At 44.2% G+C, this 68,422-nt stretch overlaps 2 protein-coding genes across 2 annotated transcripts in view; both read left to right on the top strand.

Annotated features, from left to right (window-relative positions):
• The first annotated feature begins 8,882 nt into the window (after positions 1-8,882).
• TTL (tubulin tyrosine ligase) lies at positions 8,883-44,216 on the top strand. The gene is made up of 7 exons (XM_055400178.2): positions 8,883-9,180; positions 13,303-13,381; positions 20,255-20,487; positions 25,359-25,494; positions 27,433-27,702; positions 32,154-32,297; positions 40,611-44,216. The coding sequence occupies exons 1-7, from the start codon at positions 9,024-9,026 to the stop codon at positions 40,723-40,725; spliced, it is 1,134 nt and encodes a 377-aa protein (XP_055256153.1). The 5' UTR covers positions 8,883-9,023; the 3' UTR covers positions 40,726-44,216.
• Positions 44,217-53,510: 9,294 nt separating this feature from the next.
• POLR1B (RNA polymerase I subunit B) overlaps positions 53,511-68,422 on the top strand; it is a 21,099-nt gene continuing 6,187 nt past the window's right edge. Inside the window, exons 1-12 of the mRNA XM_055400710.2 lie at positions 53,511-53,768; positions 55,638-55,805; positions 56,252-56,398; positions 58,206-58,338; positions 59,164-59,300; positions 60,440-60,663; positions 61,355-61,526; positions 62,780-62,951; positions 64,139-64,420; positions 65,550-65,683; positions 67,573-67,743; positions 68,309-68,422. The exon at positions 68,309-68,422 is cut by the window's right edge and continues 43 nt beyond it. Of these exons, the coding sequence (XP_055256685.2) occupies positions 53,592-53,768; positions 55,638-55,805; positions 56,252-56,398; positions 58,206-58,338; positions 59,164-59,300; positions 60,440-60,663; positions 61,355-61,526; positions 62,780-62,951; positions 64,139-64,420; positions 65,550-65,683; positions 67,573-67,743; positions 68,309-68,422 (2,031 nt within the window). The 5' untranslated portion in view covers positions 53,511-53,591. The remainder of the gene's footprint in view (positions 53,769-55,637; positions 55,806-56,251; positions 56,399-58,205; positions 58,339-59,163; positions 59,301-60,439; positions 60,664-61,354; positions 61,527-62,779; positions 62,952-64,138; positions 64,421-65,549; positions 65,684-67,572; positions 67,744-68,308) is intronic.

The raw sequence follows: 68,422 nt of genomic DNA, 5'->3' as shown, positions 1-68,422 counted from the left end.
GTTTGAGGTGTTTGAGTACAATTCTATCTAATCACTGGCTGACCACTGAACTGTGCAGACACAGGGAAACCATAAAAAACAAGGCTAAAAAATAAAAACAAAAATATATTCTTGAGTAAAGCCATCTATGAATATGTGGTCACACATCACAGAAGAGATAGGCAGATTTCGCAGATATAGTCCAAGCAGAATAGTAAATGTTGTTGTTCAGCCACTCAGTCATGTTTGACTCTGCAACCCCGTGGATTGCAGCACGCAAGGCTTCCCTGTCCTTCACTATCTCCCAGAGTTTACTCAAACTCATGTCCATTGAGTCGGTGATGCTATCTAACCATCCTATCCTGTCTCCCCCTTCTCCTGCCCTCAATCTTTCCCAGGATCCCAACTTTTCTAATAAGTCAGCTCTTCCCATCAGGTGGCCAAAGTTTTGGAGCTTCAGCATCAGTTCTTCCAATGAATATTCAGGGTTGATTTCCTTTTGGATTGACTAGTTTGATTTCCTTGTTGTTCAAGGGGCTCTCAAGAGTTTTCTCCAGCATCACCATTTGAAAACATCCATCCTTCAGTGCTCAGCCTTCTTTATGGTCCAACTTTTACATTTGTTCATGACTACTGGGAAAACCTTAGCTTTGACTATATAGACCTTTGTTGGCAAACTGATGTCTCTGCTTTTTAATATACTGTCTAAGTTTGTCACAACTTTACGAGAAAAAAGAAATCCAGAGTCACTAAAATGACCAATTTCTTTTTTTTTTAATGTGTCTTTTTTTTTCTTTTTTTTAAAATTTATTTATTTTTTATTGGAGGCAAATTATTTTACAATATTATATTGGTTGATTTTGCCATACATTGACATGAATTCGCCCCGGGTGTACATGAGTTCTCCCTTCTGAACCTCCCTCCCACCTCCTTCCTCCCTTTATCCTCTCTCTGGGTCATCCCCGCACGCCAGCCCCGAGCATCCTGTAACATGCATCGACCCTGAACTGGTGATTCATTTTACATATGACAACATACATGTTTTAATGCCATTCTCCCAAATCATCCCACCCTCACCCTCTCCCACAGAGTCCCAAAGACTGTTCTATACATCTGTGTCTCTTTTGCTGTCTTGTATACAGGGTTATCATTTGCTAAAATGACCAATTTCTAACAAAAATTATGAGACATGTAAGAAAAAGGAAAGTGTTACCAGTATTTAAGAAAAAAAAAAAAGGCAGTCAATAGAAATTGTCTCTAAGTGACTAAAAATGTTAAGTTTATTCACAAAAAAAGTTATATTTATCAATGTTTTCAAAGCAGATATAGTATGTTCAAAGAAAACTATGTGCAAAGACTTGAAAGAAATTAAGATAACAATGAATTAACAAACAGTGCCTCTCAAGGATGGTCCTTGTCAGGGAACTAAGATTCCACATGCCATGGGACAAATAAGTCCAAGAACCACAACTAGAGAAAGCTCGCAAGCAGCAATGAAGACCTAGTGCAGCCAAAAATTAATAAATAATTTTTAAATTTATGCTAAGTGGTGACTTCTTGGATGTCTTGGTTTGAAAAGATGCCACCGATATCTAGTTAATTTGGTTATTCACAGGTCTGTCACCCTGTTTGTAAACTCTGAGCAGGGATCACACTCTAGCAACATGATCCAGGCAGAAGGAGGGTGTGGGCTCCACCGAATAGGAGGCACGGGTGTCACCTCAGTCATTGGTACCCTGTAACTCTAGATTTCACAGTGTCCTCTGACTGCAGCTTTCTGAGTTATTTTTCTATTTTCCTGTATCTCTGCATGGGAGTCATTGCATTCATCCCAGAAAAAAACATGAAGACAGAGGAAAAATAACTTCCTCCGACATGGTGAGGTGTGAGGTTTCCTGAAGGTATTCTTGTCCCTTCTGAGATTTCCTGAGGTTTCCTGAGGTTTTCTGAAGGTATTCTTGTCCCTTACTGTCACTCCCACCCAGAACTGCAGTTGCGGAGACAGTGGAAATAAGTGCTTTTCCAGGTAAAACTCCTCTCACTAGCATCCGGGAAAATCCAGACTTCCCCAGGAACAGAAGCTCAGTGCAGGCAGCAACTTGTGTCCTCTGTGCCTCGGGGAGCAAAGTCTGCAACAAGGATTTGTTAAATATTGAGTGAGCAGTTCATGCCTTGAGAATAAGGCATTTCCTCTGTTCCAAAGCCTCTGTTTCAACAACCCATGCTGCTAGAAATACCAACACAGTCATTGCAATCTCAGCATTAAGAAGTTCAATTGAAGTGGAAAATATTCTCGTTGTGGTATGAGAGATGCTTGGATGGATCTAAAGAAGAAAAGGTCAAGGTGCTGTCCTCCAACGACTTTACAACCTAGTGTACCAATTTGGTGCCCATTGGCTGCGTGAATGGGCTGGATGAGGATAGAGGAATGCAACACTCTCTGGGCAGAGTGGCTCAGAAAATGTTGAAGCTGTTAATCAGCAGATTAACACATTTTTATGACTTATTTATTTTTAATTTTAAGGTAATTGCTTTACAGTATTGTGTTGGTTTCTACCATCCATCAATATGAATCAGCCATAGGTTTACATATGTGCCCTCCCTATTGAACCTCCCTCCCACCTCCCTCCCCATCCCACTCCTCTAAGTTGTCACAGAGCACCAGGTTTGAGCTCCCTGTGTCATACAGCAAAATCCCACTGGCTACCTATTTTACATACGGTAATGTATACGTTTCAATGATACTCTGTCCATTTTGTTTCAGTGCTACTCTGTCAATTTGTCCCACCCTCTCCCTCCCCCTCTGTGTCCACAAGTCTGTTCTCTATGTCTCTCGGCAGACACCTTTTGATATAAAATGCAATACAAAAAAAAAAAACCAAAACAATTCTCGGGATTTCCCTGGCTGTGGTTAAGACTCTACACTTTCAATGTAGGGAACTAGGGTTCAATCCCTGTCCAGGAACTAAGATCCCACATGCCCTGCAGTGTGGCTGAAAGATAAAAATAAAGCAAAAACAAACCAAAAGAACCCCATCGATTCTGGTATTACCCACCATTGACAAACTTCGTAGCTTACTCCAGTCCTTCTGTTCCATAGTCATAATTGTGGGTACATTCTGGTCTCTGTTGGTCCTATTTCCCTGGCTCTTTTCCATGGTTGGATGTGTTGTTGTTGAGTTGCTAAATCATTTCCAGCTCTTTGTGACCCCATGAACTGTGTGGAGGTAGGTCTCCTCTTTGTGTTCATGGGCTGCAAATCCATCCTACTCTCAAAGTCCAGCAGGAAGCTGATGGGAAAGGAGTTATCTGTCAGAGCTTACCTCACTGCCTTAAAAGAACAGCACCAGGACGTGCAGTGGGGCCCTGGCTGGTGTTGGGTGTGGGCTGAGCTGGGTAGGGTCAGGGAACTAGTTCCCACATGCTACAACTAAGAGTTCACACGCTGAAACTACAAGATCCCACTTGCCACAACTAAGAAGGTGCGCAGCCAAATAAATTTTTTAACTCTTTTATTGAATGTTACAATATTGCTTCTGTTTTGTTTCTAGGTATCTTTTTTTTTTGCCCAAAGTCATGTGGGATCTTAACTCCCTAATGAGGGATCAAACCCTCACTGCCTGTTTTGGAAGGTGAAGTCTTGACCATACACCACTGGCTAATTCCCAGTAAAAAATTATTAAAAAAAAAAAAAAAAACCTGTGTGGTTCACAGACTTTTGTATACAGCATAATATGCAGGAAGAGTTTGCTAAAATCAGTCTGTCAAAGGCAGAAGGAGTGTTTCCAATTAAACTCTTTCCGTATGTGAAAGCTTTTCATTTTATAGTTTCATGTCCTGATTGGAAAAACAAACAAAACTCTCCCATCATGTGTTCCACAGTTAGGACTTTTTTTTTCTTTCTTTCTTCAGAAAGTATTAAATACCTACCATGGGAAAGCTCGACAAGAAATGCTGAAATGTAAAACTGAACAACACGGTCCTTGAGCTTATGATCCAGTGCTTAGCATCATGAGAACAGCAATGCAGGTTCTCTGGGGGCAGAAGGATGTTGTGGGCATTCTTCCTCGGGGAAGGGGTCAACAGCTCCATTGAAGGATATCTCCAAAATGCTTAGCAGAAACTGAGACCTCAAGCTAAAGAAATAGTAAGTCTTATTTTACTTAGCATAATTATGAGAAAGAAAATGCTGGCTCATTAAAGATTTTGATTAATAAGGACTTTATGATTCATATGGTATTTGGTTCATCTATTTGGGCAGGTTCAATACACACTCAACATCAAAACACAGTTTCATTTGACCTTGATGATGATCAAGGCACTTTAAAAACTGGCTGAAGGAGTGTGGGAGACACTGCAGGGAACTTTTCCAATGGGAAGACTTAATGAAAGGCTATGAACTTGAAACTGAGGATGCTGGCTTCAGTGAACCATTGCAGTTTCTGATGGGTGGCTAGACATGATGAATGCTGTGTTTTAGAAAGATTAACCCAGTAATGATGTTCAGGGAAGAAGGAAGGTAAAGGAACTAAAACAAGAAGAATAGTCAGGAAGCACATGCAGTAACGAAAGCATGGACTGATTGTGGTGATGTCACAGATGGTATAAGGTAAAACTATTTTGAGTTGCTTTGGAGTCCAAGTAGGAGATACAAAGGGCAAAGAGAGGGGAAAGGGTGGTTGAGGATTTTGCAACTTGCATCTTCAGAGCATTGGCCATGTAAAAAATGTCCAACCTACTGTATACTAGAGAACTCTGTTCAATGTTACGCGGTAGACCGGATGGGAGGGGAGTTTGGGGGAGAATGGATATTTGTATATATATGACTGGAGTTGTTCTGCTGTGCATGTGAATTTGTCACAACATTGTTAATTGGCTATACACCAATATAAAATAAAAAGTTTAAAAAAAAAAGTTCTTTCTTTAGAGGCTCCCATTCTAGTCAAGTCCTTCTCTATGTGAGATATTTGTGAGGTCAAGGGGATATGGCCACCCCAAGACTATAATCTTCCTGCTTTCTAGACTAGTCTAGGTACCTGAGAACCAGAATTCACTGTCCAAACAGCCCAGCTCATGGCCTGGGCACTCATAGGCTTCTTCCCTGCATCCATGCTCCCAAGAGTCAGTGGCATGGCTGCTGTGGGCACCTCTAGGCCTGCAGGATGGGAGAAGACCAGCTGTTGTGGGAGGTATTCAGTGAGTAGGTGGAGCTTAAATTCCCTGGCTATGTATCCCCATAAATGATGCACAACTCTTCACAGCACAGGATGGAGTCAAGGAGGTGGGCTGTGGGCAGGGGCCAGGGCTCTCTCTTCTGGTATTAACAAGGTCTGGCATGGAACTCCTATGAGTCAGAGAATTCTAAAAATCCTGACCTTCCAGGTCATTCTCATAAATGTATATTTGTAAGGTACAGGGATAGACACATTATTTAGCAACTTATTGGCTTGGTTTATACCTTTAAAATATTTAGACAATATTTTTTACTCATTGGAGGAAAATTGATTTACAGTGTTGTCTTGGTTTCTGCCATACATCAACATGAATTAGCCATATGTATACATGTGTCCCTCCCTTCTTCTCTTTTCTAGAATCAATCTTTCTAATAGATATAAGATTATTCAGATTTTATATTTATGTGTCAGTTTTGGTACACTGGGTTTTTCAAGGAATTTGTCTATTTCTATCCAAACTGTCAAATTAATTGGCAAAAAATTATTTCTAGTATCTTATTCTTTCTAATGTCTTCAGGATTTCTAGTGATGTCTACTTTTTTATTTTAATACTGGCTCTTTGTGTTTCCTTTCGTTTTTGTTTGGTTGGTTTGAATGTGTAACAATCTGAATTCTTTTTTTTTTTAAACCTCCTTTTGGCTTACTTAATTTTTTATTGTACATTTGTTTTCTACTTCCTTGGCCTCTTCCCTTATTCCTTCTTTCCTTTCACTTACTTTGGGTTTGATTTGATATTCTTCTTTAATCTCATGAGGTGACAGTTTAGATAGTTGATTTTCAGTCTTCTTTTTCTAACATATGAACTATAGACTATAAATTTACATTTAAGGACATCTTTGGCTGTGTTCTACCAGTTTTGATATACCACATCTTTATTACTATCAGAAAAAATGTTTGCATACTGCTGTGATTTCTTCATTGATTCATGGGCTATTTAGAAGGGTTTTACTTAATTTCCAAGCAGCTTGATTCCACCACAGTCACAGAAATTGTTCAGAATCAATTCAAATCTTTGAAATTTGTTGAGGCTTACTTTATGATCCAGCCTTCAGTGAGTCTGATAAATTTCCTACAACTTTGCATTCCACTACTGTTATTGACTGTGCATCCTGCTTCCAGGAGAAGAAAGAGAAGGCATATCCAAATTCTAAGGTCCAGACTTGGAAGAAATGCACAGCACTTCATTTACATAATATGGCAAGTCCATACTCCAAGTCTATACCTACACGGCCAGGCCTAATGCAAAGGAGGATGGGAAACAACTCTCAGCAGGGTTTTCCCCAACTAGTGTCCCACACAATCTCCAAGCTAAGCAACTCTAGTTAGGAAAAGAGAAAGAGTCTTTATCTTCATCCATAGCTCAGGTAGAAAATTTGGATTACTCTCTTATGTTTTACCAATCACAATGGTAAAAGGGATGGAGCTGTCCTGTTGGACCAAGCCTGGATATTCATTTTCCACTGCCCATAATGTAGAGTGCTGATCCCACCAGAATCACACAAAGTGGGTTACGAGCATAAAAATGAGTCCATTATCACAGATAAAGGATGCTGTGCAAAAACTAAAACAAACAAGATAATGTTCACTACAAAATGTAGGTAAGAAAAAGGAGAAGAGAAACGACTGGATTTAGACAGCCAGAGTCTTAATGAAATTCATGGCTGTGGAGCAGTGGAGAGAGAAGCCAGCTTGCAGGGGCGAGTGGGTGGTGCAGGAAGAGTGAGTGAGGAAGAAGGCTGGAAGTGGGTGTCACTGTCAAGATAACTGGCTGTGAATGGCACTTCCCAGGTGATCCAGGGGCTAGGACTCCGTGCTCCCAATGCAGGGGGCCTGGGTTCCAGCACTAGTCAAGGAACTAAGGGTTTGAATGCTGCAACTGAAGATCTTGCATGCCGCTGCCAAATAAATAAATATTTAAGATGACTGGCTGTGAAGAGAAGCGGTTACATTTTCGCCTGAGTTCCCCCAAAAGGTGGCCCTGATAAAGGGATTGAGAGCAAGGAGTTTATTTGGTAAGTGATCCCAGAGAGGTGGGACAGTAAAGCAGAAGAAGGAAGGAATCCAACAAGAGAAGATGCATGAATCAAGAGGCTACAGCTGTGGACAACTGGAGTGCTTCTGACGATGACCTTGAATTAAAGTGTAGGGAGTATGCCTCCCCTCAGATTCATTCACCGGAGGGATGAGGAAGCCGGGGGACTATCTACCAACTCTCATTCCTCAGGGATGTGGGACTGCTGGGGGTGGGGCTTGGGGGGTGAGGAAATGTAATCACCCCAGCCCTCCTGGTCCTGCTCCGTTTCCCCGCTGAGCCAGCTTCTCATAGCCGAGTAGTGGCCCAACTGGAAGCCTGTGTGCAAAACAGGCAAGTACTCGCCCCTGGCAGTAAGGGCAAAATGCGAACGAGGAGAGCGCTCTTAACAATATGCTAAGTAAATACCGTGAACACTGGGAGAGCAGGTCCGGGATGCTCTTTCGCTAAAGAAGAGTAAGAGACGTGAGGGGCCTGGCTGATGTGGGTAATTTACAAGGAAGTCTAGGAACGTCTGCGAGAAATCCTCTCTCCTTCCCTTAAATGCATCAAAAATTGTTTCCTAAAAGGAATTTAGAGTGAGATCAGGACTGAACGGACTTCAAAGTACCACCCTACCCTCACTCATAAGGAGAAATCGGTCTGAAGAAGGGAAAACGAGTGACTCATCGCTGGTAAGAGCAGGGCAGATCCCGGGCTCCCCAGGGCCTGTATGCAGGGGACCAACAACCTTAGTCGCTCAATCATGACCCACTCTCTGCGACCCTTTGGACTGTAGATCGCCAAGCTCTTCTGTCCATGGGATTTCCTAAGCAAGCCTACTGGAGTGGGTTGCCATTTCCTTCTCCAGAGGATCTTGCCCACCCAGGAACTGAACCCCAGTCTCTTGTGTCTCCTGCGTTGGCAGGTGGATTCTTTACCACTAAGCCACCAGGGAAGCCCCATGCCAGTGACGTAAGGAATCTAAAGTCACCTCCAACCCCTGGCTGTGCGCTACCCGCACAGAAGGTCTCAGAAGGTGAAAGGAGCATTCGCCCCAAAGGAAACCAGCAGCCACCGGATTGCTTCTGGTTCTCTGCGGCTTTAAGCAGGAGAGTAAAAGGAGAACATCGCAGACACAGAATGAAGCCTTAGAACTTGTTTTAATCCGTAAAATGTCCCCTTGAAACAGCAGGTGGAAAACTGCTAGAGCAAACCCCCTGAAAAGCGATCCTCCCACACCGCCCAGTCTCCGCCCCTCGACAGGGACCTGGGCTCGGGAGGACCGCCCCAGTTTCCGGCCCTCTCCAAGGCCCGCTCCCGCCGCCGCACTCCCTCTCCTCCAGCCAGCCCCCGCACCCTCGGGCTCAGGGAGCCGGCCCGGGGAGGGTGCCGGGCGCGCCTACGGGTACAAGCCTCCACCCCGCAGCCAGCCCCAGGGCCGGCCGCACGGAATCACCGGGCGGAGGCGGGGTGGGCGTGGCCGCGCCGGGGATGGGCGTGGCCGCGCCGGGGGGTGGGAGTGGCCGCGCCGGGTGGGCGGGGCCACGCCGGGGTGGGCGCGGCCTCCCGGCTGCGCTCACGGCTCCAGCAGACGCGCAGGCGCCCGACCGCGGGCAGCCTCCGGGACCCCGGAGTCGCTGGGGGCGGGCGTGGGGGCGCGGTCGGAGCGTGAGAGGCGGGGCCGGAGCGGGGCCGGCGCGCTGAGGGCGCCCCGGCTGGTCCCTAGTTGAGCCGCCGCCCGGCCGGCTGGTCCCTGCGGCGGCTGCCGGGGCGGCCCGGGCGCGCGGCCTTTCGCCATGTACACCTTCGTGGTGCGCGACGAGAACAGCAGCGTCTACGCCGAGGTGTCCCGGCTGCTGCTCGCCACCGGCCACTGGAAGCGGCTGCGGCGGGACAACCCCAGGTTCAACCTGATGCTGGGAGAAAGGAACCGGCTGCCCTTCGGGAGACTGGGTGAGCGTCCCCGTTTTGCGCCCTCCTGCTCCTTCCCTCCCTCCGTAGGACGAGCGCTTTTGTTTAAGGTCGGAAACCTTTTCCCCTCCGTCGTTCCTCGGTCGGATCGAAAACTGCATCCGTAGAGGGCCAGGCGCAGCGTTTTTCTTGCCGCCTTGTGCCCTTGATCGAATTTGGGGCGGGAGTGGCTGTAAGGGCCCCCGGGACGGCGGCTGCCTCCTGACAATGACCGGTCCCCGCAGCCCCCCCTCGGGGGCGTCGGTCTCTCCGGGGGCGGGGAACCGAGACCGCCTGTTCCCCGGATTCCGCAGGGCCTGACACCCCCACCTCGGGCAGGTCGGCTGGGCGGATCGCCAGAAGTGCGAGGCTCCGCGAGCCTGGGACGGATGTCTGGCTGGAGTCCTCTTGCATATTTCCTCCTCCGAGGATTCCGCCCTGCCTGTGTGGGCTCGGGAGGGGTGCTTGCGTGTATTGAAAGCCCTGAGGATTGAGCTCCCCGAAGACTCAAATAAACTGTCAGGGGATTTGGAAAAGACCTCTGAATTCCTAAACCAGTGAGCCCAGCCTGGCGAAGGGCGGAAGGGTATCTGATTTAGGATCACTCCTTAGACCACCAAAGAACACGGTTCCACAGTTGCGTGTTGAATGCAGATTTTTCGTGACACTGGATTCTCTGCCCTACTCTCTCCGAGGGAGTTCCCTTCGCGCCCACGGTTGCAGCGGGCAGCACCACATCTCCATATCCGCCTGTAAGAAGGGGCTGGGGAAGGAGAGGACCAGCGGCTCCTTTTTAGATGACGTAATCCAGAAGTTGTGCAGATCACTTCCTTTCACATCCCATTGACCTGAGCACAGTCTCACGGCAACTCCTCACTGCACAGTCATCCGGGAATTGCAGCATCACTGGAGGTGTCCAGTGCGCCCTGCCAAAATTCCCATGGGTTTGGGACCCCAACGTATTGCCAAAGAATGGAAGGGGAGGATTGATTGAAAAAAAGTCATCTGTGCCTTGGTGTGCGTCGCAAAGAGGGCAGTGTCCTACCTCCAGTAGAGGAGACCGTTTTTAGAAATAGGTGTGGTCAGAGGGTGGAGAGGTGGAAGAAGCAAAGAATGAAAATAGCCATTTGAAACTGACTTGCCCTTGCTGAGGGCTTCCCTGGTGGCTCAGCAGTAAAGAATCCACCTGCCAATGCCAGAGACATGGGTTCGATCCCAAGATGGAGAAGATCCGCTGGAGAAGAAAATAGCAACCCTTTCCAGCATTCTTGCCTGGAGAATCCCATGGACAGAGAAGCCTGGCGGCCTAGAGTCCATGGGATTGCAAAGAATCAGACACAACTTAGCGACCAAACAACAACAATAAGTCCTTGATGAGCGTACAGAGAGAGCACAGTTGAGTGGGGGCCTGTAGAATTGTAATGATCTGAGAAATGAAGAGGGTTCACCCTAGCCTTACTGAAATTTCATTAAAATGGGGTCACAAACAACTTTTTATTCTTATACAAATTTCTGATGTATAATAGGGACTCCATGGAAGAGCTGATTCCAACCCCCAGAAATTCTGGAATATAGAGAATGTGCCTGGAGATTGCCTTTTTTTAAACTGTCTCCCCAGAAAGGCCTCAGCAAGAAGAACACCTTCCCTGAAAGAAAAAGACCTACTTATAGTTGAGAATGTTAAATTTCCTCCTTACTCTCTCTTCTTCCCTGCCTGACAGACTTTCTTCTTTGGACTGGGTGGTGCCTGGCTGAAAGAGCTGAGGTTGGAATCCTAAAATTAAAAACTGACAACAATCCTTCAATAAAAAATAAATAAATTAGGAAAAAAAAACAACTGACAACAGTGGCTCAGTGGTAGTGGAAGCAGGGGCCATCAGCACTGTGTGGGGCTCAGCACTACAGTGTAGAAGAAGAATTCTAGAAGGTCCAAAACCTACACCGGGACCATGAAGTCAACAGTTGCTCAGTAAACGTTTGGGTTTTATGAGAAAGCTAAGGGCTTCCTGGGGAGACAAAAGGCAATCTCCAGGCACATTCTCTTATTCCAAGATTTCTGGGGGTTGGAATCAGTCCTTCGATGGAGTCCCCATCATGCATCCGAAACTTGTATAACATTAACTCCCAAGCATCCTGATTGGGAGTTTGACATTAGCAGATGCAAACTATTCTGTATATGTATAACTGAATCACTTCGCTGTGTAACCAGAAATAACAACTGTGTGCATGTGCACTAAGTCTCTTCAGCTGTGTCCAGCTCTTTGCAACCCTATGGGCTGTGGCCCACCAGGCTCCTCTGTCCATAAGATTCTCCAAGCAAGCATACTGGACTGGGTTGCAATGCCCTCCGCCAGGGGATCTTCCCTACCAAGGGATCGAACCTGCGACTCCTGCATTGTAGGTGGATTCTTTACCACTGAGCCACCAGGGAAGCCCCAATTCAATTCTAGTCCAATATAAAATAAAAATTAAAAAAAGAAATTCTAAAAAGAATGTCAGCCAAAAAATAAACAAACCCTTATACTTCAATAAAAATTTTTTAAAAAGGTTAGCTTCTTAAAAACAAGCAAAAAAAAAACAAACAAAAAAAGCAAAACAGCATCCCACAGCCAGGTGGTTATATGACTTCAATGTTAGGGGTATTTACCTTTTGAACACAGTGTGAAACCCAAGGAGATGGCCCAGCCAGATAAAGGCCCAAGAATGCTGGTGCCATGGAGATGAGAAGGTGGGCAGTTTAGGTATAAACCAATCCACCTATCTTAGGGAGATAATAAGAGCTAGTTAGTGCCTGAAACTTATTTGATTGTATGCTGTCCTCAGATGAATTATTCTTACCTCTGGCATCTTCAATTCAAACTCCCTTTGTTTCATTCTACTTTTGTGTGGCTGAAAATTCCGTGCATTTTGTTAGGATGTTAAATATACATTGCTGCTGCTGCTGCTAAGTCACTTCAGTCGTGTCCAACTCTGTGTGACCCCAAGACGGAAGCCCACCAGGCTCCCCCGTCCCTGGGATTCTCCAGGCAAGAACACTGGAGTGGGTTGCCATTTCCTTCGGCTTTTGTAAAGATTATCATACTGCGTGAAATAAGTCACACAGAAAAAGACAAATATTATGTGTCACATATATATGGAATCTAAAAAAATAGTACAAATGCATTTATTTACAAAACAGAAACTGACTCACAGACATAGAAAAGAAACTTATGGTTACCAAAGGGGAGGGAGGAGAAGGGAAAAATTAGGCCTATGAGATTAACGAGTCCACACTGCTATATATAAAATAGATGAAAAAGAAGGATTTATTGTATAGCACAGGGAATTATATTTAATATCTTGTAATGGATATGATTATTAAATACTTAGAGTGGAAAAGAATCTGAAATATATAGAGAGAGATATATGTATAACTGAATCACTGCTGTACATCTGAAACTAACACAATATTGTAAATCAACTACTTCAATAAAAAAAATTTTAATTGAGGTTCTGCTTTAGTTTTATAGAGGAGGGAGCATACAGTGCAACCTACTGAAAATGAGTTTCCCTGCGGGAGTATGCGCAGAAGAATATTCGCAGGGCTTCTGAATTTATAGACACGACCTCTCCATCATCCCTCCTCCACTAGCTAATGGCTCTCCTAGAAGCTTGCAGAGGTAGACATGCTTGAGAATAGCAGGATCTTAGTTCTATTGCCTTCCTCGATGGCTATAGAGAGCAAGGGTAGCAACACCAGAAGTCTGACCATTTAAGTCTTTACTGTATAGAGATTATTAAATCCATGTGTTAAGCCACGAGTAGGGTACAGTGGGGATCCAGGAGAGGCAAAATAGAAAATACTCGTCCACACTAGGAACAGAGGCAGCAGTGGTCCTTGGCAGACCTACGATACTGGTATAATCTCCACTCTGGGGAGGGTGAGAATTGCCAGCTGAAAACTGAGCAAAGGGGCATTGAGGTGCAGGGCAACAGAATCGCTCTCTTTCCAACACACAGTCTGATAATGGGAGAAAGACGAGCTAAGCATGACACGCTGCTCTCTGTCCTGTGTGCGGGTACTGACATTGTTTTCCATCGGAGAAATGGTCTGTTTCCTTTCTGAACCTCCTATTTGCTTCACAGGTCATGAGCCTGGGCTGATGCAGTTGGTGAATTACTACAGAGGGGCCGACAAACTGTGTCGCAAAGCGTCTTTAGTGAAGTAAGTGTTCTTTAAGACCCAGTGTTTTCCATTGTCACCTAAATGTGAGCTTTCATCCTGAAGCACTTAAGCACAATGTGGAATTGTCTTTTAAGGGTGAAAATACTTTCATTTAGAAAGCAATCAAAGATCAGTTTTGGGGTGTGTGTGTATGTGTGTGTTGCCACATTGTCCGAATCTTAGTTCCCTGACCAGGGATCAAACCTCCGCCTCCTGCATTGGAGACTAGGAATCTTAACCACTGGACTGCCAGGGAAGTCCCCAAATATTAGTTTTGATTGTTATCCAAACTTTGCTGTATGTGTCTGGTAAAGCCTGTCTGTCTCTTACATGAGGGGCTTCCCTGGTGGCTCACTGGTAAAAATCTGCCTGCTGATCCACAGGTTCGATCCCTGAGTCAGGAATATCCCCCAGGAATGGCAACCACTCCAGTATTCTTGCCTGGAGAATCCCGTGGACAGAGGAACCTGGCGGCCTACAGTCCATGGGGTCGCACAGAGTCTGACATGACTTAGCGACTCGACAACAATAACAACAACTCTTGATTGAGGATCCCTTGAAGCAGAGCCTGAAACAGGCCTTCTCATGGCAATGATTAATGAGGAGAGGGCTCGCAGGAGAAACTCATTGAGAACCAGGGAAGCTGGGGAAGCAGCCAAGCAAATAGGTGGTTTCAGCTGAAATCTCAACTCAGCCTGATTCCATGGAAACTGGGAGCAAACGGCCCCATGATAGTCTAGACTCTGATGTCGGTCAGCCACTGGCTATGGGAGGACGCACCTTCCCAGCTTTTCTAGGCAGCAGCTGGTCCCTGAAGAAGGGGTGCACATAAGCTTATAGCAATCAACTCGCAGCAGCCAGGGGCCCTCAGAAGGGACACCTGGGAAGAATATACCAGTATCTACCACACTGCCCATCTCTGAGCAGTTCACTTATGGCTTGCTGCCAAAAGAACAGCATCATGGGACTTCCCTGGTGGTCCAGTGGTTAAGACTCAAAGTGGTTAAGTCAGTCCAGTGTCCAACTCTCTGTGACCCCATGGACTGTAGCCTGCCAGGCTCCTCTGTCCATGGGATACTCCAGGCAAGAATACTGGAGTGGGTTGCCATTTCCTCCTCAGTGCAGGGAGCATGAGTTCCATCCCTGGTCGGGGAACTAAGATCTCACATGCCTTGCGGTGTGACAGAACAAAACAGAAAAAGAAGAGCAGTGTCATAAGGTGGACGGGAGCAGCCTGATACGGTGATTAAGATCTAAGATCAGCAGCTTGGGTGTTAATTTCAACTCTTCTTAACAGCTTGGGCAAATTTTCTGACCCCTCTAAGCCTCAGTGCATCCTTCACAAAGAGGTTATAATGCACATGTCTGTAACGGTGGCACAGAGTGAGCATTTGACCCTATGCCTTAGTTTCCTTTTCTGTAAAATGACGATAATAATAGCAACTACCTCAGGGTTGTTGTAAGGATTAGTTGAATTAATTTATGTAAAGTCTTGGACTCATTCGAGGGTCAGAGTCCATACTGTGTCAATGAAAGAGGGGTGGAGCCCCTAAAATCAGGTCTCCAGGATTCCTTCTATGGTGACTAGTGTGAATGCGTATGTAGCCAAATACATCACTTAGGTAAGACTAGAAGGTGTGACTCAATGAAAAGACTCTTTTCCCCAGTCATACTGCTTTGCAGGCTCTAGATATTTACTAACTTGTGTTGATAGGAATATTTCCACCTTTTGGCTCAGACTCACTGCCCTCAGTAACTTATGTATCCATTTCTCACTGTGATAGATTTTCATGATTTATCAGCTACTCCTAAAGGAGAACAAAGCTTCATAAAGTCTTCTTTTTACATATTTATGTATTTATTTGTTTTTTAACATTTATTTACTTGACTTCATCGGATCTTAGTTGTGACATGGAATCTTTGTTGCATCATGCAAGATCTTTAGTTGTAGTGTATAGATTCTCTAGTTGTGGTGTGCGGGCTTAGCTGTTCCATAGCCTTTGGAATCTTAGTTCCCTGACCAGGGATCAAACCCATGTCCCCTGCATTGCAAGGTGGATTCTTAACCACTAGACCACCAGAGACGTCCCCTTATTTACATATTTAGAACTCAGAAGTTTGTTTCACAAGAACTAGGAGTAGAAGTGGGATTGTTTATTGATGTTATCCATTTAGAAATTTTGATAAAATGCTTGTTCATGCTATGATTTTTTTTTCTAAAGATAAAGGTAAAATCTAAAGTTTTTTTTTAAGTAAAAAGCAGAGGATACTGTGTAAAGCAATGTTCTCTATATTTGCATACTTGGCAGCTAAGATAAGATGGAGAAAGTTCAGAGCAAGAGGCATGAGTAGATCTGTGTAAGTGTCTGGGTCTCTGTGGCCTTGGACAGTGCCACTCAGAATCCCCGTGTCCCATCTGCGGGGATGTCGGGGATCATGCCCGCTCTTTGCCTCCCCATGGCATGTGACGTGGTCGCTTACGGCACCCTATACATGGCGACGCGACTTACGTGGGCTGGGGGTTGTCATCATCCTCTCAGCTTCCTTCATTCTCTCAGGTGTCTTCTGAAGGGCTGGGTCATTCCCTTTGTCCCATAGTTTATATGGCTCAAAGTGAAAGTAAAGTGTTAGTCGCTCAGTTGTGTCCTACTCTTTGCGACTCCATGGACTGTAGACCACCAGGCTCCTCTCCATGGGATTCTCCAGGCAGGATACTGGAGTGGGTTGCCATGCCCTTCTCCAGGGGTTCTTCCTGACCCAGGGGTTGAACCCAGGTTCCCTGCATTGCTGGCAGATTCAAAATAAAGTGAATAGAGTGCTAGCTGCATGTATCACTTTAAATTGCCTAGTAGCCCCATTCAAATGAGTACAAAGAAGGCCTCCCTGGTGGCTCAGTGGTAAAGAATCTGCCTGCCAATGCAGGAGACTCGGTTTCTGTCCCTGATGCAAGATCCCACAGGCCTCAGAACAACTAAGCCCGTGTACCGCAACTACTGAGCCTATGCTCTAGAGCTTGGGAGCCACAACTACTGAGCCCACAGGTCTTATAGCCCCTGCTCTGCAACAAGAGAAGCCACCACAGTGAGAAGCCTGTGCACCACAACCAGAGAGTAGCCTCCACTTGCCACAACTCGGGAAAAGCCCGTGCAGTAATGAAGGCCCAGACAGTCAAAAAAAAAATTTAATTATTTTAAAAATGAGTGCAAAGACATTGTACAGTTTATTTTAGTAATATATTTTATTTAACCAAACAATTCTAAAATGTCAGTTTGACATGTAATATAAAAAACAACTAATAAGATATATTATTTTTGTATTCAAGTCTTCAGAATGTGGTGTGTATTTTATATTTATAGCACATCTAAACTCAAACATTAAATTTTCATTGGTGTACTTCCCAGGAGGTGTAGTGGTTAAGACTCTGCTCTTCGACTACAAGGGGGCACAGGTTCGATCCCTGTTTGGGAATTAAGATCTTGCATGCCTTAGGGTATGGGGAAAAAAAAAGAAAGACAGACATATGCAGCACGGATATAGGTGAAGAAATATAAATCACAAGGCCATTTTTTATCTTGATTGAGTGAAATCATAATTGGAAAGAATGATTTGGTAAGCATTCCTCTTATTTTAAGAAAATGTGAATTGGAGTTAACAGTACAAGAATCCTGGTAAAATTCTTCTATCTCTCACTCAGGGGCATTGGTAAAGAACACAGTATCATTAAATTCATCATATTGTGTTTTTTTTCCATTCTTCATTGTATCATTTGCAAGTATGTACTGAACCATTTTAACAATTTATCCATACTGAGTACAAATGTTTTAAGTATGTGTCGATATGTATCATGCAATAGAATACAGCAATAAACCAAAAAAAAAAAAAAACAAGCAAACATCAGTTTATTAAACCCAGTAAATCCAGGCTTTAACCCAGGTTAGCTGAAGTAATGTCTGTCGTGATAGAAACTATTTTTTCACATATAGATGAAATTCTTCTGACAAATGTAAAAGATTAGAAAATATCTTTACCATGAGTTTATATTTTAGGCTGTAATTTGACAATATTTTTTCATATATTTGGAAATCTTTTGAGGCAAAACATACAAATTATTAATTGGGCAGCTTCTGTCACCCAACTCATCTAAAGCTAAGGAAAAATATTTCAAATTTTTCAATTTTTGATTCAATCTTTGATATTGTTAGAAATGCTTTGTACTCTCTGGGCAGTTATTGATGGCTTAACTAAAGACCATTCACTTTTTGTAAAATATTTTTTAGGCTTTCCTCAAAATTCTTTCCATCTAAAATGATACTGTTTTTTGTGTGTGAGAATCCAAGCCATTTCATAGCTGAACAAAGTTACAAACCCAGATCCTATTTAAAATGTTTAAAGTTTTTTTTCTGTTGAATGTTAAATTCTGATTTTAGCCACTAATTTCATTGTTTGTTTTTTTGACTGTTGAGAGGTAAACACATCGAATTCCTTATGTTTCTTGAAAATGTCCCCTTTATACAACAAACTTCCTTTTTCCTTCCACAGCAGATTTTAATTGCTGTCCATGGTGAAATTTTTGACACAAATTTGAATGTCTTCTAGTGCTTATTTTTCCTTTATTGTGTGGTTATAGCTCTAGCTTCTGCATCTCTACTCAGTTTTATATCAGTAGTATACCTTTGTTTTAATTGAAGAACTTGTCCGTACACTTTTTTAAAAAAAAAATAATTATGCTTGTTTACCAATTATGATTACCTAGCTATTACTAGGGCTTCCCAGGTGGCTTAGTGGTAAAGAATCACCTGCAGGAGATACAGGTTCCGTCCCTGGTTCAGGAAGATCCCCTGAAGAAGGAAATGGCAACCCACTCCAGTACTCTTGCCTGGGAAATTTCATGGACAGAGGAACCTGGAAGGCTACAGTCCATGGGGTCATAAAGAGTTGGACACAACTTACTGAGTAAACAACAGCAACGAAGCTATTACGATCACTTGTGCTATGAGCACAGTGAGCATGTTATAATGTTTCATCAGTGCCTGGAAAACAATTCACATGAATCCATCTATTGTCCACAAAGACAACAGTGATGCTTTTATGTTTAATCCTGCATGTGCACCCGACACACAGGCCACCCTCCAGCAACAGCATCTTAGGTCATCCAGTGGTTAAAGGGAAACATCATCTTGCCAAAACAGTACTGTTGTGCTTCATGGAAACATATCTTACAATGCTTCAACTTTCAAATTAAAGCTAGACACAGTTGAAAATTCCGTTTCTGAGTTGCGTTGGCCACTTTTCAAGTGCTGCGAACCACTTGAAAGTTCCATGTGGCTCATGGCCACCATATTGGACAGTGCAGATAGAGCCGAATGGTCTGTGAATAGGAATGTATGGTGGTTTTTTTGTTGTTGTTTTTGTTATTTTGAGTTCTTTAAATTAAATTCCATTGCCTCTGACTTAAAAAGAAAGTGAAAGTTACTCAGTGGTGTCTGACTCTTTGTGACCCCTATAGTCCATGGAATTTTCCAGGCCAGAATACTGGAGTGGGTAGCCTTTCCTTTTGTCCAGAGGATTTTCCCAACCTAGGGATCGAACCCAAGTCTCCCACATTGCAGGCAGATTCTTTACCAGCTGAGCCACAAGGGAAGCTCAACAATACTGGAGTGGGTAGCCTGTCCCTTCTCCAGCGGATCTTCCTGACCCAGGAATTGAACCGGGGTCTCCTGCATTGCAGGTAGATTGCTTACTAACTGAGCTATCAGAGAAGAGCTTTATTTTAAAAATCTCAATTTGTAGTTTCTTTTCATTATTTCTCCTCTTGGCTCACTGGCTGAGTTTTGTTGATTACAGACCAGGCTCTGGCATTTCTGTTTTAGAGAGACAAGGAAGTGCAGCTCAGGGGTTGCTGGTGAGTGTCTTTGGCTGGGTTCTTCCTTCCTCTGATTCCTGGGGACCAAGGACAGGTTTAGAGTTGGGACTTGGGAGCGACTCAGTGCTTGCATCCTGCCTTTTCTTCACTATGTTTTTGATGTTGGGAAATTCACTTCTCTGTGACCCAGTACCTCATCCATGAAAGGTGATGCTGCTGCCTCCCCCTAGGGATCTCATTGGGAAGGAGATGCCGAGGGAAGCCCTTGTGTTTACTAAGTGCCTGATGTTATATCCCCCTTGTTATATTATTTGGGAGGCAGGAGATGTGTTTAGTTATGACCACCAGAGTCCTGTGTTCCATTAGAAAGACTCTTCCTGGGAATTCCCTGGCAGTCCAGTGACACAGGTTCTGTCCCTGGTCTGGGAACTAAGATCCTGCAAGCTACATGGGGCTGCCCCTCCCCCCACCAAAAAAAAAAAAGACTCTTCTTACTCTGCCACTGAAACTAGGCTGAGCTAAAAGCAAGAAGTAAAGGACAGAAATAAATCTTTAGATAATTCAAATTCCAGAGTATTGGGCTTTTCTCTCCAGAGTTGGGCCAAGGTAGTATTTTTGCTCGTAATCCAGAGTTTCCTCAATTCTCCACTTGGTTTTGTTAGTACAGGTCTAGCTTGGCTATAGCGTATTTTTTGGAAATATATTGGTTCAGGATCACTGCAAATTAAATTTCCTTAGTGATGCATTTTAAGAGGAGTTAAAGTTTTAGACATTAGGCCCCTTTGGAATTCCATGGATTGTGCCTGTAAGGTCATGTGTAACAGCTGAGTGCTACTCTGTGGTCCATTGGAGGTCTGCCCAGTGAGGCCAAGAGTGAGGCGTGGTATAAGGAAACCAGCTCCAGGCCCTGGCCATGGCTCCTTGGAGAGCTGTGGGGCTAAGCACTGGCTTTTCTGAATAGAGGGAGAGCGTGTCCTCAGAAGAGAGACTGACCTTCTATCATCTGCCAGGCTCATCAAAACCAGCCCAGAACTGGCTGAGTCCTGCACGTGGTTCCCCGAGTCCTACGTGATTTATCCAACCAACCTCAAGACCCCAGTTGCTCCAGCTCAGAATGGAATCCATCCACCACTCCATAGTTCAAGGACAGACGAGAGAGAATTTTTCCTGGCTTCATATAACAGAAAGAAAGAGGAGGGAGAGGGCAACGTTTGGATCGCAAAGTCATCAGCCGGAGCCAAAGGTGAGCTGGCATCACTGCCCCTTCTCCCTTCCCTGTGGGTGCCTGATATGCTTTGTTAGCTTCAAACGATGTCTTTAGATGAGTGACTATTCTAATCTGAATCCTCAGGAATAGAGACCACATCTAGTTACACAATTTAAAATAGCTAGGTCTGATGACCTGGAAAAGTGTATCTCCAAATCACTTACAGTAAGTCCTCTACTTACTGTGAATGAGTTCCATTCTGAGAGCACATTCATAAGTCCAGTTTGTTTGTGTGTGTGCTTAGTCACTCAGTCGTGCCTGACTCTTGGCAGCCCCATGGACTGTAGCCCACCAGGCTCCTCTGTCCATGGGATTCTCCAGGCAGGAATACTGGAGTAAGGTGCCATTCCCTTCTCCAGGGGATCTTCCCGTAGGTACCCAACTAACACAATTGGCCATATAGTACTGTCTTATATGTAATAGATTTATGATACTTTTCACACAAATAAGACATTAAGATTTCATCTTACATTACAGTACCTCGAAAAGTACAGTATACAGTACATCAACTGGCACCAGGGGCTGGCTTCAAGTGAACAGGCAAGAAGAGTTACTGATGGAGGATGGAGGGGAGGTGGAGGGTCATCAGCAATAGGAGATGCAGGGCAAGCTGCATGACCACTTGTGGAGGATACAGTGTACTCCAGACATGTGAACTACCTTATGTGATTTTGATATACAAACACATATTCTCATCTTTGAAAGTTTGCAACTTGAAGATTCATATATAGGGGACTTACTGTATACTAAAATAAAGTAAAATAAGCAAAAGTGTCTCTAGCTGAGGGCTTTCTCTTTAAGCTCCAAACCCAACAGTCAGCATTTTCAACTTAATATGTCTGATGTAGAACCTTTCGTTTCCTTCCGAACTTTACCCACCCCAGCCTGCTCCTCTTTCTGCCTGCTCATGGAGTACATGATCCCACTTTTCACCCAGCCTCTGGACCCCAAACCTTGGAGTCCTTCTTGCCTGCTCTTTGCTTTACAGTCAATCTCTAACACATCAGCAAGTCTTACTAGCTCTATCTTTAAAACAGAGTCTCAAATAGAACTTTTCTTAACATTTCCACTGCTCTCACTTGACATCAAAGCTCCTGTTCTCTCTAACCTGGGTAATTACAATGCCTTTTTCACAGCAGCTCTCCTGCTCTTGGGGCCAGTGATGTTTTAAAAACGGAAACATGATCATATTACTCCCCACTCAAGACTTACCAGCTGCCTCCCCGAGGCAAATGGAATAAACTCAAGTCCTGCTGGAAGTCGACACCACTTGATATTTGCCCGTATCTCTGATCTCACCCCTATTCTTGGCCTTGCTCCCTGTACTATAGCCAGGAAGCCTGCCTAGAGTCCCTCAAATACTCTAAATTCATCTCTGTACCTGGAAGGCACTTCCATGGGCTGTTTTTCGTTTCTCAGCTCAGATGGTGCCTTGTCAGAGAGGAGGCTTTTCTGATCTAAAATAGCCTCTATGTACATTGCTTTCTATCCTTTCCCCTGCTTTAATTTTCCATCCCTGCACTAACCTTTTCCAGCACTCTATTACTTATTAGTTTATCTCTTCATCTCCTCCATAATCCTGCAAGCTCCATGTAAACACACACTTTCTGTTTCCTTCATCTCTGTACCTTCCCCGCAGGCACTTAATAAATGTGTGAATGAATGCACTAAAGGCATAAGGTATGTCATAACTCAGGCTTAAAATAAGGCAGTTGCCAATGTAATGATCACATAGGCGTGGTCCTTCTCTAAAACTACTATCATATGCTATCTTAAAAACTATTGCATTTTGAACTTACACTTCTTTGATTGCCTTGAAAGACCATCAGGCCATTGGTACTCATTTTTTGTGTGTGTGTGTCAAAATCAACTTCATTATTATTTCCAACCTCATTTCTGAGCTTATAAACAATATGGGTTCATTACAGGAAGTTAGAATGTACAGATACTATTATTCCCCTCTTACAAATTGAAACACCTATTACCATCATTTTGGTAATTTATCTCTTTTTAAAAAAAACTTTTTATTTTGTATTGGGATATAGCTGCTTAACAGTGTTGTGATTTTATAGTTTAGATAAACAACTAAGGGACTCAGCCATACATACACGTGTATCCATTCTCCCCCAAACTCCCCTCCCATCCAGGCTGCCACGTAGCTGAATCGAGTTCCCTGTGCCGTATAGTAGGTCCTTGTTAGTTATCCATTTTAAATACAGCAGTGTGTACATGCCATCCCCAATTCCCTAACTGTCCCTTACCCTCATCCTTCTCCCTGATACGTTGGTACTTATTTTTATCCCAGGTCCAGTGGACCTCGCCTTCTTTTTCACCAACTGTGAGACAGAAGGGCGTCACCTAGAATCTTCAGGTGCCTCACCTACTTCTCCCTCCCCTCCTGTGACCCATTCTTCAGAACTGTCCCCTAGCTTTGTTCCAGTATTTAACGGGGGAATTGGAAGAGGAAATAGTCATCCATGGTCTTCCAGATTCCTCCCATGGATGGAGACTGGAGTCAGGGTGGCCACCGTGAGGACATCTTGCTTCCTTGCGTCATGGACTTGACTGGCACGAGAATGAGACATGAGGCAGGCCTTGGGCAGAAGGACATGTCAGGTCATGGTGGTGATCCCACCTGGGTGGTCCCTGGACCCTCACCAACACAAGACAGAGAGTGATGCTCAGCAGCAGAGGGAGGTACAGAGAGAATTAGTGCCAAACAGAGGAGACATTTCGCTTTAGGAGCTGAGGAGATTAGTGGTGTGGATTTATTTCATTTGGGAATTACAAAATAAAATGAATAGCTGAATCAATGAATTGTATTCTTGTTAAACAAACACATAGTACCTAGTGCATTCTGGGTATAGTTGGCGTAACTTTACACTATATTCAGAGCAAGCCACCGTTTACCATCTCTGAGTCACCTTCACCGTCTCCTGGAGCATTGCTCCCTGTCCCCCTATTCTTGGCCATTCTCCCAGGTCTCCACACAGTACAGTAGACAGAGATCCTGTTAGAGCAGAGTCAGACCAGGTCACATTTGTACTCAGCACTGTCTCTGGGACCAGGATAGCACCTGACAATCAACAGAGGATCTGTATATATATTGAGTGAATGAATGAATGAATGTATAGATGGATGGATGAATAAGAGAAATAATGAACTTTTGGAGATAGAGGTAAATGAGACAGACATGGTTCTCTTGTGCTCATGGACCCACAATCTAGTCAGAAAGAAGGCTAATGATGCTAATTTCCAAAAGAGATGGAAACATTTTTCAAAAGTTTTTGAAAACAAAAACTATGATACAAATCTCCATAGTACCTTATAAGACCCAAACAAAGATATATGTATATGTATAACCGAATCAATTCTGCTATACCCCTGAAACTAACACAACATTGAAAATCAACTATACTATAAAATAACAGTTTTTTAAAAAGCCAAACAGTGGATACAACCCACATGTCCATCGATTGATCGATTGAAAAAAATGTGGTAGCCATCCACACAGTGGAATATTTAGTCATAGAAAGGTGGAAAGGCATATTGACACTTGTTGCAATATGGATGAAGCTTGAAAAAAACTATGTTAATGAACGAAGCTAGACCATAAAAGGCCCCTTACTATTTATTTCCATTTATATGAAGTCTCTAGATTTGGCAAACCTATGGAGATAGAAAGTAGGTTAGTGGTCATCAGAGGCTTGGATGAGGAAGGAATGGCTATAACTGCTTAGTGAGTATGAAGTCTGGGGGGAAGTGATGAAAACATTCTGAAATTAGATTGTAGTAATGGTGGCATCATTTATTTAATGTTGAGGGACACTTTTTATTGGAGTCTAGTTGATTTACAGTGTTGGGTTAGTTTCAGGTGTACAGCAACGTGAGTCAGTTATACATATACCCACTCTTTTTAGATTATTTTCCCATATAGGTCATTATCAATATTCAGGAGAGTTCCCTGTGCTATACAGTAAGTCCTTATTAGTTATCTGTTTTATATGTAGGAATGTGAAGTGGAGTGAAAGTCACTCAGTCGTGTCCCACTCTTTGCGACCCCGTGGACTGTAGCCCACCAGGCTCCTCTGTCCATGGGATTCTCCAGGCGAGAATACTGTGGTGGGTTGCCATTTCCTTCTCCAGAGACTATGTATATGTAAATCCCAATCTCCCAGTTTATCCCCCGCTCCTTTCACCTCTGGTAACCATAAGATTATTTTCTACATCTGTGACTCTATTTCTGTTTTGTAAATAAGTTCATTTGTACCTTGCTTTTTTTAGATTTCACATATTAGTGGTATCCTACGATATTTGTCTTTTTCTGTCTAACTTCACTCAGTATGATTATCTCTCGGTTGATGGACACTTTGAAGGTATCCAGTGTTTTCTATTACTGTGCTGCAAGAATGTTGTATTACATTTGTCTTCATGCCATAACCTTACTGATGTTTCTGTAAAATATAGTGTTTCCAGTGGGTTTATTGGTTATAAGCAACACACAACCCTTATTGTGATACCAGTGACCAAGAGTAGTGGCCTGTATTCAGAGTGCTCAGATTTTGAATATCCATCAAAATGAAATTTCATGATTGGAGCCTGCCATGATGGTGTTTACAATCGTACGTAAATACAGTGGGGTTGGATAATGCAGCTGCTTTTGTAGGGAGACAGGAGAGTGAGAGATGGAAGGAGGGGAGGGATGGAGAAGAAAAGCGAGCCGGCCAATAACAGCCTCCTGTCGGCTTTTTCCTGCTGTCAGCCTTTCCCTTCTGGCTTTGCGGAGAGCTTTTCTTTTTCCTCTTGGGATGAACCAGACTGATCTTGCTTTGCTTTTGACCTGTTAGGTGAAGGCATTCTCATCTCCTCAGATGCTACAGAACTGTTGGATTTCATAGACAACCAAGGCCAGGTGCACGTGATCCAGAAATACCTGGAGCGCCCGCTGCTCCTGGAGCCTGGTCATCGCAAGTTTGACATCCGGTAACTCATCCACATCTGGAGTTTTTGTTTTTCAAATCTGGGAAAAATGCAATCGTGTGTGATGAGCAGTGTGATCTGGAGTGTGAGAAAGTATCGGACTGCATTCAGTGTCACCCAAGTTGGGCTTCCCTGGTGGCTCAGACAGTAAGAATCTGCTTATAAAGCATTGATCCCTGGGTGGGGAAGATCCCCTGGAGAAGGGAATGGCAACCCACTCGAGTATTCCTGCCTGGAAAATCCCATGGACAGAGGAGTTTGGCAGGCTACAGTCCATGGGGTCACACAGAGTTGGATACGACTGAGTGACTAGCACTTTCAAGTTGAGTGGCTGAACGGAACTGAGGTTCTGTACTTCATTTTCTGTTTTTCTTTCACTCTTTCTCTTGTCTTTCTATAAAATGTTACTAAGATGATGGATTTCCTCTCTGTCTTTTTCTTTTAGTATTCTCTCTTTTAAAAGCTATTTATTTATGGCTCTACTGGATCTTTGTTGCTGCACACAGGCTTTCTCTAGTCGCAGTGAGCAGGGACTACTCTCAAGTGTGCGCAGGCTTCTCATTGCAGTGGCTTCTCGTTGTGGAGCACAAAACTCTAGGGCTTTCGGGCTTCAGTAGTTGTGGCATATGGGCTTCATTGCCTCGTGGCATGTGAGATCTTCCCAGACCAGGGATTGAACCCATGTTCCTGCATTGGCGGCATTCTAAACCACTGGTCCACCAGGGAAGTCCTTTTAATGTTCTTTATACTGGAGATGACTAGTGGATCCAAAAGGAAGGGCATCAGTGTGTGGGGCTTGCTTATGAAAGAAGCAAAGAGATATACACAGAACACATAGTCAGACACAGCAGATCACATGAGCCTGCTAAAGGCTGTGGCCTCCCTCTGTTATCTGAGTCCCACTTTTTAAGGGTTTCTTGAACACACCTTAGGGTTTTAGACTTTATGTTTCCAAGAAAGGACAGGCAAGAAGAAGGAGGTTGTGGTGCTTTCGAAAGCTGAATAGCCCTGGCCCCAGCTTGCCCCTGACCTTGCTGTCATCACCCAACCAGGACTCTGTCACCTTCACGCCTTCACTTTGACTTACTGCTTCTCAAACACCTGTCTTGTCAGACCAGCTTCAGTAGGAACAGTCTTCTTAAGATTACTAGAAGAGCAAACTTGGCAACTGGGGTTTCATATTAACCGTAAAAACCAGCCCACTCAGATCTCTTCAAAATACTGTATCTTTTGAATGGACTAAAGTCTTCTTGTCAGTTACGGTGAAATGTTTTTTTGGCCTCATTACAGTGATAGTTCGTTCTTTTGACTAATTGTCATGGCTTGCCTCATATAATTTTATTTATTTGTTTTAATATTTATTTTGGGATGCATTGGGTCTTCCTTGCAGCGCGTGGGCTTCTCTCTAGTTATGCGCAGGCTCAGTTGCCCCACGGCATGAGATCTTAGTTCCCCGACCAGGGATCAAAGCTGCCCCTGCATTGCAAGGCCACTTCTTAACCACTGGATCACCAGGGAAGTTTGTAACCTTGTATCATTTTAGAAACTACCTCCTTCCTCTGTTTCTTCCCAGAATAGTCAGGGTTCAGTTCAGTTCAGTCGCTCAGTCGTGTCCAACTCTCCACGACCCCATGAATCACAGCACGCCAGGCCTCCCTGTCCATCACCAACTCCCGGAGTTCACTGAGACTCAAGTCCACAGAGTCGGTGATGCCATCCAGCCATCTCATTCTCTGTCGTCCCCTTCTCCTCCCGCCCCCAACCTTTCCCAGCATCAGAGTCTTTTCCAGTGAGTCAACTCGTCGCATGAGGTGGCCAAAGTATTGCAGTTTCAGCTTTAGCATCAGTCCTTGTCAGGGTGTGGGGATGATAAATAGAACATGGAGAAGCTTTGAATAACTTGAATAAAATAGTGTTTTGGTTTTTTTTTTTACTTTGCAGAAGCTGGGTCTTGGTGGATCATCAGTTTAATATCTACCTCTATAGAGAGGGTGTCCTTCGGACTGCTTCAGAACCATATCATATGGATAATTTCCAAGATAAAACCTGCCACTTGACCAATCACTGCATTCAGAAGGAGTACTCAAAGAACTATGGGAAGTATGAAGAAGGGAACGAAATGTTCTTTGAGGCGTTCAATCAGTACCTAACAAGTGCTTTGAACATCACCCTGGAAAGTAGTATCTTACTACAAATCAAACATATAATAAGGTAACCTAATCCTATCTCTTTTGGTTAAATGTGCCTTGAAGGAGCTTTGGGAGTTTGTGCCTTTCAAGGAATTGTTCCATTTCAGTTGTCTAATTTAAGGACAAAAATTATTTGTTATGTCTCTTTATTATCCTTTTAATATCTATATGATCTGTAGTGATGAAGCTTTTTAAAATCCTTATGCTTAATCCTTCGATTACCTTATATTGGTAATTTATATCTTCTCTATTTCACTTGGGCAGATTGGTTAGAGGCTTATCAGTTTTATTAATCTCTTCTAAAAGTCAGCGTTTGGCTTTATAGATTTTCTCTGTCGTTTTTGTTTTCAGTTTCTTCATGTTCTTATTTTTATTCTTCTGCTTTTGAAGGGTTTGCTTTTCTCTTCTTTTTCTGGTTTCCTTAAAGTATAAGGTCAGATCACTGATTTGAGTTAGTTTTTTTAAAAATATAAGTATTTAATGCTATTAGCTTTCCTATAAGAACTCATTAGCTGCATCCCACAGATTTTGCTGTCATGTTTTTTTCATTTTATTAAAATACTTTCTAGTTTCCCTTGTGACTTCATCTTTGACTTGTGTGTTATTTAGAAATTTTTACTGAATTTCCAAATATTTGGGATTCTCAAGGAATTTTCATTTCATTATGGTCAGAGAACATACTTTGTATGATTTTAAATTTGTTAAAGTTTGTTTCATGGTCCAGAATATGGTCTATCTTTACTTATTTATTTAAAATTTTTTTTTAATATGGTCCATCTTAGTGAATGGTCCATGTGTACTAAAAATAATGTTTATTCTGCTGTAGTTGAGCAGGGTGTTCTATAAATGCCCATTAGGTGAAGGCAGTTGGTAGTGTCATTCAAGTCTTTTGTATTCTTGCTGATTTTCTGTTCTACTTGTTCTGTCCATTATTGAGAGGTAAACCTTTGGAAGTCTCCAAGTATAATTATAGACCTGTCTGTGTCTCCTTTTAGTTTTATTTGTTTTTTGCTTTGTATATTTTGAAGATCTGTTGTCAGGTGCATATACATTTAGAATTGTTATTTCTTTGGGAAGAATTGACCTCTTTATCATTATATAGTTCCTATCTTTATCTCTGATAATATTTCTTATTTTGAAGTCTATTTTGTCTGATATTAATATAGTCACTCCAGCTTTCTTTTGATTGATAATATGTATGTTTTCATCCCTTTACTCCTCCTCTCTATTGTATGATTAAAATGGGCTTCTGATAGACATATCATTGGATTTTGTTTTGTTTTGCTTTTAATCCAGTGTATCATCTCTGTTTTTCAATCGTTGTGTTTATCCCATTCAAATTTTAAGTAATTACTGGCTTGATGCAATTTACATCTGCCATGTTATCACTCCTTGTCCATTTGTCCCCTCTTTCATGTTTTTTTTTTTCATTTCCTTGTTTCTTGCCTTCTTCTGAATTGTTTGAACTTTTTTAGAGTTCCATTGAGTATTTGGCTATATCTCTTTGTATTTTTGTTTGTTTGTTTTAATGGTTACTCCAGGGGTTATGATGTACATAAACCTAATACGTAACAGATTATCTTGTTGGATTAAAAAGAAAGACCAAACTGTATCCTGTTTATAAGAAACCCACTTTAAATACAAAGGAGGGAAACACTGTTTTACATTTACCCAGATATTTACTGTTTCCTTTGCTCTTGCTTCAGCCCTAAAATTCCCAGTTTCATGTCCCTTCAGACTTCAGCATTTCTTTTAGAGCAGTTCTGCTGGTGCTAAGTCCTCTTGATTTTCCATCATCTTAGAATGTCTTGGTTTCTCCTTATTCCTGAAGGATTTTATCACTAGAGTTATCCAAATATAATGTCAAGCAAAAATTTACGAACTGGCCCTGTTCATATCAATTGAAAAACAAGCAAAGCTAAGTAATACATTATTTGGAGAAATGTACATATATGGTAAAAAATCTAGTCAATTTTAAATTATGCATACATTCATCTAATAATAATGCAAATCAGGATATAAAACATTTACATCCTAAAAGATAAAGAATCGGACACGACTGAGCGACTGAACTGAACTGAACTGAAAAGATACCCTTGAACTCCGTCAAAATATATATTCTCTGACAGAGATAGCCACTCTCTGAGTTTTATCACCATAGATTCCTTTTTCTTGTTCTTAAACTTTATATAAGTGGAATTATACTGTAATTCTTGCTTTGTGTTCCGATTTTTTCAATATTGTTTCTGTGTCATATTCCATTGTGTGAATGGTCCATAGTTTATCCTTTCTGGAGTTGATGGATCTCTGGGTTTTCTCTCATATTTTAGACCTGTGATCTCTCTGTGTCATGTTTTTCTAGAAATATATCCTATTGACCCACGGTCACTTGTACATATGACTGTCCCTTCCCCACCACGTTTTGGTGTCCCTTTCTGTTATAAATCAGGTGGTCATTTATGCAAGAATCTATTCCTGGGATTTCTATTCTGTTCTGTGGTCTGTTTATCTGCCCTGTCACTGCCTCCCTGTCATGATGACTGAACTTTTTTCCTTAATGTGTTCTTATACTGGGCTTCTCTATGGCTCAGTGGTAAAGAATCTGCCTGCCAACGCAGGAGATGCATGGGGTTTAATCCCTGGGTTGGGAATATCCCCTGGAGAAGAAAATGGCAACCCACTCCATTATTCTTACCTGGAGAATCCCCATGGACAGAGGAACCTGGCGGGCTACAGTCCATGGGGTCACAAAGAGTCAGACATGACTGAGCAGCTAAATAATAAAAATAACAACATTCTTACATAGAGTCCAGCAGACTAATTACAAGGCTCAGAGTTCCATTTCTTCAGGGATTATACATGCTTAAAATTCTGACACCAGGTAAATCAAATATGTTGAAGAAAGAATTCCTATTTTAGGCAAAAGATGTATTTGATATTTGCTATCCCCCTCCATCTCATTGTTCTGTGCCAGTCAGACAGTGTTCCTACTTAAGTGCTATAAATGCTCCTCCTGGATCTTATGTTCTTTTTTTCCCTCCCCCAGCTAACTTCCCCCAGACTTCCTACTCCAGCTAAAAAAAAATTAGATGCACTATTTTTTTAAAAAATTCTTCTAAAGTGATTTATTAACTTGAACTCCCAACAAATGAAAAATATTTTGTTTTGATTTGGTTCTGACTTCTGGTTTTTCCTATAAGTATTGGAGTGTAATGTTTCTTTCACTTTTTATCCTTTGGTATTATTTTTTTATTTAAGAAAAATTTTTAAATGTAATAAACTTTATCATGAGAACCCATTAAATTTAAAATTTTTTCTTAATTATAATATTGTAAAGGGCATTTTAATTACAGAAGTCAAGGGTATTCTCTCATAGAGATGAAATACAGAAAATACAGATACAGAAGCCCCAGTTCTTCTTTAAAGTCATAAGCCAAAACCTACTTATAAGATACATCTTTTTCCTTCTACATATGCAGCTGAGTAGGAGGACAGCTGTCTCTGATATCTTTAGAGTCATCCTGACATACTGTTTACTAAAATAAATATTTTGCCCCAACATCCACTTGAGGGAAAAACCAGGGAGGAGTTTTATAAAGTAGAAATGGCATAGACTGTCTGGGATGTTGTACTGGATAAGAGTTCTTTTTCATTCATATGTAATAGATTCATGACTATCCAAAACTAGTGATAAATTAATAAAATATACTTGTTCATTAGTACAACATTCATTAGCTGCCTCCCAGCTTGCAGGAGGTATGACAAGTTCCTTAGGAAATTATATCATTGAACCATCTCAGCACTGGGATTTTTACCCCAATTTCATAGACAATGAAGTCAACACTTGGCTTAAAGAGGTTAAAAAATGTGTCTGAGATTCTGGCTTTGGCAGCGTGACCTCAGGCTTCATGTACTGTTTCATCATGGTTTCTAAGATTCACTTTCAACTTTTCCTTGTCACTAAAATCCTCTACTTTTTGCAAACAGTAGTTGATCCTAATAACAGTCCCATATTTCAATATCTTGTGTCAGCATATAAGGCTTTTAGTTCAAAGCAGCAAACTGGAGCTTGTGAAAGAAGTGAATGAGATCAGCCTTCTCCTTGGAAATTCTGTGTCACAAAATGGTGGGCCATTTTTTTTAATATGGCAAAAATATATAGAAGTGTTTTATTATCAGCAAATGTGGTAGCAGCCCACCCATTGGAGGAATCCATCATTTAAAGGGACCATGATGACTCAGCGCTTGCTGAGAAAGCAGCCACTACTTGTCAGAACAAGGGTGATGGCAGAGTTTTCTAACAAATAAGTTGCATCGCCTTGAATAATCTATTGGTAATACATTTAAAAGAGAGAGTTAAGCCAAAGCCAGTTTTCATCGGCACATTGAATGTAAAATCATCCAAGCACCTCTCCCCTGGTCTTGCTGCCCAGACCACCCCATCCTCAGCAAGCTCTTCCCTGTGCCCTGTAGGAGCTGCCTCATGAGCGTGGAGCCTGCCATCAGCACCAAGCACCTCCCTTACCAGAGCTTTCAGCTCTTTGGCTTTGACTTCATGGTGGACGAGGAGCTGAAGGTCTGGCTCATCGAAGTCAATGGCGCCCCTGCTTGTGCTCAGTAAGTCAGACCACCACTGGGGGGTTTTTTGTGTGTGCGTGTTTTTATGGGGGTATAGTTACTTTACAATGCTGTATTAGTTTCTGCTGTACAATGAAGTGAATCACCTACATGTATAATATATCCCCTCCCTCTTGAACCTCCCTCCCACCCCCTCCTCTCTCCCCTCTAGGTCATCACAGAGCACCCAGCTGAGCTCACTGTGCTCTACAGCAGCTTCCCGCTAGCTAGCCAGACTTGCTAGTGTGTATATGTATCAGTCCTAATCTTCCAGTCTGTCCCACCCTCCCCTTCCCTCGTGTGTCCACATGTCCATCCTTTACATCTGCTTTTCTTTTTCTACCCTGCAAATAGACTCATCTGTTCCATTTTTCTAGATTCCACATATATGCATTAATATGTGGTATTTGTTTTTCTGACTTCACTCTGTATGACAGGCTCTAGGTCCATCCATGTCTCTACAAATGACCCAATTTCATTCCTTTTTATGGCTGAGTGATATAGTCCACTGTATATGCGCCACATCCTCTTTATCCATTCATCTGTCGATAGACATCTAGGTTGCTTCCATGTCCTGGCTATTGTAAATAGTGGTGCAGTGAACATTGCACTGTGTCTTTTTGAATGAGGTGTCACCTCACACGGGTCCTAGAATGGCCATCATCAAAAAATGTATAAACAATAAGTGCTGAAGAGGGTGTGGAGGAAAGGGAATCCTTTAGCACTATTGTTTGGAATGTAAATTACTGCAGCCAGTGTGGAGAACAGTATGAAGGTTCCTTAAAAAACTGAAAATGGAACTACCACCACTGGATTTTAACAAGCGGGAATTTGGTTCCACAGGTAGGGTAGTCTGTCTTGACACGGGGTGAGCTCCCATTTCCAGGGTGTCCAAGAATGTGCATGTGTGCTTGCTAAGCCCTTCAGCATGTCCAACTCTTTGCAACCCCATGGACTATAGCCCTCTAGGCTCCTCTACCCATGGGATTCTCCAGGGGATCTTCCCAAACCAGGAATCGAACCCATGTCTCTTGTGTCTCCTGCATTAGCAGGTGGGTTCTTTACCACTCGCACCACCTGGGAAGCCCATTACTGGGTGTTCTAGCATAGACCCTTTGAATGATGTCAAAGAGGATGTACCAGTGGTGGTAGTGCTTTGGTTGGACCCTGGCCAGCAGGGGGCCTTGTCGAGTCATTCCCTTTTCCATCTCCTTCCCATATGAGCTGAGCATTTAGCCTGTGCTGAGTACTCCAGTACTCATGCCTAGAAAATCCCATGGACGGAGGAGCCTGGTACGCTGCAGTCCATGGGGTCGCTAAGAGTCAGACATGACTGAGCGACTTCACTTTCCCTTTTCACTTTCACACATTGGAGAAGGAAATGGCAACTCACTCCAGTGTTCTTGCCTGGAGAATCCCAGGGACGGGGGAGCCTGATGGGCTGCCGTCTATGGGGTCACACAGAGTCGGACACGACTGAAGTGACTCAGCAGCAGCAGCAGCAGCAGCAGCAGAGGTGGGTGGTGGATGCCATGAAAGTTCCAAACAAAGCCAGTAGTAGCAGCCGAGACCCTCTTGTGTGGCAAGGTGATGGGTCAGCATGTCCCATGAGTGGGGGAGATAGTGATGAGCAAGCACTTCAGGGGCTCCCTGGACAGGAGGTGGTCTGAGAAGGTGCCATGGACAAGGTGGAGCTGAAGCTGGGTTGGAAGAGGAGAGAGTCACCTGTGCCAAGGGGAAAGGGACCCAGCCTCCAGCTGCACCTTGCTGTGGGCCAGGCTCTAGGGGAGATGTGCAGATGAACAGACCCTGCCCTCAGGGGGCTTCCAGTCCTCCTGGGAGGAGTTTGGCTGCAGCATGGCGTGAGTGTTGTGGGCTAAGAAAAGGTGAGGGTATAAGTGAGTTGGGGTCTACCTATGGGAAACCTTCCATGTAAGGAAGTCATTCATATTTCATCCTCAAAGGTTGCAGCTTTATCCATGCGTGCAGCTAATGGTGCTTGTTAGGTCCCTGTCACCTGCCAGGCCCCAGACTGGGCTCTGGGTCTCAGCCTTTGTACCGAGAGACCTAGGCCCACCCTTTGTAGAGGGAGACTGGGAAGGACCAAGGACAAGACCAATATAGATGACAGACTGGGACACACACTGTCATAGAGTAAAGATAATACAGTTGAGCACAAGGTCCACTTGGGAGGTGATGCTTGGGACTGAGATCTGAAGGAGGAGGACAGTGAAGGAGATTGGGATGAAGGGGTATGGAGTGTTTCACATTCTGCCTTCATCACATCCTTAGGGGTGCCCACCTTGTCCTGTCCTTCCTGTCGGCGGTATGTCCCTCCTTGAGCTCTGACACAGTCCCCTCCCTCCAGGCAGGAGGGCAGGATGAGGATGCTGTGCTCAGCTACCTTCTCCCTCTTTGCTGAATACGTTCCACCAGCATGTGGTACCCAGCAGATTTACCCAGTGATTACAAAGAGCCCTCCTGGACTTCCCTGGTGGTCCAGTGGTTAAGACTCCCTGCCTCTTATACAGAGGGCACAAGCTCAGTCCCTGGTCAGGGAACTAAGATCCCACATGCCCGCTGTGCAATGAGGCCAAAAGGAAAATAAAGGCCCTCCTCTGATGCCCTGCCCTGCTTCCCTGACCACGCCCTCCCTGCTCCCTTCACAGCCACACTTCCTTTTTTTTTTGGCCACTCTGCATGGTATGTGGGATCTTAGTTTCCTGACTCAGGATTGAACCTGCACCCCTTGCACTGGAAGCAGTCTTAAACGCTGGACCACCAGGGAAATGCCCGCAGCCACACATCTGGAGAAGCCACATCTGCACACACTGTCTCCCCTTCCTCAGTCCCCATCCACACTGTGGTCCGCTCCAGGCTGACTTCCATCCACCCTCACAGAAACTGCTCTTTCCAGCTCTCCAGCCAAGTCCATCTTGCACTCCTGGATTTTAAAGCCAGCCAAATACATTGCATCCCTGAGTCCCAAGCCAGTATCTGCACCTGTCTTCCTGGCATCCTGCAAGGAGCTATGTGGATGTCCAGTGGGCGTCCCATCCCAGAACTGCCCATCTGAGCGAATGTCCAGCTCCCCTCTTTTGGGGTCCTGAGCCAGAAACCCAACTAAGATCCAGCCTCCCCCTTTCCATGATCCCCAAGTTTCTGTCCATCAGGCCTGGTCAATTCTGCCTCCAGCTTTGGCTCAAGGGTTGACCTCTAGTCTCTGGATAGGAAAAGGTAGATCTGCCTCTTTTATTCATGTAAGGATTGAAGGCTGGGGAGGGCAGAGAAACAGCAATTTCTCAGTTCACTTGGAGTGATGAGTAATATCCTTGACCTCTTTTTCCATCAATGGCATCCACGCACTGGCGGAGGCTCACTTGCTTGCTGAGATGCTCTGCAGGATCTGGTCATGCTGGAGCCTGACCGAGGCCTCTAGTGATAAGCTACTGGGCATCAGGGTTCGCTGTCTTCTCTGGGCTCCATCTCACTAGCCCCTCAAAGTTACTCCCCATCTGCTGGATCCCCTTTGCACAGAGTCCTGATGAGAGCAGTGGGGTCTAGCGGAAGAGCAGGGTTTTGAGAAACATGTAAAAATGAGCATCCTTAAAGAGTCCACTGGAGGAGGGAGCCAGACACTGCCCAATTAATTATTGTATGAATTATTTTGAGTTATAGTTGCTGTCATAGAAAAGAAACAGATTCTATCTTCTAGAAGAAATGAAGTGAAAGTGTTAGTTACTCAGTTGTGTCCGACTCTGCAACCCCATGTACTATAGCCCTCCAGGCTCCTCTGTCCATGGGATTCTTCAGGGAAGAATACTAGAGTGAGTGGCCAACCACTTCTCCAGGGGACCTTCCTGACCCAGCAGTCGAACCCAGGTCTTCTGCATTGCAAGTGGATTCTATACCACCGAGCCACAAGGGAAGCTCTTCTATTAGGTGCATAATTTTTTTTTTAGGTGCATAATTTTGAGTAGGGAGAGTTCTTGGAATTGGGGGCTTACTGTGAGGTGGCTTGGAAAGCCCCAAGGGACCCAGGCCACACCATGAGGTGGATGGGTTCTGCTCTGAAGGAAATAAACTTTTTTTTTATGCAACAATGATATATGATTTTTCCTGATTTTTTTTTTTTTTTTTTTTTTTTGTGGCCATGCCTTGAGGCATGGAGAATCTTAGTGCCCCGACCATGGGTCAAACCTGTGCCCTCTGCATTGGAAGGCGAAGTCTTAACCACTGGACCACCAGGGAAGTCCTTGAAGGAAATAAACTTTCAAATGCTTTTATCTTTGCTTCCTAAAGGACAATGGCAAAGACATTTGATGAAGATGATAATACAATGGCATAGTCAAAGGAAAGTCTTTATTCAGGAAGCATGGTTTCCACTCTTGTGCAGGTGTTAAAACAGGACTTAGTTGTCTTGCTGTATGAACATAGCAGGATGTTCAAAGACCCATCCTTGCCTGTATATTGGGCACCTCCTATGCCAGAAATACTGAAGTTGTAAGTTGACTTAACCAGGTTGAAGCTGTGTCCTCTCCCCCCACGCCCAGCATCCCCTTCAGAAAATCTTTCCCAAGGTGGCTAATGCCACACTACATGGAACACCAAATACTGTCTATTTCAATGGTTTTGGCTCTTGGTGACTTGCCAAGACCCAAGACTACTAAGACCCAAGCTACCATCCCTCCCGTGTGGGCCTCCTGATCATTGTCCCTTCAGAAGGGGAAGGTTGAATGGTACAGCCTTGACCATGGGGCTTGATCCATGTAGACAGAAGCGGGGACTGGAAGATGGGGGGAAGGGAGATAGGAAAGAGCAGACATCTCGCAGGAGACACGAAGGTCAGCCGGCAGTTAGGGCTTACCAAGACAGACAACAGAAGCATGGCTTTGCACGAGCTCTCTTCCCAGAGGGCCTTACAAAACGTTCAGTTCAGTTCAGTCGCTCAGTCATGTCCGACTTTTTGCGACCCCATGAATCACAGCACGCCAGGCCTCCCTGTCCATCACCAACTCCCGGAGTTCACTCAAACTCATGTCCATCGAGTCGGTGATGCCATCCAGCCATCTCATTCTCTGTCGTCCCCGTCTCCTCCCACCCCCAATCCCTCCGAGCATCAGACTCTTTTCCAGTGAGTCAACTCATCACATGAGGTGGCCAAAGTATTGCAGTTTCAGCTTTAGCATCAGTCCTTCCAATGAACACCCAGGATTGATCTCCTTTAGAATGGACTGGTTGGACCTCCTTGCAGTCCAAGGGACTCTCAAGAGTCTTCTCCAGCACCACAGTTCAGAAGCATCAATTCTTCGACAATCAGCTTTCTTCACAGTCCAGCTCTCACATCCATACATGACCATGGGAAAAACCATAGCCTTGACTAGACGGACCTTGGTTGGCAAAGTAATGTCTCTGCTTTTTAATATGCTATCTAGGTTGGTCATAACTTTCCTTCCAAGGAGTAAGCGTCTTTTAATTTCCTGGCTGCTATCAGCATCTGCAGTGATTTTGGAGCCCAAAAAAATAAAGTCTGACACTGTTTCCACTGTTTCCCCATCTATGTCCCATGAAGTGATGGGACCAGATGCCATGATCTTCGTTTTCTGAATGTTGACCTTCGAGCCAAACTTTTCACTCTCCTTTTTCACTTTCATCAAAAGGCCTTTGAGTTCCTCTTCACTTTCTGCCATAAGGGTGGTGTCATCTGCATATCTGAAGTTATTGATATTTCTCCCAGCAATCTTGATTCCAGCTTGTGCTTCTTCCAGCCCAGCGTTCCTCATGATGTACTCTGCATATAAGTTAAATAAGCAGGGTGACAGTATACAACCTTGACATACTCCTTTTCCTATTTGGGAACTAGTCTGTTGTTCCATGTCCAGTTCTAACTGTTGCTTCCTGACCTGCATACAGGTTTCTCAAGAGGTTAGGACGTAGCAATTCTAGCCTCAAGAGCAGTAGAAGGGGATGAGGGGTGGGAGAAAGTTTCTGTGATGAGGATAATAGCAGAGATTTGCCACTGGATCAGGAGGGACGGGGATTCGGTTGTGAAGATTTCCCACGTGGTAGAGATTGGGAGATAGCATCTTCTGGAAGTCAGGACAGTGAAGACCTCTGTTCCTCCAGGTTGGGCTGGCCTAGACTCCTGCCACCTGTATCCCAGCAGTGTCCTGAGCAAGTTAGGCACATAGCAAATAAGCACATTTGACCCAGAGCATCGTCTCAGATGTGGGTTTTTCTCTTTGAACCATATGTCTCTGGTTTTTCCCTGTGTTGGCATGAGTGTGTGCTAAGTCGCTTCGGTCATGTCCAACTCTTTGCAGCCCCTTGGACTGCAGCCCACCAGGCCCCTCTGTCCGTGGGATTCTCCAGGCAAGAATACTGGAGTGGGTTGCCATGTCCTCCTCCAGGAAATCTTCCTGACCCAGGGATCAAATCTGAATCTCTTATATCTCCTACATTGGCAGATAGGTTCTTTACCACTAGTGCCACCTGGGAAGCCCTCCCTGTGTTGGAGCCAGCCCTAAAAGAGCTCGCCCTGGGGCCTCATACAATGCTGTGTGAAGCAGACAAAAAATCCTGTAGGGAACAAGGGGGTGTGGAGTTTGACGGCCTCCTTATAGCTCTGGATGGGAGGTTTTCCTCCTTGGCTTTGGTGGTTCCTTGGCCTCTGGCTGAAGTCCAGGTACCAGCACGTGGCGTCAGGCCCCGCCTTGTCCCCTGCCTCACACTGCGATGGTCCCGTCAGCAGACTTCCTGAGTTCTCGCTCCTGGGTGGGTGCCCCTCCCTCTATTTGCGTGGCCCCTCCCTCTATTTGCGTGGCCCCTCCCTCTATTTGCGTGGCCCCGCCTCTCTCTTTCTCCCTCCCTTCCTCTCACGGTCGTTCTTTTATTGGGGTATAGTTGCTTTACAACAAAGTGAATCAGCTATGGCAGTGTTTGTCACTTGGTCCTGTCCGACTCTTTGTGACCCCATGGACTGTAGTCCATCAGTCTCCTTTGTCCACGGGATTCTTGAGGCAAGAATACTGGAGTGGGTAGCCATTCCCTTCTCCAGGGGAATCTTCCCGACCCAGGAATCGAACCTGGGTCTCTTGCATTGCAGGCAGATTCTTTACCATCTGAGCCACCAGGGAAGTCCACGAATCAACTATACATATACATATATGCCCTCTTTTTTAGATTTCCTTCCCATTTAGCTCACCACAGAGCACTGAGTAGAGTTCCTTGTGCTATGCAGTAAGTTCTCATTAGTTATCTATTTTATATTAATGCAGAGTATATATGTTATCAATCCCAATCTCAGTTCATCCCACCCATCCCTTCCCACTTTGAAGTCCATACATTTGTTTCTACGTCTATGTCTCTATTTCTGCTTTGCAAATGAGAGGACTAGACAAAGAAGGTGTGGTGTGTATATATACAGTGGAATATTACTCAGCCCTAGAAAGGAACAGAATTGTATCATTTGTAGAGACATGGATGGAACTAGAGAATGTCATACAGAGTGAAGTCAGTCAGAAACACAAATATTGTATATTAACACATATATGTGGCCTCTAGAAAAATGGTACTGATGATCTTATCACCCTCGTTCTCTGTGTCTGACTCCCTTCTCCTTCCTCCTCTTTTCTGCCCTGTCATCCATTCTCTGTCCTATGTCACTCGTTCTCCAGGTCTCAGCTGAGCTGTTACTCTGAGGAGTCTTCCTTAAAGGCCTCTCAACCACACCACGTGGGTGCTTTCCTTGGGGAGAGCCTGTGTTTCCATGTGTACCCCCCACAGACAGGCAAGATGGCCCAGTTCTCTTTGGAATTGCCTGTCTTTCCTGCAGTTAGTTAGAGCAGGCATTGCCTTGTCTATTCACCCGCAAGACCTTCCAGAAATTTCCATCGAGTGGATGCTTTGTCTTCATGCAGTAGTACTTCCTGCAGTATTTGTATGGACAGCTGACACGTGTCTTATAAATACCAGGTGGAATTTTGGGGCAGATCCTGGTAAAAGAGCTTCCCAGGTGGTGCAGTGGTAAAGAATCCACCTGCCAATGCAGGAGACAGTGGAGACTCAGGTTCAATCCCTGGGTCAGGATGATCCCCTGGAGAAGGAAATGGCAACCCACTCCAGTATTCTTGCCTGGGAAATCCCATGGACAGAGGAGCCTGGCTGGCTATAGTCCATGGAGTTGGAAGAGAGTTGGATAGGACCTAGCAACTAAACAATCCTGACTTTAAAAAAAAAAAAAAAAAAAACCTTTGATTTTCTCACCTGCACTTTGATGTGATCCTCAGTAATAGATCTCCAAACCCGTTTCAGGAAGCTTTATGCAGAGCTGTGCCAGGGCATCGTGGACATAGCCATTGCCAGCGTCTTCCCGCCCCCGGACGTGGAGCAGCAGCCCCCACAGCCGGCCACCTTCATCAAGCTGTGACCCAGGGAGGTGCGTAGAGATGCCTCGGAAGAAGCACGCGGGGGCCTCTGCCCCAGGGGAAGGAGATGTGTCTGAATTGCCATCAAGCCGAAAGGGAGGAAGAGAGGCAACTCGGAGAGACGTGCTGGGAGAAAACAAAGGAGCTTCCCCCAGGAGCGATTGGTTGCCCAGAGGCCACCGAGTGGAGCTCTTGGCCCTGCTACGGAGATTCGAAAACTGCAGCACATTTCTCAGACGGGAGAGCCAGATATTCTTCTAAGGGGCAAAAACAGGGATGTACTTAACTTTACGTTCTCATTCTTTGAAAAGATCTGAATTATATCCTAAGGCAGCGCTCTTGCAGCAGCGCCTCTCCCGCCCAGGGGTGGCAGCCGTTGGATCTGGTTGGTGACTGTCCACTGCTGCGTTAGTGCCTTAGCTCTGTGCCCAGCTGCGGCCTCCGATCTGGGGTGGGGACGGGATGTGAGAGCACTCAGGAGGTGGCCGATGGGCCCCCCTGCTCGTCCCCGTCACTCCCCCAGCCGTCTGGACTCGTGCTCACCATCCGTCCCTGGGGCCTGGCTGTGCGGGCGCCGCCTCGCCGCCAGGGGGCGTGCTCACCCCGATCCTGACGGTGTCTGGCTGGTCACCCGTCAGGGCTGGCGTGGACTGGGCACCGAACGCTGCTCTCAGTCTGCTCTCTGCATGTTTTAGAAACCAAACAGCAAACTTTGCTGTGAACCCATAAGCATTCAATAAGCATGAGAGAGGAAAAAACACGATGTCTTGCTTTACTTAATAGCTGGGTGTGTGTGGGTGGTGGGTTGGGTCTTTATATGACGATTATGGTGATTCTCAAATCTCCTTGTTTTAACCAGAATTCTACATGCCCTTTGTTCATTTTTCGGAGTATTTAACTTTTGTTAAAAGCCCTCCAGGAAAGTAGAATTCCACTTACCCCACCCCACCCCACCCCAGGGGGCTCCTCCCCATTTTGTTTTTCTTGCTCTTTCAACACCTTCTTTAGGAGTTGGAAGGTTAGGTTTTGTTCCAGGGAAGACTTTGTCTCCTTGTTCGGGAGAGGCTGTGGATCAGTGTATGTCTCACCCGAATGAGGGAATCTCTTGAAATGGAAAAGGTGTCGTTTCACAGCGGCACACGGCACCCTGTCAATCAGCAAATGTTAGCAGTGTCCCCTTAGGTGTAGTTTCTACTACCCACGGCATGGTTGAATATTCTACAGACTTTCCGGGAGGCCGCATCACTAGCAAGAAGGAGCCCCTACATGCCACTTGTGTCCAGTGTGAGCTGAGTGCACAGTGCATGGGAATCCCTGCAGACCCACTGAACAGGCATGCACCCTCCACCCCAGGACCCTGGGGGTTGGTGGTGCGGTCCTCTCTGGCTCATGTGCCCTCCCTTATTCATCTCCACTTGTCATCAGAAAAGAGTTCTGCAGCCAGGGGAGACTTTTTTACAAAGCAAAGAAAAAGCAGCCTCAAATATGATGAGATGTGGGAGCTGATGGTAAAAAAAAAAAAAGGAATGATGGAAATGATTTCATGGATGCAGCATTTTGAAAGTATTGTGTCTCAGTGACGTGGAGGAAGGCCCAGCCAGCTGGGCTTGCCCCGCAATTTGGAATTAAAAAATAAACATGCCAGTGGTTACCCAGAATACATAGATGATGAAGTTTGCATCCAGAGCAAAATAAAACAAGTGTTACTGGAAGCCCAGAGGCCCAGAGCAGCTGATGGATTAGTGTTTGGGGAGATTCTGAGTAGATTGTGGGCAGGTGCGCACCCATGGAGAAAGTGTAGGGTTCTGGGGCTTGGGAAGTCTGTGTGGGCCGGTGATGGGGAAAGTAGGGAGGTTTTTGGAACTTCCCTGGCTGTTCAGTGGTTAAGACCCCACACTTGCACTAGAGGGGGCACAGGTTCAATCCCTGGTTGGGGAACGAAAACCCTGCATGCTGCCCAGTGCGGCCAAAAAACAAGAGGAAAAAAAAAACAGGGAGAATTTTGTAGTCCCGTCACAAGCAAATGCAGATTTGTACTGATCTTTTGGACCTAAATTACAGGGACATTTGAGAAATTTCCAGTGTCTCTCTCACAGTGACAGAACTAAGAAAACAGATGTTAGGAAGTCTGTGGATTTTGATGGGTTTTCTAAGAAAACAGAATTGATAGCAATATATGTGAGGGAAGAAAGGCTTTAAAGAGGCAGTTATGCTTCATTCCTCACGTGGTTTCAAATAAGTATCTGTTTTGTGCGTTTATGTCTGATCAGGGAGAACAGCTGGCACAGAACTCTTGCATACCCTTCAGTGATGTCCTGGCATGTAGTCTGTGTTCATGTCGTCAGTTGCTAGGGAAGGAGGTGGTGGTGGTGTTTTGGAGATGCTGATTTCAGTCTCAACACATTGGCTGCACAGCATCAGAGAAACCCATGAACCTCTGTGCCTTAGTCTCTTATCTCGTGGAAGAACTTGTTGCCTGATCCAGGGACTACCTCAAGGGCATTCAGTGAGGACACATGAGATTAGGAAGGCTGGAGAACCCTGAGGACCAAGGTTCTCAATGCTGATAATTTGCTGGAATCACTGGGGAAGCTTTAAAGAATGTTGGTGTCCACACCTCCCTCCTCCCTGACCCCTGGCCCGTTAGGTCTGAACCTCAGGCGTCAGATGCATTGAGATACCTCGAACCACTGCTGGAGAGGGAAGGACAGATAACATTATTACCTTGGAAGAATCCAATAAGGGTTAGAGATTTTTTTTTAAATTCCTTTTGCAAGGCCAGGCATTTCTTTAAGGATGACCAGATGCTGACATGATATACAGCATATTCCATCCAAACAAGTTCTCTCTCTCCGCTCCCCATCATAGCCTTTGGAAACTCAGCCGTGCTTTCATCTCCTTAAATCCGCTTTCATCTACTTTGTGAAGCCTTGTTGTTAAATGTAACCAGACATGAATTTGTAAATCTGCTAAATATGTGTTAGGGTTACAAATGAATTATTGAGAGGAAAGCCCCTTCTGTCTCACTGGACTCCTGTGATGACTGTAAACTGCGTTTCCCCAGGACATGAAAGTGCCTCAGTGTCTGTCTGATACAGCGGAGCAGGTGCGGGTGGACTTAACCAGCTACTGTGGTGTTTCACGAGCCCCTCAGGGCGATGGTCCCAGACTTGGGACGTCTGGTCGTGCTGGAAACAGACGGACCCACAAGCCTTGTTAACGCTACAAAGGGTGTTTCCACTAAAGTGGAGGTTGTGTCGAGCAGGGGTGCATCCAGCCTTGCCGTGGGTCATGGGGACTCTACCAGAGAAGACAAAGTGCCGGAGTGGGTCCCCACAGCACTATTGGGTGCCGTGGAGAAAACTGTCTCTGCTCCTGCACACAGAATCTGTCCCTAAGAGGAAATGACTTCTGAAACAAGGCGATTCTATGAATGTTTGAATGCCTGGAGCATTAAAGGAATCGTATTCAAGTGTTTTTGTTCCCTTTGGCTCTCTCGTCTTACTGTGGGTGTTGACTGTCCTCCCATATGCCTCGTTATTGGAATCCATGATTCTGTTAAACTAGAGGCAGGCAGCCTTTTTCTATAAAGGGCTAGGTAGTCAATATTCTAGGCTTTGCAAGCCCAGCTGGTTCTCTCTTGCATATTCTTCTTTTGTTCCTTAACTCTTAAAAAATATTAAAAAAACAAAACTTAGCTCACGGGCCATGCAAAAATAAGAACATACATGGCCACTGTTTGTTGACCTAAGAATATTGGTATGTAAGCCAATAGACTTATCCTTTAAAACTGTGAGCTGCTCCAGGGTGATGCACTGGAACAATTGCAGCTACCAAAATCTAGTCCATCGTGTTTTACATGTCCTGTGTATTATCTGACTCATGCTGCAGGTTGTGTGCTTTAAAGTGAGACTCCTTCTCCAATTAGCCAGACGTTCAAGAAGTGCTTCTTAAGACTTTACTAAGGCCATATAAATACCAGCAGGCATATCCTAGGGGCTTCCCTTGTAGCTCAGTTGGTAAAGAATCTGCCTGCAATGCAAGAGACCTGGATTCGATTCCTGGGTCGGGAAGATCCCCTGGAGAAGGAAATGGCAACCCACTCCAGTATTCTTACCTGAAGAATCCCCTGGACAGAGGAGCCTGGCAGGCTACAGTCCATGGTGTCACAAGAGTCGGACACAATTTAGTGACTAAACCACCACCACCATATCAGTACCTACTGGTCTCACCTCAGACCTTTAGTCACATGGCTAGAAAGGGCTTCACTTACGTAAACTGTAATTAAACTTGTAACTTGTGGACAAACCATCCAACTGAGGCTGGATGCTTTGAACTCCTTTCCCATGTATAGCTGGCCTGCCTTGCATAGCAGCTTCCACACCAGAAACCTTGGCTTAAACACCCTACTCCAAACAAGTTTCTGATGTGACGTGACACATACCCACTGGATTCAGTGGGGACTACACGGGTAGGGTGCAGAGATCAGCAGACATGCATGGACCCAGGCAGGCGGCTACTTAGAATCCTGAGAGTGGACAGGTTCAAAGAACTTCTTTTAGAGTCTGGTCCCATTTGCTGTTAGTAGCTGCCCATTCCCCTTAAGCTGATGTTCTCCCATGGCCTAAAAGCTCCAGTAATACCTTAAAGAGGTTTTCCCCAAAGCATCCCTAAAGACAAAGGAAAATGAGTTCCTGTCCATGGGATACTTGGTGGCACAACTCAAACATTGCTACAATCAAAAGTTCTTTTCAAAATTCACAGGTGAAGACATCAGGGGAAATAGATTAAGAGCCTCTGAAAATCCCATCGTGCATCAAAGCAATGAGAACAGTGGCAAATTAGCCAAAAGCTTGCAACAATCCAGGAAGCATTTATTAAAGAAAAATGTTTGCATATTGATAAGAACAGCAAGTTTGGTGATGTTTTAACTTGCCCCATTTTTATCCCCTTTATCTAGCTCTGTAACCTTGGAAACCAAGAGCCCCAGAGTCATGGTGAAACCCAGCAGCCTAGCAGCCATTAGAGGGGTACAGAATGGTGCTAGAGCTCAACCAAAGCTCCATTCCTAGTGAGGTGTTCTTATTTGGACTGACTGGCAGTTTCATGTAAGTCCTCATCTTAGAGTTTATTTTATTTGACCTGTCTTAGAGTGTGCCCACTGTGAGCAGCCTATCCCTGGGTGCATTTGTTAAGACTAATCAGCAGCAACTGTTTAATACCTCAACTTGCTGAGAAGGTTTTAGCAGCTGGAACAACAACAAAAAACTTAAAAGGGAAAGATGGGGAATGAGATGTTCATAAGTTTTGAAAAGCGTCAGTATATTCCTAAAAATACAAGTGTAGGCTGTGTATGTGCCCAGAGGAGAACTGAATTCCCTCAGCCTTCACCTCTGTCTGACTAGGAGGATCTTCACAAGCAGGAAGTGAAGACTGAGGCAGAGATGTAAACTGCCTGCCTGAGCATGAAGGCATACGTTTAGTAAACACACAAACATACACACACAGTCCTGTGCCAAAGACTGGGAGATGTACTTGTTCCAGGTGTTTAAGGAAATCTCTGTAGAGTCATTAATTGACCACTAAGATGGCTGGGTGGCATCACTGACTCGATGGACATGAGTTTGAGTGAACTCCAGGAATTGGTGATGGACAGGGAGGGCTGGCGTGCTGTGATTCATGGGGTCGCAAAGAGTCGGACACGACTGAGTGACTGAACTGAACTGAAGCTAATAGAGCAGACTCTTCAGTGGCCATACATCAAAAAATACAGGCTTGACAGAATTAGTTCGGGAAGGGAAGAGTGGTTTTCCAAAATTGCCCCATAGTATTATTAATGTTTTCATCACAAGTTATGGGACATGCAAAGAAAAAGAAAGTATGTCCCACAAGGGAACAGTCAACAGGAATCATCCCTGAAGAAGCACAGGCATTGAACTTAACTACATAAACACTTTAATTCAGCTGTTTAAAATATGTTTAAAGAAATAAAAGAGACAGAATGATGTGTCACCAAAGGCACAATATCATTAAAGAAATAGAAATTGTTTTCTGAATAAAGCAAAGTAGAAATTTTGGCATTGGAAAGTATGATAAAGCAAATTAAAAATTTAATAGAAGTGTTCAAAAGCAGGTTTGAGCTGGCAAATGAAGAAGGAATCAGTGAATCTGAATTCAGTTGAGATCATCTAATCTGAGGAATATGAAGAAAAAAGAATGAAGAAAAAATGAACAGGCTCCAGAAATATATATGTACACCAACATAGACATACAGGAACCTAGAAGAAAGGCAAGACAGAGGGTGGCAGAAAACATACTGGAAGAAGTAGTGGTCAAAAACTTTCCCTCTTTGATGAAAACCATTAAAATGCATTCAAGAGGTGCAATGAACGCTAAGTAGAATAGATTCAAAGAGATCCACCCCAAGACACATTAACCACTAAGAAAATGACTTTAAATATATAGTAAAAAGGGACTTGGGAACTAAAATATTACACTGCGCTCCTTAGTCACGCAGTTGTGTCCACCTCTTTGTGACCCCTATGGACTGTAGTCCACCAGGCTCCTCTGTCCATGGGGATTCTCCAGGCAAGAATACCGGAATGTGTTGCCATGCCCTCCTCCAGGGGATCTTCCCAACCCAGGGATTGAACCCAGGTCTCTTGCATTGCAGACAGATTCTTTACCATCTGAGCCACCAGAGAAGCCCTGGTGGAAAATATTACACTAGAAAATAGTTAACACAAGAAAAGGCAGTAATGAAGGAATCGGGAGAGGTAGGAGGCATATACAAAGCAAATAGCAAAATGTAGACATAAATTCCTATCTTATCAGTAATTTCATTAAATGCAAATGAATTAAAGACTCCAATCAAAAGGTAGAGACTGGCAAAATGGATAAAAAACCAAAACAACCACAATCCAACTCTATGCCATCTACAAGAGACAGTCTTTAGATTCAAAGACACAAGAGGTGACGGTATGAGAAAAAATATACCATGCGAGCAGTAACTCAGAGAGAGCTTCGATGGCCATACAAATATTAGATAAAATAGGCTTTAAGAAAAAAATTGTCACTACAGGCAAAGAAGGACATTTTATAATAATAAAAAGATCAGTCCATCAGGAGATACAACAATTATAAACACATGCACCTAACAAAAGAGTCCCAAGATACATGAGGCAAAAAATGGCAGAACTGAAGACAGAAATAGACATTCAGTAATAACAGTTGGAGTTTTCAATCTCCCATTTTCAAAATGTCTAGATCAACAATGAAATAAAAAAATATATAAACTAACCAGATCTAACAAGTATCTATAGAACACTCTGCTGCTGCTGCTAAGTCACTTCAGTTGTGTCCGACTCTGTGTGACCCCCAACTATATATTTAATATAATTGTATAGCAAATATACATTTTTTCAAGTACATGGAACATTCTCAGGAATAAACCACATCAGTCAGTCAGTTCAGTTGCTCAGTCTGTCCGACTCTTTGCGACCCCATGAATCACAGCACGCCAGGCCTCCCTGTCCATCACCAACTCCTGGAGTTCACTCAAACTTATGTCCATCGAGTAGGTGATCCCATCCAGCCATCTCATTCTCTGTCATCCCCTTCTCCTCCTGCCTCCAATCCCTCCCAGCATCAGAGTCTTTTCCAGTGAGTCAACTCGTCGCATGAGGTGGCCAAAGTACTGGAGCTTCACCTTCAGCATCAGTCCTTCCAATGAACACCCAGGATTGATCTCCTTTAGAATGGACTCGTTGGATCTCCTTGCAGTCCAAGGGACTCTCAAGAGTCTTCTCCAACACCACAATTCAAAAGCATCAATTCTTCAGTGATCAGCTTTCTTCACAGTCCAACTCTCACATCCATACATGACCACAGGAAAAACCATAGCCTTGACTAGATGGACCTTTGTTGGCAAAGTAATGTCTCTGCTTTTTAATATACTATCTTGGTTGGTCATAACTTTCCTTCCAAGGAGTAAGCGTCTTTTAATTTCCTGGCTGCAATCAGCATCTGCAGTGATTTTGGAGCCCCAAAAAGTAAAGTCTGACACTGTTTCCCCATCTGTTTCCCGTGAAGTGATGGGACCAGATGCCATGATCTTTTCTGAATGTTGAGCTTCAAGCCAACCTTTTCACTCTCCTCTTTCACTTTCATCAAGAGGCTTTTGAGTTCCTCTTCAATTTCTGCCATAAGGGTGGTGTCATCTGCATATCTGAGGTTATTGATATTTCTCCCGGAAATCTTGATTACAGCCTGTGCTTCTTCCAGCCCAGCGTTCCTCATGATGTACTCTGCATATAAGTTAAATAAGCAGGGTGACAATATACAACCTTGACGTCCTCCTTTTCCTATTTGGAACCAGTCTGTTGTTCCATGTCCAGTTCTAACTGTTGCTTCCTGACCTGCATACCGGTTTCTCAAGAGGCAGGTCAGGTGGTCTGGGATTCCCATCTCTTTCAGAATTTTCCACAGTTTATTGTGATCCATACAGTCAAAGGCTTTGGCATAGTCAATGAAGCAGAAATAGATGTGTTTCTGGAACTCTTGCTTTCTCCATGATCCACGGATGTTGGCAATTTGATCTCTGGTGCCTCTGCCTTTTCTAAAACCAGCTTGAACATCTGGAAGTTCACGGTTCACATATTGCTGAAGCCTGTCTTGGAGAATTTTGAGCATGACATTACTAGCGTGTGAGATGAGTGCAATTGTGCGGTAGTTTGAGCATTCATTGGCATTGCCTTTCTTTGGGATTGGAATGAAGACTGACCTTTTCCACTCCTGTGGCCACTGCTGAGTTTTCCAAATTTGCTGGCATATTGAGTGCAGCACTTTCACAGCATCATCTTTCAGGATTTGAAATAGCTCAACTGGAATTCCATCACCTCCACTAGCCTTGTTCGTAGTGATGCTTTCTAAGGCCCACTTGACTTCACATTCCAAGATGAGAATAGAAAATAGATCAAATCAATGAGTCCACAAGTTGGCGCTTCAAAAATGATCAACAAAATTGAGAAATCTTTAGCTAGACTGGTGAAGAAAAAATATGAAGAACTCAGATTACTAAAATAAGGAATGAAAGAGGGATATTACTACAAATAAAAACGATTATAGGGGAATCCTATGAAAAACTGTACGCCAGCAAATTAGATACCATAGATACCATGGGCATATTCCTAGAAAGACATTTAAACTGATGAAACTGACTCAAGACGATAAATGCTGCTGCTGCTGCTGCTAAGTCACTTCAGTTGTGTCCGACTCTGTGTGACCCCATAGACGGAAGCCCACCAGGCTCCCCCGTCCCTGGGATTCTCCTTACCTAAAAAGAGACTGAAAAATGGACCAAGTATCTAAACAGACATTTCTCCAAAGAAAATATACACATGGTCATTAACACATGAAAATGTGCTCAATATCACTAGTCATTAGAGAAATACAGAAATCATGAATAGATACTACCTCACATGTACTTCCTGCTGCTAAGTTGCTTCAGTCGTGTCTGACTCTGTGCGACCCCATAGACAGTAGCCCACCAGGCTCCCCCTTTCCTGAGATTCTCCAGGCAAGAACACTGGAGTGGGTTGCCATTTCCCTCTCCAATGCATGAAAGTGAAAAGTGAAAGTGAATTCGCTCAGTCAAGTCCGTCTCTTAGCGACCCCGTGGACTGCAGCCTACCCGGCTCCTCCATCAGTGGGATTTTCCAGGCAAGAGTACTTGCTGCTGCTGCTGCGTCACTTCAGTCGTGTCTGACTCTATGTGACCCCATAGACGGAAGCCCACCAGGCTCCCCCGTCTCTGGGATTCTCCAGGCAAGAACACTGGAGTGGGTTGCCATTTCCTTCTCCACATACATTGCTAGTGGGAATGTAAAATTGTACAGCTGCTTTTCTCCACATACATTGCTAGTGGGAATGTAAAATTGTACAGCTGCTTTTGGAAAAATCGGCAGTACCTCAGAAAGTTAGTTACCATATGTCCCGTAAATAACTGTAGTACCCAAGAGAATTGAAAACATATGTCTGTATAAAAACTTGTGCATGGATGTTTCTAGCAGCATTACTCCCAACAGTCAAAGGTGGAAACAATCCAAATGTCCATCAGTAGGTGAACAGATTAACAAAATGGGTCTCCATACAATGGGTTGTTAATCAGCTAGGAAAAGAATGAAGTACTAAATATGCTGAGACATGGATGAACCTTGAAAGCAGTGGACAGACAGGAATGATGATCAACCTTTTTAAGACCCGTGTTCTAAAGGGAACAAGAAAGAGATCAGTGAGTTGTTTTTTGTCTAACAGCTTTCCCAGCAAGTTTGTATGCTGATGGAAATGATTGCACCTGTCATAATCCCCTCATTCTCCTGCCTTCCTGACCAAGGGAGAGGGAATAGAGGAAGAGACGTTTTCTGAAAAGGAGCAGTCGCTGTAAAGGAAGAGAAGGCAGAATTTAGGTCACAACTGCACACATCTTGGGAGATTTGATGCTGTAAACATGTGAAAGAAACAAGATAATTTTAATTGATATAGGAATGAGAATTACCAGCTGACCTAGGTAAAGGTGGAGTTGGGTCAGGTGGACATTTCTGTAAGTGGTGAATGAATTTATTATCTTAATTGTGATGACAGCTTCATCACGGAAGCCCAGGGTGTATACACATAGGTCAAAACTTACCAGCGCCGACCTGCCTCTTGAGAAACCTGTATGCAGGTCAGGAAGCAACAGTTAGAACTGGACATGGGACAACAGACTGGTTCCAAATAGGAAAAGGTGTACGTCAAGGTTGTATATTGTCACCTTGCTTATTTAACTTATATGCAGAGTACATCATGAGGAACGCTGGGCTGGAAGAAGCACAAGCTGGAATCAAGATTGCTGGGAGAAATATCAATAACCTCAGATATGCAGATGACACCACCCTTATGGCAGAAAGTGAAGAGGAACTCAAAATCCTCTTGATGAAAGTGAAAGAGGAGAGTGAAAAGGTTGGCTTGAAGCTCAACATTCAGAAAACAAAGATCATGGCATCTGGTCCCATCACTTCATGGGAAATAGATGGGGAAACAGTGGAAACAGTGTCAGACTTTATTTTTTGGGGCTCCAAAATCACTGCAGATGCTGATTGCATCCATGAAATTAAAAGACGCTTGCTCCTTGGAAGGAAAGTTATGACCAACCTTGATAGTATATTAAAAAGCAGAGACATTACTTTACCAACCAAGGTCCGTCTAGTCAAGGCAATGGTTTTTCCCGTGGTCATGTATGGATGTGAGAGTTGGACTGTGAAGAAAGCTGATCGCCGAAGAATCGATGCTTTTGAACTGTGGTGTTGGAGAAGACTCTTGAGAGTCCCTTGAACTGCAAGGAGATCCAACCAGTCCATTCTAAAGGAGATCAATCCTGGGTGTTCATTGGAGGGACTGACGCTAAAACTGAAGCTGCAATACTTTGGCCACCTCATGCGACGAGTTGACTCACTGGAAAAGACTCTGATGCTTGGAGAAGGAAATGGCAACCCGCTCCAGTGTTCTTGCCTGGAGAATCCCAGGGACGGGGCAGCCTGGTGGGCCGCCGTCTATGGGGTCACACAGAGTCGGACACGACTGAAGTGACTTAGCAGCAGCAGCAGCAGCTGGGAAAGGTTGGGGGCGGGAGGAGAAGGGGACGACGGAGAATGAGATGGCTGGATGGCATCACCGACTCTGTGGAGATGAGTTTGAGTGAACTCCGGGAGTTGGTGATGGACAGGGAGGCCTGGCGTGCTGTGATTCATGGGGTCGCGGAGAGTCGGACACGACTGAGCGACTGAACTGAACTGAACTGAACCCTTTAAATGGGTGTAGTTTATTGTGTGTCAGTTATACCGCAGTACACAATAGAGCTGTTAAACGCACATACACAGGAAAGATTCAGATGAAAGACAGCTGCAGACAGCCTCCGATAAATCGTTTTCTGGGGCGATGAATGGAATATAGGATTTGCAGAGACTCAAAGGATCCCTGGAGGTCCAGTGGTTAAAAGTCTGCATTTCCACTGCATAGGGCACAGGTTTGATCCCTAGTCAGGGAACTAAGATCCCCGGATCCCTGGGTTGGGGAAGAGCCCCTGGAGAAGAGAATGGCAACCCATTCCGGCGTTCTTGCCCGGGAAATCCCATGGACAGAGGAGCCTAGCGGGCTAGAGTCCATGGGGTCGCAAAGAGTTGAACGTGACTTAGCGACTAAATAACTAAAGGATCTTAGGGCTAGGACGCCCGCCTGCACACACGTCGCCAGCTCCCGCTCAAGACTCGAGTCTAGACGACGCGGGGAGAGGCTAATGGCGGGAGGACCACCGCTAGCCGGTCCCAGTGATGAACCTTCCCGACTTCACAGCTGGGTAGACAGCCGTCGGTTTGGTGCCCAACTGCTTTTTCCTTGAAGCCAGGACTCTGGTTGGGTGTCACCCCGAGAGTCTGCATCAGTATTTGGATCGCAAAGTGGTCAAGGAAACAGAAGGAAATCTTTGAACACCACTCTCCGCCGGTCCTAAAGCGCAAAGGAAAGATGGAGATTTCACACACGGAACTGTCCGTGAAGCGCATTTCCGCTTTCTGAGAGGAGAGCGGAGATCTACAGGGGTGGACGCCGGAAGAGAGGAGACGGGGCCGATCCGCTGCGCTCCGACTCTGCAGAGTTTTGGACCGGCCCATTTGCTCCAGAGTATTAGTTTCTAGTCGACTCTGTAAAATCGGAGGACCCAGGGCCGGCTGACCAAGACAAACTACATTTCCCAGCAGGTAGTGGGTGCTGGGCGCCGGGCATTCTTTCCGGCGCGTGTGGAGTAGTCGCTGGTGCCAGGTGTGCAGGCAAACTCATGGATCCCGGCGGCCGGTGGCGAAACCTGCCCAGTGGGCCCAGCCTAAAGCATTTGACCGACCCCTCTTACGGGATCCCGCGAGAGCAGCAAAAGGCAGCGTTGCAGGAGCTGACGCGGGCGCATGTCGAGTCTTTCAACTACGCTGTGCGCGAGGGGCTCATCCACGCGGTGCAGGTGAGCCCGGCATCTTCCCAGGCGCTCAATTCTGGGTTCTCCGGCGCCGCTAGCCCCTACTACAGGCGGGTGGAGCAAAGGGGCTTGGCGGCGGATGGGGTGCGGGGTGTGTGAGGCGCTGGAGAGGAAGAGGGAGAGGTGAGTGAGGCTGGGGGCCTGGAAGAGGGAGGGGGAGATCCAGGAGACGCGGGAGTGGGGCAGAGGCCCAGCGCCGGGCTGTGTCGAGGAAGGCGCCAGTGAGGCATTAAAGCGAGATTCAGTGGGAAACCTTTGGTCCTCCTTAAGAGACTGGTAATATCCTTCAGTTCAGTTCAGTTCAGTCGCGACCCCATGAATCACAGCACGCCAGGCCTCCCTATCCATCACCAACTCCTGGAGTTCATTCAAACTCATGTCCATAGAGTTGGCGATGCCATCCAGCCATCTCATTCTCTGTCGTCCCCTTCTCCTCCTGCCCCCAACCTTTCCCAGCATCAGAGTCTTTTCCAGTGAATCATTAGGTAACATTTACTCCAAACTAAAGTGATTGGTCTAGAGGGTGATGGTAGCAGGCTTCAGGTGAAAATAATGGGGTAGGGTCTCATTTAGTAAGCATCCCGGTGTCTGCGGGCACTGGGGTCTGACAGTGAGGGAGAGGCAGACCTGTGTAAGAGACAGTTCTTGCTTGCGATCCTGTTTTGGGTGGAGGTAGTGGAGCTGTGATGGAGAAGGAAATGTCAACCCACTCCAGCTGTGATGGAGAAGGAAATGTCAACCCCTCAGCCTGGTGGGCTGCCGTCTGTGGGGTCGCACAGAGTCGGACACGACTGAAGCGACTTAGCAGCAACAGCAGCAGCAGTGGAGCTGTGAAGGCAGTCAGTGGCAGTACTCTAGAGCGATGCTCTTGCCAAGGGGCTATGTAGGGTACTTCGGGGGAACAGAGGAGGGAGGTGCAGCTAACGCAGGGCAGGAGCTCATGAATCCAAGAGAAGAGTACATTCCCTCCAGGGAAAGTGCAGGAGTCTCTGCCGTATGCTTTTGTTGAGTAGGGCTTGTTCTGCAGGAGGGGTGGAGAGAAAGCCGAAAGCTGCGCCAGTCTCTGATGCTTGAACTCTCTTCTGCAAATAATGGGGGAACCATTGAGGCTTCTTCGAAGATTAATATACTGCTTCACCCGTTTGCAAAAGATGAGATATTTTTGTCTGATGGGAAATAATTTCTATCATGCCTGGACTCATTGTATCATGTCTATGAGAAAGATTGTAAATCTACTTATAAGTTAATTGACCCTGGGATTTATTAAAACAAAGAAAGAGTCCATCTTTGAGATGATCAAGGAATGTTTGCACTAAAATGGGTTCTCTGGTAGCTCAGACGGTAAAGAATCTGCCTGCAATGCAGGAGACCCAGGTTCAGTCCCTGGGTCAGGAAGATCCCCTGGAGGAAGGAATGGCAACCCACTCCAGTATTCTTGAGGAACAGCTTAACGGGACTACAATCCATGGGGTCGCAAAGAGTTGGACACTGCTTAGTAACTGAACAACAACATATGCACACTGTGGAGCAGAGATGAATTAGGAGTTTGGGATTAACATATACATACTACTGAAGTCAGGTACTTGGTTCAGAGAACAGCTTTGTCCCATAAACAGCTGTATCCCTAGAACCTGTTATAGAATCCAACCGTTAGTAGACCAAAGAAATCTCCTTAATGCTGTTTTAGATAGTTAGTGAGGATATGAGTAGACCAGATGTAGTGTTGGCTCTTTTTAGATGTGTTGCATTAGCATGATAGCCATCAGTGCTTGTAGAACACTTGAAATTTGAAAGAGCCTTTGAGAGAAAGTGCCTTGAAAGTGCAAGCAATTGACTGTCTCCACTGTATTTCAGGCCGTCCCTCCCTTTGAATTTGCTTTCAAAGATGAGCGGATCTCTCTCACCATTGTGGATGCTGTCATCAGTCCTCCAGCCGTTCCCAAAGGGAGCATCTGCAAAGAGCTCAACGTTTATCCAGCAGAGTGCCGAGGCCGGAGGAGCACCTACCGGGGAAAGCTGACAGTGAGTATGAATGACAGCTTGCGACTCACACACTGTACATTTTTTTTAATAAGCCCAGTGCCTAATACGGTTTATACCAGAATTTGGCTTTCTCAGTGCTGTCATCCGAGAGATCCTATCTTTTAAACCTAAAGCATAAAATAATTTAGTTTATGGTCCTCTGCCTTAATCTTTTAAAATACTCATCTATTCTATTTTTTATATACATTTTTTTTTCAGTATTCTATTGTGGTTTATCACAGGATACTGAATATAGTTCCCTGTGCTACGGAGTTTATCCTTGTTGTTTATCCATTGTAAATGTAATAGTTTACATCTACCAACCCCAAAGTCCCAGTCCATCCCTTTGTCTCCCTCCCCTAGAATACTCATTTATTCCTACAGATCTAGATAGTCCCCCCCCCCTTTTTTTTTTGAATTTTTCTCTCTCTCTTATTTTCACTTAGGCCGATATCAGCTGGTCAGTGAATGGAATCTCAAAAGGAGTCATTAAGCAGTTTCTGGGCTACGTTCCCATCATGGTGAAATCCAAGCTTTGCAACTTATACAACCTTCCTCCAAAAGCCCTCATCGAGCACCATGAGGAAGCAGAGGTACCTATAGGGGAGCCGTGCCCTGAAAGACCCGGTGACAGTAGAAAGGGCCAGAACTGGGAGTGCGAGAACAGAAAATTTGTCAGGGAGTTCAGTTTTCTTTCTCTGCCTTAATTTCTAGATAGGTAACAGGGGCCTTGATGTCTTGTCTGTGCTCTGTGTAGGCTTCATAATAAGTCTCAGATGAGACAGTGTATGAAAAAGAACACTCTAGGGGCTTCCCTGGTGGTCCAGTGGTTAAGACTTCATGCTTCTACTGCAAGGGGTGCGGATTCAATCCCTGGTGGGAGAACTAAGTCCCACATGCTGTGTGGCATCAGCAAAAAAAGGAAAAAGAGGAGGAGCAAATGGCAACCCACTCCAGTATTCTTGCCTGGGAAATCCCATGGTCAGGGGAGCCTGGCCAGCTACAGTCCATGGGGTCGCAGAGTTGGACATGTCTTAATGTTTAAACAACAGCAAGATGGATTTGTCAGTTTCTGTTATGTGAGTACTATAAGAAGCTAAATATTTAAAAGCATGATTTGTGATTTAAAAAAAAGAACTCTCCAGTTAGAGAATATTACTATTTGTGGGGTATTATTACCAATATTACTATTGGTAGGTTTTTCCTTAATTTTCTGAAGGATATATATTTAGAGATGCATTTGAATTTTTACAGCTCTCTCAACATTTTAACCCACAAAACTTGTCTAATATGTCTGCTTTTCCTACAGTCGAACTCTGTGGATGTATTAAATGCCTCGTATACTCTCCCTTCAGCATTTCCTTCAGCTGTGTTAGGTGGCTTGGGTTGAAGTAATCAAGATGTGCAGACTCTGCCTACAACAGGGAGACTGTATTATGTGGTGGGAAGAGGCCTTTGGTGGCAGATCTGGGTTTGACAGCCAGCTGTTCCACTTTCCCCTTGTGCACCTTTGGGAAGTTTAATCTCCCTGAGGCTCAGTTTTCTGTTTTGACAATGGCATGTAGTTCTCCCACTTGGGCTGACATAGAGCACCCAGCAGATATACCTGCTGTGTATGTGTGTGTGTATGTGTGTGTGTGTGTTCGTGCACGCATGCGTGGACTCAGTCGTGTCTGACTCTTGCAACCCCGTGAACTGCAGCCCACCAGGCTCCTCTGTCCGTGGGATTTCCCAGGCAAGAATATTGGAGCAGATTGCCATTTCCTCCTCCAGGGGATATTCCCAACCCAAGGATCAAACCCACATCTCTTACGTCTTGTGTCCCCTGCATTGGCAGGTGGATTCTTTACCACTGAGCCAGCAGGGAAGCCCATGCCAGGTTCACAGTAGCTCCTATGTGATATTGCAGAAATATGTTATTAACTGGAACTTATTAAAAATATTTTCCTGTTTAGCTTATCTGAATTTCTGATTTCCAGAGCTTTCATACAGTCAAAAGTTTTTAAACTTATTTGAGAAACTGTACTCGTGTGGAAGCAAAACCATTACTGTTTTCAACTTTAGACTTTGGAATAAATTGTTTTTGGTTCTTAATGTCGTTGAAGAGTGCAGTCATTTTAGGGATAAGAATGTGGCAGGTTGTGTCCAACCTGTCTGGTTGAAGGAATTACCATGATTTCCTTCCATACTTTTCTTCCAAGCCTCTACAGCCTTTTTAATGTGCCTGAGAAGATTTAATTAAGTCACCAGTTTCCCAGGGACCCAGGGTTCCTCTTGCCCAAGGGCACTCCTTGTGCACATCTGATTGGGACTGAGGGTGATACTTGCACTTGGTCAGTGTCATGTTTGCAGGTAGTTACATGTCTTCATTTAAAAATTTTTAATTCATCTGTTTGGCAGGAAATGGGAGGCTATTTTATCATCAATGGCATTGAAAAAGTCATCCGAATGTTGATTATGCCTCGCAGAAATTTCCCCATTGCAATGGTAAGACCAAAGTGGAAAAGCAGAGGGCCTGGCTATACTCAGTATGGTAAGTTGCAGGGATTTTTGGAATGTTCTTTCAGAAATATTTAAGCTGTTTTATTAAAAGTAGATGTATCTGTGTAGAGTCTGATATTTTTCTCTCATATATATAATTTTTGGTTTGTTTTTCTGTTAAGCAATTCTGTGCTATAAATTCATAGTGGGACACCTACTTTCTGCTGTGTTCAATTTTTTTTTTTAACTGAACGAACATTTTTAAAGAAATAATTTTATTTATTTTTTATTGTGCTGGATCTTCGTTGCTGCACAGGCTTTTCTCTAGTTATGATGAGTGGGGGATACTTTCTAGTTGCAGTGCATGGGGTTCTCATTTCAGTGACTTTGCACAGGCTCTTAGGGTGCTGTGGGCTTCAGTAGTTACCGCATGTGGGCTCAATAGCTGTGGCTCACGGGCTTAGTTACTCTGTGGCATGTGGGATCTTTCCAGATCTCAGGGATCAAACCCATGTCTCCTGCATTGGCAGGTGGATTCTTCACCACCATCAGGGAAGCCCCTGAACATGGGTTTTTATGTTATTGCTTATGATACTGAAGGCTGGCTGACTTGGCCAGAGGTGGGTCTGGGCCTCTGAATTCTTCCAGTTCAGGGGTCACGGCATTCGCCTTAGTCTCTGATAGTAACCTGACCTCTGTTTGATCACTCTCTGTGACAGGGCCTGGCTTCTCAAGATAGCATTTTGCAGTCTGGAGTCCTATAGTTAAACAGTTTATTCTTACAATTGAGCTAAAAATCAGTCTCTAATTATAGCTGTGGATACTATGCTAAATGGTAGTGTTGCTGAGTTTCTGATTATCTGCTCTGTTTCAATAGGAGTTTCAATGCACTGTGTGAGAGAGGAACATTCCGCTGTCAATATGAATCTTCACTACTTGGAAAATGGCACGGTTATGTTGAACTTTATTTACCGGAAAGAACTGTTTTTTCTTCCTTTGGGATTTGCACTTAAGGTGTGACTTACTGAATATACTTTTGTTAGGAAGCGAATCGTTGGAAGCGCAAAATGGATAGATCGTCCTCATCAGCGTTCATGTTATGCTAATATCCACTGCTCCATAACAAGTCACCTCAAAATGCAGTGGTGGAAACATGACTAAATATTTCTCTATTTCTGTGGTCAGAAATTTGGAAGTAGCTCCTGATTTGGGCAGTTCTGGCCAGGGTCTCAGGAGGTGGCAATGAGATGTCATTGAGGGGTGCTGTTGTGTAGAAGGGTTGCCTCGGGCTGGAGAACCCCCTTCTGAGGTCGATCGAGCGTGGCTGGCAAGTCAGTGTAGGCTCTTGGCAGGAGGCCTTAGTTCCTCTTCACAGGCCTTTCCGCAGGCTCCTTGAGGCACCTGTCTTCCCCAGAGAGTTCTCCAGGAGAATGAGGCTGGAGCTGCAGTGCCCGTCACGACCCAGCCTTGAGAGTCACACTTCAGCTTCTCTGCTATACTCCCTTGGTCACACAGGCCAGCCATGTTCAAGGCGGAGGAGACCAAGGTTGTGGGTACCAAGAGGGAAGGGTCATTGGGACATCTTGGTGTCTCCCATACAAGTGTGACTCTTATTTTGAAGAGCTCACTTAGATTCAGCAATAGTAGAGGGCTGATTTTTCTTAGGTTTTAAAAAGAAATTGGAGAGAACTATTACTAAATGATAAAGATGGTTAACAATTTTGAAAAAACAACTGTTTTTTGCAAATACATGGAATTTAAAAAGATGCTAATGATGACCCTATATGCGAGACAACAAAAGAGATACAGATATAAAGAACAGACTTTTGGATTCTGTGGAAGACGACGAGGGTGGGATGATTTGAGAGAATAGCATTGAATATGTATATTACCATATATGAAATAGATGACCAGTCCAAGTTTGATGCATGAAACAGGGCACTCTAAGCCAGTGCACTGGGACAACCCAGAGGGTTGGGATGGGGAGGGAGGTAGAAGGGGGGTTTGGGATGGGGGGACACATGTACACCCATGACTGATTCATGTCAATGTATGGCAAAAACCACCACAATATTGTAAAGTATTAACCTTCAATTAAAATAAATTAATCAATTACATTTTTTTAAAATAATCTTTTTTTCTTTCTTTTCTAGGCACTCGTCAGCTTTTCCGATTATCAGATTTTTCAGGAGCTTATCAAAGGAAAGGAGGATGACTCTTTCTTTAGGAACTCGGTTTCTCAGATGTTAAGGATCGTAATGGAAGAGGGGTGTTCCACACAAAAACAGGTCCTTAACTATCTGGGGGAGCGCTTCAGAGTGAAACTCAGCCTTCCTGACTGGTACCCGAACGAACAAGCTGCAGAGTTTCTGTTCAAGTACGTGAAACTGTTTCTTAGGTTTGGAGGGTATCTGTGGTTATCAGTATGGATATACTTGGGGCTGGTGAGTCATCTGGAAATCAGAATAGCCCTGGGGGTGGGATTCTGGTGTAGCAAGATAGGGGCTAACTTTGTTCCTGCAGCCATCCTCACCTTTCTCTTCCTGCTAGCTTCCTGTTTTATATTGTACTTTTAAGGTTTTATGTTGAAATAACTTCAGACTCCAACTCACCAGTTTATTAACATCTTTCTTACTTTCTCTGCATATACATCGTTTTTCTTTCTGCGTTATCTGAAAGCTGCAGGCATCATGTCCCTTTATTTCCCTAAGGCTGTCTTCTGTATCCACTGTTTAATTGTTAAAGGAGCCCTGCTGTAGTCCTCCACTGAGCAATCTGTAGCCACAAGCCACATTCAGGGCCATTTCAACTAAGAAACTGAGTTTGTTGTTGTTGTTGTTTTTTTATTTTAATTGATTTAAATTTAAATAGCCACTTATGGCCTGTCCCTACAGTTCTAGATTTTGTGAGTCTGTTCTGTTCTTTTGCTAATGTTGCCAGCAAAAGTGAAAAGCAGTTTTTGGAAAATGACTGAGGACGTCTGGGGTAAATGTGGATTGGGGACCTTGGCTAGCAAGACATCGAATAGTATCAGTAGCTGGATTGTTTTAAGCTTTCTCTTTCGGCAGCCAGTGTATCTGTATTCACCTGAAATCCAACACTGAGAAGTTCTATGTGCTTTGTCTCATGACCCGGAAGCTCTTTGCTTTAGCCAAAGGAGAGTGCATGGAGGAGAATCCTGACAGTTTAATGAACCAGGAGGTTCTAACTCCTGGTCAGCTCTTCCTCATGTTTCTGAAGGTAAATGCAGGCTGTTTCACCCTGGAGCATCGTTACCTCTTGTGGGATGGTGTGGCCATATTCAGCGGTATTGTTTCTTGCCTGCTTATAATTTCTAGTTTGAGCATTTTTTTTCTGTAGGGTTGTGGGTTTTTTTCCTTCTGTTTTTTGTTTAGCAGTAAGGGACTTAATCAGAGGTCTTAGCTTATGGTAGGTTCAGGACTTTTCTTTAGTATCTTTATAGATGCTAAATAAAAACTGTCAAATGTTGGTCATAACATCAGTGATGAAGTGTAAATGGCCAATATACTCACTTATAGTCAGTCCCCATTATTCACAGATTCTGTACTATTAAATTCAACTACTCACATTTATTTTTAACCCAGCAATATCAGTACTTGCAGCACACTCTTGATCATTTGCAGACATGCACAGAGTACTGAAAAGTTAGTTTTCTGAGGCACAAGGCCCAGCTCAGCTCTGATGAGCAGTAAACGAGTGTCTCCTCAGTGCCATGTTTTTCACATTTTTCTGCTTTTTCTGATGATTTTGCTGTTTAAAATGACCCCCATGCTCAGTGCTGAAGTCCCTTTCCATGGTCCTAAGCTCAAGAAGGCTGCGTTGTGCCTGCCTTATAGAGGAGACACTTGTGCTAGACACACTTTGTGCAGGCGTGAGTTATGATGCTGTTTGCTCTGAGCTCAGTGGTAAAAGAATCAACAGTGTAAACTAAGATGTCTGTTCACAAACACAGAAAACAGGGTCATGTGTTGATCAGTTGACAAATATGTTGTCAGTAAATGAAAACTCACTGACGTCTGCCCCTGCATTTCCTCTGGGAGCAGGGGTTCTGTGCAGTGTTCACAGAGACGTTGTAGGATGTGATTACTGTAAATAATGAGAACTCTGGGTGTCTGTGTGTGTCTAGGGAGAGAATGTTATAATAATTTTATAAGAAAGTTGATTGGATAGCATTTTATATTTTTAATATTATCCCTAAAAAGATTTTAAGAGATAATGACAGGAAAGTAAAAATCTCCAAATTCATTTTCAATAATTAGGGCTTCCCAGGTGATGGCAGTGGTAAAGAACGCGTCTGCCAGTGCAAGAGTTGCATAAGACATAGGTTCAATCTCTGGGTCGGGAAGATACCCTGGAGAAGGAAGTGGCAACCCACTTCACTATTCTTGCCTGGAAAATTCCATGGACTGAGTAAATATGAAATTTGTGGTTAATTAAAACACCTAAAAAATAAACTGTTTTTCTTATTTCAGGAAAAATTGGAAGCTTGGTTAGTGTCTATTAAGATAGCTATAGACAAGAAGTCTCAGAAGACCAATGTGTCCCTAAACAGTGAAAATTTGATGAAGATTTTTAGTCTGGGAATAGACCTTACAAAACCATTTGAATACCTTCTTGCTACTGGGAATCTACGTTCTAAAACAGGTGAAATTAAATAGACTTCATTTTGTTACAGTTTTCAAATTATATGCTTAACATCAGTTTGTATATTTCTATGAGAGATGTCTTAAAAGTGAGCTGCTCATTAAAGACAGATTTCAGGTTGTGAATTTTGACAGGTATATATTGGGCTGAAGGGCTTGAGGTTGTCTGTATAGCTTAAGTCTGATTTTAATGATCAAATGCATTTCCCGTGCCTCTTTCTTGAAAACCGGAGACAGCTTAGATCTCTGAGGAAAGGTTAACTAGGTGGTAGTCTGGGAGGGTTTTTAGACACACCCATCCCTAAACCAGTTGTATCAGAACAACTGGAAAACTTTACAAAGTGGTTATTGAAGGCCCAGAAATCTTTTTTTTTTTTTAAGGAGATGATACTGATGCAAATTCCTTACGGGCTAACAAGTGCTTGTGTGTTATACAACTCTCTCTGGGATGAATCCTGTTTAATTACTTGCTGTTTTGTTACTTATTTATGTTTTTCCATAGAGATCATGTGGAGGAGATGGGGAAACAGTCAAGGCTAATACAGTTTGTGAAATCTGGGGCTTTTTACTGTATTTTTATCTTTGTAAACTCTTCCCCTCACCACAGCTGAGTAAACTTTGTGATAACCCACTCTGTGATCTCTCATGTGGGCTTCCCACATGGCTCAGTGATAAAGAACCTGCCTGCTGACGCCTGAGTCGGGAAGATCCCCTGAGAAGGAAATGGCAACCTACTCCAGTATTCTTACCTGGGAAATCCCATGGACAGAGGAGCTTGGCACACTACTCTCCAAGGGGTCCCAAAGAGTTAGACACAACTTAGCGACTGAGCATGCATGATCTCGAATGTGTTCTGAGGTTTTATTATCTTTTCAGTTCAGTTCAGTTGCTCAGTCGTGTCCGACTCTTTGTGACCCCATGAATCACAGCACGCCAGCCCTCCCTGTCCATCACCAACTCCCGGAGTTCACTCAAACTCATGTCCATCGAGTCGGTGATGCCATCCAGCCATCTCATTCTCTGTTGTCCCCTTCTCCTCCTGCCCCCAATCCCTCCCAGCATCAGAGTCTTTTCCAGTCAGTCAACTCTTCGCATGAGGTGGCCAAAGTATCTTTTCAGAGCCTCCAATAAAAGTAGGCTTTTTTTTTTCAGTTTATTCCATTTTTCAATGATGTCTGTTTTATTAAGGTCTTGGCTTCCTGCAAGATTCCGGACTTTGCGTCGTGGCTGACAAGCTGAACTTCATACGCTACCTTTCCCATTTCCGCTGTGTGCACAGAGGGGCCGATTTTGCTAAAATGCGGACCACCACTGTGCGCAGGCTGTTGCCGGAGTCCTGGGGCTTCCTGTGTCCCGTGCACACCCCTGACGGGGAGCCCTGTGGTCTGATGAACCACTTAACTGCCATCTGTGAGGTCGTCACACAGTCTGTGTACACAGCATCTATTCCGGCTCTCCTCTGCAACTTGGGTAGGTGGTGCGTGGCAGTCAGGAGTCTGTCTTGTTTGCTTGTGTGGGTTTTAGAGGTGCAAAGCTATTAAGTTGTGCTTCTCTGGGGTTTGAGCAGAGAATTCGTATAAGGGTGATGATGTCATACTGTGGATAACTTGTGCCATTTTGTGAAGCACCTGCTGTCTTCAGAGGGTGTTGACAGCTCATGGGTGAGTGTTCTTTACTTAACTAGAGTAGATTCTTGTTATTTGCAGTACTTCTCTAAGTCACCACTGGCACTGCATTAGCAGACACTGAGTCACTGGTCCTGGGGAAAAGGTTAGGTTCCTGCATACCTCTCGTGACAGCATTTTCATCGGCTGATGGGTCCGTAACCTTGCTTTATGCGTTTCTGTTTAAAGATGCCTTATTTAATATATATTGTTGATTCATTAATACTGAGCTTTCAGCTAACTATAAGCTCATCTAACATGTAGTTTTTTCATAAGGCGCGGCAGAGCCCTGTGCTTCGGGGCTAGCACTTTGGCACTGTGCTTGAAGGCCATTTTAAACAGCAAAAACACAAAGATGCGAAAAATACGGCACCGAACAGTGCAGAAAGGACCCTTGTTTGCAGTATGAGCTGAAACTGTGCATCCCCTTGTGTGACCTCAGCTGGAAACATGTTTCTGGTGACTCAAAATTTTCACTAGATGTCCTCAAATGATGCGAGAAGGGCCACTAGTATTGATGCTGGGGTTACAGATACATTTTAGCAAGTTGGAAAATTTATGGTGTGTGAATAATGAGCAAATATAATTAGATTTGGTTAATATGTTTACCTAGATCAGAAACAAAAATATAAAAGGTATACAGAAAAAAGCCTCCTTTATACCCCTGTATTCATGGGGTCATGGAGAGTCGGACATGACTGAGCGACTGAACTGAACTGATACCCCTGTCCGCCTGTTCCTCAAAGCCAGAGACCCTAGATCTGGGGGTCCTTGCTGAAAGATTTAAATGTTTCCTCAAGCAATGTGAAAACATTCTGGTCTAGAGACAAGGTGACTAGATGTCTAGAAAGGTAAAGCCATTGTTGAATCTGAAGGGAAATTTAAATGTTGGGAAAGCATCCTGATGAGATCATTTCATTTGTTCACTTCACCAGGGGTCACTCCAGTTGATGGAACTCCACATCGGCCTTACAGTGAGTGCTACCCTGTCCTGCTGGACGGTGTCATGATTGGCTGGGCTGATAAGGAGATTGCCCCTGGCATTGCCGATTCTCTCCGACATTTTAAGGTGATCTTGAGTCTCTGTAAATTGTTTTGTCCCTCCATCTTAGGTTTTCATGTCTTTCCTAGTTGTTGAGGTAGCCTCGGGTATTATTGAGTATCAAGGGATTGGAGGTCAGAAGCTGATTCTGGAATTGCCCATACTGTCCTTCTTGTGGCACCATCTTGCCTTACACTGACCTCATCGGTTAGGGACAGTGACAGGTATTTGAGCTACATGCATTTTTTTGTTTGTTTGTTTTACTTTGATAATTTTACACTGAAAGCATGTTTGAGCAGCTTAGAGAGCTCGCATCTGCCCATTACCCAGATCCACCAGTTACGTTTTCCCCCACGTGCTTTATCATTTGTATGCTCTATAAATACTATGTACGTTTTACTTCCAAACCATTTGAAGGCAGTGTACAGACATGTCTCCTTTTCCATGAAGATTTCAGTGTATATTTTCTAAGAACAAGGATTTTCTCTTTATTAACCACAATGCACTTAAAAAATCTTAGGTTGGTGAAGTCTGCAGCTGATACTCAGATTTTTTTTGTCTGGAACCCAGTCCAGAATCCCATGTTACATGTGGTTGTTGGCGTGTTTCTTCAATCTCCCTTAATCTGGGACAGTTCTTCAGCCTTTAATATCTCACTTTTTTGTTTTTTAAAGAGTATGGGCCAAATTGTGTACACTGTCTCTTGATGTATGTAGCTTTCTTATGATGAGACTCAGGATAACATTTCAGGAAGCACTTAATGTAGGCTGGTCTCCTGGCTGCTGATGTTAACTGTGATCACTTTGAGATTGTGTTCTTTAGTCCCCACACACAATTCTTTTGCTTGTATACCTCGCCTATGGAGAAAAAAATCGTGAGATTTCCTCCTTAAACATATTAAAAGAATTATATTCATTCCCTGACAAAGATCATTCTTTAATAATAAAGATGAAAAACAAGTCTTCCATTCCTGGAATAAATCCCACTTGGTTATTATTTTAATACCTAATAAATACAGATACTTTCTCAATTTTATTTAAGATTTTTTAAAAAATCGACATTCACAAATTTCTGCTTGATAAAAAGCATTAGAAAGTTTTCCTTGGTGTTCAGTGCTCTGGAGCAGTTTGCACAACAGTGAGTCCTCCGGTCTTAGGTCTTCTAGAATTCACCTGCGAAGCCATCCGGCTCTAGTGCGCTCTTTGGGGCAGCTCCTTGATACCTTTATGTCTATTATAAGTATTAGAGTAGTAGTATTATAAGTATTATATAATACTTAAATATATGTTATACTTATTGCCATAAGTTCTACTGTACAAATTTCGTTATTTTTTCACATTTCTGTGATTTTATTATTTCTCCTTTCACCCAAGCATTCATAGAAGGTTTGTTTGTTTCTTAATTGCCAAGTGGAAGGGCTTTTTCACCGAATACGTTTTAAAATAACACCAGTAATCTTACACTTTAGACATCAGCCACCAGAATCTCATTTACTATGCTTACCCACACATTCTTGGTTTCCCTTTTGCGCAGTCTCCGTTGTTACTAGTTTGCCTGATAGTGAGATTGAGTCCCCAAGAAAGTAGGGCTTTTGCCAGCTCTCAGTGTGGGGTGAACAGCCATCTGTGGGGGGCTGAGGCTGGCAGGGTGCTAGGTGTGTTACCTGCAAAACTTTCAAGATGTTGCTTTTCATGTTAGATCTCCTCCACTGTACCCACCTTCTAGGTGGCAGTGGGGTGGGCGTCACTTATTCTTCATTGAACTCTTTTTGTTGAAAACAGGTCTCTAGGTGTGTTACCTGCAAAACTTTCAAGATGTTGCTTTTCATGTTAGATCTCCTCCCCTGTACCCACCTTCTAGGTGGCAGGGGGGTACACGTCACTTATTCTTCATTGAACTCTTTTTGTTGAAAACAGGTGTTGAGAGAAAAAAGAATTCCTCCCTGGATGGAGGTGGCCCTGATCCCCATGACAGGAAAACCAAGTCTGTATCCAGGATTGTACCTTTTTACCACTCCTTGTCGACTGATGCGGCCTGTACAGAACTTGGAACTAGGCAAAGAAGAACTGATTGGAACTATGGAACAGGTACATAGACCCCTGTGATTATATAATATGCAGCTTTCAGAGACTCAGTAACTGTTAAAGTGTTACAGTTATCATGACAGTCAGGCATTTGAAAGAAAGTCACAACTTATTTTCTGCCTCCTCTGTGATCAGCATGAAGCAGTTTTCATGCTTATCAAACCTGAGAGGATTGGTGGTCACCTTAGCTGCCTTTCCCATCCCACTCAGCTCCCCAAGTTTCTTTGCATCCAGCTCTGCCTTTGGTGGTGAGACCGGAAAATTCCACTAAAACCACTCACAATCTTTGCTTACATCTCTGTAGTTGAAAAACTCTAGGCTTTGTGCTAGCCTAGAGGAAAAGGAGGAAAAAATTTTTCGTCCTTCCTGTCCCCCTTCATAGCTGAACCAGGGTAGATTTAGAATGAAATATTTAAGACATGTTATTTCTCACTGTGCATCCCTTCAGTGTTCGTGATACTGGGTGGGTGGGAAGATTTTCTTAAATCTGATCAATAGTAAGAGCTCACACATGTTAGCAGTCACAGTTACCTTGTGCCTTGGACTTCCTGGTCCTTCCTCTTTCCAGATCTTCATGAATGTTGCCATCTTCGAGGATGAGGTTCTGGCCGGAGTCACAACACACCAGGAGCTCTTCCCTCACAGCCTGCTGAGTGTGATCGCCAACTTCATCCCTTTCTCA

This window comes from Moschus berezovskii, chromosome 11 (genome assembly GCF_049115385.1).
Source record: "Moschus berezovskii isolate FMDL1 chromosome 11, NW_MosBer_1.0, whole genome shotgun sequence".
Classification (NCBI taxonomy): domain Eukaryota; kingdom Metazoa; phylum Chordata; class Mammalia; order Artiodactyla; family Moschidae; genus Moschus; species Moschus berezovskii.
Note: the sequence above shows the minus strand (reverse complement) of the source record. Positions and strands in the feature narration are given on the sequence as shown.

Excerpts from the sequence above, each read along its gene's own strand:
- TTL (XM_055400178.2), top strand. The coding sequence starts at position 9,024 with ATGTACACCTTCGTGGTGCGCGACGAGAACAGCAGCGTCTACGCCGAG. Across the intron at positions 13,382-20,254 it reads CGCAAAGCGTCTTTAGTGAA|GCTCATCAAAACCAGCCCAG; the intron begins GTAAGTGTTCTT and ends ATCATCTGCCAG. Across the intron at positions 32,298-40,610 it reads GGCGCCCCTGCTTGTGCTCA|GAAGCTTTATGCAGAGCTGT; the intron begins GTAAGTCAGACC and ends AACCCGTTTCAG.